Source organism: Hyperolius riggenbachi, chromosome 3 (assembly GCF_040937935.1).
Source record: "Hyperolius riggenbachi isolate aHypRig1 chromosome 3, aHypRig1.pri, whole genome shotgun sequence".
Taxonomy (NCBI): Eukaryota; Metazoa; Chordata; class Amphibia; order Anura; family Hyperoliidae; genus Hyperolius; species Hyperolius riggenbachi.
The window spans coordinates 122,659,166-122,721,211 of record NC_090648.1 but is presented as its reverse complement, the minus strand read 5'-3'; the positions used below and the strand labels follow the sequence as shown (position 1 = coordinate 122,721,211).

The 62,046-nt window shown below is 46.1% G+C and overlaps 1 protein-coding gene across 1 annotated transcript; it reads left to right on the top strand.

Annotated features, from left to right (window-relative positions):
• Positions 1-6,434: 6,434 nt before the first annotated feature.
• Positions 6,435-58,641, top strand: LOC137562214 (uncharacterized). Its single transcript, XM_068273547.1, has 4 exons — positions 6,435-6,627; positions 13,665-13,835; positions 33,881-34,005; positions 58,246-58,641. The coding sequence occupies exons 1-4, from the start codon at positions 6,435-6,437 to the stop codon at positions 58,639-58,641; spliced, it is 885 nt and encodes a 294-aa protein (XP_068129648.1).
• The last annotated feature ends 3,405 nt before the right edge of the window (positions 58,642-62,046 follow it).

Below are 62,046 nucleotides of genomic sequence, written 5' to 3'. Positions count from 1 at the left end.
CTCTGACTGTTACCATATCTCATTGTGAAAATGTAACTCATTTCCACTGCTGTTCTGTGCATATGTAGTCCTCTAGCTCTGCTAAGATGTCCTATTGTGAAACAATGTGTGATGTTTGGGTGGCATAGTGGGTAGCACTCTCACCTTGCAGCACTGTGTTCCCTGGATTTGAATCCCAACCAGGGCCTTATCTGCACAGAGTTTGTATGTTCTCCCTGTGTCTGTGTGCGTTTCCTCCGGACACTCTGGTTTTCTCCCACATACAAAAAAAACAAACGGTTAAGTTAATTGGCTTTACCTTAAATTGGCTCTAGACTACAATTCATATGACTATGGTAAGGATTAGATTGTGAGCCCCTCTGAGGGACAGTTAAAGAGACACTGAAGCAAGAATAAATCTTGCTTCAGAGCTCATAGTTAGCAGGGGCATGTGTGCCCCTGCTAAAACGTGGTGGCTGGATAGTGTACTGGTTAAGGGCTCTGCCTTTGACATGGGAGACCAGGGTTCGAATCCTGGCTAGGTCAAGTACCTATTCAGTAAGGAGTTCAAGGCAAGACTCCCTAACACTACAGGGTGGCCTCCTGAGCGCGTCCCAGTGGCTGCAGCTCTTGAGCGCTTTGAGTCCGAAAGGAGAAAAGCGCTATACAAATGTTCGGATTATTATTATTATTATTATTATAAAACGCCGCTATAGCGCGGCTAAACGGGGGTCCGTTCACCCCCAACCCCCCCCTGCAAAATCAACGACCAACTTGGTCGTAAATTTTGCTCTTCCTGGAGGCAGGGCTAACCGCTGCAGCCCTGCCTCCCGCGCGTCTATCAGACGCGCATCGCTGCCTCTCCCCCGCCCCTCTCAGTGAAGGAAGACTGAGAGGGGCGGGGGAGAGGCGGAGGTACGCGTCTGATAGACGCGCGGGAGGCAGGGCTGCGGCGATTAGCCCTGCCCCAATGCGGAAGCGCTCCCCCGCTCCACAGAGGGGATTTGGGGGATCAGGGACCCCCGTTAAGCCGCGGGATAGCGGCGTTTTAGCAGGGGCACACATGCCCCTGCTATCTATCAGGTCTGAAGCGAGATTTATTCTCGCTTCAGACTCTCTTTAAGTGACAAGATTTGGCCTCAATTCACTAAGCTTAACTCTTGTCTTTAATAACTCTTCTGAGCTGTTTTACAGTTATCACAATTATATCACCATGGTGATAACTGTAAAACAGCTCAGAAGAGTTATTAAAGACAGGAGTTAAGGTTAGTGAATTGAGGCCATTAATATGTACTCTGTGCAGTGCTGTGGGAGATGGCAGAGCTATATAAATAATAATGTATATATTACCATTGGGATTATGAATCAGCAGAGCCAATAAGACTTGATGTGTGAATGCAATTTCTTAATTGTTCATAATCAAAATTACACATTCAATATTATTGATGCACTCCCGGAAGAGGGAAAACACTGGTGATTGATGGCAGAGCTGGGCTGCACCTATATTTGCATAATATATTATTATCATATACATGCTGTACAGTTAAATATATATAGATGTGTACACCCAGATCAAGCAGAGCCACAGACTGTCATCCTCCCAGCACAGGATCACACACATCGGCAAGAACTACACTAGAGAAGTACAGTAAGTGTTTGATGTAAGTGTGTTTGTATTTATGCTATGGGTAAAACCATCATCCACACACACACTTTCAAAGCAGATCAGTAGAACACTAGGCCTAATTAAAGTATATTAAGTTGAGAATTTCTATTACTTGTAGGAATAAATAGATATATCCCAGCAGGGGGCGCTATCTGTACAAAGTTTGGAGGAGGCATGGAATACAGTGACCGCAGCTGACCAATACTAACAGCGGCTAAAGAAAGATCCTGTCACCAAAAGGTAAGTACCTTCTCCATTAAGGCCTCAATTCACTAAGCAGTTTAGTCTAGTGGTTTTTAGTCTACTGATGGTTTGGTCAGTTGCATCAAAGGGGAATTCACTATTACCACATTTTTTAGATCTGTTTTTAGACATGGTCTAAACCATTTGGTAATTAGGTGGGTAAAGCAGAGGAAATGATCAAAAGATGAAATTCACAAACAAGTAGCTATGACTGACATCCTTCTCCTATGATGCGCTCTCCTATGTATACAATTAAACTCCTGCATAATTAATTCAAAAGGTTCCATCCTCAGATCTAAAATACCTCACAGAATTATTTTACCAACAGTAATCAGATGGTCTAATCCCTGTCAGAAAAAGTAGGTGTGGTTACTCCCTGTTTGCCTTTGTGAATTGTTTAATTGGTGAATGTTAGACCAGGTCTAAAAACAGGTCTAAAACATTACACCAAACCATCAGCAGACTAAAAACGATCTGTGGACTAGTCTAAACTGCTTAGTGAATTGAGGCCATAGTTAAAAAAAAAACTTCACCAGAACTGCCGTCAGGGCATAACAACCTTGTAGTCCTGTGAGGGGCCTACAGTGACTGGTGGGCGGGAGGGGGGAGCATCCCCCTCCATGCCGAGTATTATACATTTAACTATTTACAGGCTCCAGCAGCGTGCACTGAACAGGAAAAGCAGCTACAGAGTTCAGGAATTCCAGGCTGGGGTAATCAAATGGTGTGCATTTTTTTTCAGCCACAGAGCTGAATTCTTCTTTTATAAGCTCATTAATTCAGTTGCTATCCAGACCAGTTTAGCTTGGGTAAACAAAAGGAGGATTTTGTGTTGGTTATAAGCTAATTCTTTTTCTAATAGCTAAGCAACAGGTCAGATTACAAAGCAGTACAGAGCCTTTACTGAGATGCACTCTGACAGCAGCAAATACGAGAGGATCCAGAATCCTGCTAGCTTGCACCTAATCTGCATTGCTGAATACCTCTAATATCTGCTTCTTTTTCAATTGTAAAATGCTGGGCAGTTATTTTAAAATTATCTCATAGAAGATAACTCAGGAAAAAAAGTTAATTGCATACTCCTCTCTCCCTCCCTCACCCTAACTTTCCTTCCTTCTTCTTGATATTTCCCACTCTAAAAGAATTCCATTAGTGTGTCGCCCTAATTATTATAAGTATTTACAGTATATAGCACAGTAATAGTCTAATGTTCTACATTATTATTATTATTATTATATACAGTATTTATATAGCAATGACATCTTCTGCAGCACTTTACATAGAGTACATAGTCAATTCATTGACTGTCCTCAGAAGATCTCACGATCTAATTCCTACGATAGTCATAGCCTAATGTCTTGCCATATTATTATTTTTATATGTATTTATACAGCACTGACATCATGTTTTTTTAATGAGAAACACTGCTTTTTTTTGGAAGGGGGGGGGGGGGGGAGGGGGAGAGGAAGTGAGGGGGACCCAGTAAGCTTGCCCGGTATGGGGCCCTCTTACTTTACATGACCTTTCTAACTCTCAAACTAGTGTCATCTTCCTTGTTTCTTGAGCCTGCAGTGCCCACTGACAGGATGTAGCCACACCTGACAAGTTACAAAGACCTTACCTGACCTGACACCATGCTGCTTTTTTCCAGACATTGGCCTCAATTCACTAAGCTTAACTCCTGTCTTTAATAACTCTTCTGAGCTGTTTTACAGTTATCACCATGGTGATATAATTGTGATAACTGTAAAACAGCTCAGAAGAGTTATTAAAGTCAGGAGTTAAGCTTAGTGAATTGAGGCCATTGCATAGTTTCCCTATACAATAGAATAGAACTTCAGTGGAAAACACATCCGTTTTTCTATACAAACATTCATGGTATCCGGAAAAGCTACATATGGGCTTTAAAGTTAAAGTAAAAAACCTCTTAGTTCACGGTGTTCTCCCTTCCTCCTACAGCCTAATGGGCCGGCAGCAGCCAGAGCTTATCTGTATGTATGCTGCTTCAGGTACAACACTGTGCGCCGAGTAGCACCTGGTATGGGTGGTAATTCCTGTTTAATTCTGAATTACGTCTCCCTACGAGTTTCTACGATTGGGATAGGGAATAGTATTTAAGGTCATCGGGAATTTCAGCGGCAGCAGGGTGAGTTGTCATTCGGGCCGCCCTGCGCCCAGCTGCATGGTGGCGTTATGATATGTACGCTTCAGTTCATGCCTGACTGCTTGATGCAGGGCAAAGCTAAGGGCCATCGATCTCCCACCACTCCTGTCCTGCCCCCATCCCACAGAGATTTTCCAACATGTTCAATCCGCAAGAAATAAAGCAAGATTGGTCTATTTCAAGTTGCATAGATTTGCAGTAACATTCGCATATTTCTGCATTAACTTAGAATCATTTACATATTTTAAATAAAGTAGAAAGTTGACAGCAACTGGGTCAGCACTGTTACAATGACAACCACTGGAGCAACACTGTGACACTGACAGTAACTGGGACAGCTGTGACATTGATAGCAACTGGGGCAGCACTCTAGCACTGAAAGTAACTGGGGCAACACTGAGACACTGACAGCAGCTAGAGAAACACTGTGACACTGAAAGCAACTGGGGCAGCACTGTGACAATGACAGCAAATGGGGCAACACTGTGACACTGGCAGCAACTGGGCCAGCACTGTTACAATGACAACCACTGGGGCAACGCTGTGACACTGACAGTAACTGGGACAGCACTGTGACATTGATAGCAACTGGGGTAGCACTCTAGCCTTGAAAGTAACTGGGGCAACACTGTGACACTGGCAGCAACTGAAGCTGCACTGTGACAATGACAGCAACTGGAGCGGCACCGTGATATTGACAGTAACTGGAGCTGCACTGTGACAATGGCAGAAAATTGAAAACACTGTGACACTGACAGTAACTGGGGCAGCGCTATGACCCTGACAGTAACTGGGGCAACACTTTGACACTGACAGCAAATGAAGCTGCACTGTGACACTGACAGCCACAGAAGCTGCACTGTGACACTGACAGCCACAGAAGCTGCACTGTGACACTGACAGCAACAGAAGCTGCACTGTGACAGGTTTCATTTTGCATAAACAGCCCATTTTAGATCATTGCACAGCAACTTGTTGGGATTTAGGTTCAGTCTCTGATGTCGCCTTTTCCAAATCCTTCACTTGTTTTGGTCTACAAGATTGGTCTATATTCAAGCTTCATAGATTTGCAGTAACATTTGCATAATTCTGCAATAACTTAGAATTATTTACATATTTTTAAATAAAGGAGAACATTGGCACAAAGCCAAAACTTAAAAACTTTTTTTGGCATGTGTTAAAAAAGGAGTATGGGGACACAAAAATGCATATAGACATCAGCTGTAAGCGGAAGTAGTTTTGTATTAAAATACTTTTAGAGGCCCGTGGCATACGGATGTGAAAACACAAAACATCTATAGACGATATCCGCAGTCCAATGGTTTAAACTGTAGAGCAAGCCAAAGCACTTAAAGAGAGTCTGAAGCAAAAAACAGACAATTAAATTGGCTTCTGACCAGATCACAGAGTTCTGCTGCGCAGTACAGAGCGACCTGGGGGTCGCTCTGACGTCATCGCCGGGGACCGGGACGGATCTGCGGCGAACGGCTGCGGGCAGAGCTGCGGCGAGGGACGTCCTGGGAGCTTGGAGCTGGAGGAAGCCCCCGGTAAGTACCATTTATATTAGCATTTTCCCCCCGATGACTCCTTTAATTTTTAACAATAATTATGTATGTCAGTGTTTGCTCATTGTAAAATCTTTCCTCTCCCTGATTTACATTTTGACATTTATCACATGGTGACATTTTTACTGCTGGCAGGTTATGTCACTGCAACGAGATGCTGCTTGCATTTTTGGCAGTTGGAAACAGTTGTTATTTCCCACAATGTAACAAGGCTCCCACAGTGTGATGTCAGGACCTCAGAGTTGTGAGGTGCTGACATCACACTGTGGGAGGGGTTTCACCACAATATCAGCTATACAGAGCCCCCTGATGAACAGTTTGAGAAAAGGAATATATTTCTCATGGGAAAAGAGGTATCAACTACTGATTGGGATGAAGTTCAATTCTTGGTTACGGGACCACTATCGCGAAAAAAATAGGCAGGTAAAATCTGACAGAACCGACAGGTTTTGGGCCAGTCCATCTCTTCATAGGGTATTCTCAGGGTTTTCTTTGTTTTTAACAGCATTTCCTGAACAGCAGTTTAACTGTCAAAATAGTAAGATACCAGCCAGCCTCCCTATTCACTTGCACACTATTATGTCAGTTAGACTTTGCAACTTCTGTTCAGAAAATGCTGTTGAACACAAAGAATACCATGACAATCTCCCATAAAGCGATGGTCTGGCCCAAAACCTGTCGGTTCTGTCAGATTTTAAGTGCCTACTTTTTTTTGCGATAGTGGTCCTTTAAGGGGCCAGAGACCACTGGTACTGAAGGGGTTAATAATGTAACCGGTTTCATTGTTTCCTTGTAATCCTCATTTAGCATCTGAGCCATGGCATACTTCCTGCAACAAAGCAATTATCACTATACAGGAATGTCTGCCAAGAATCTACTTCTGGAACTCAATTACCCGACTCCTCCATACATGTATCTCCGGGAAATCCTGAGAATTCCTACTGCAAAGCCGCCATGTGTAAGGCCCCGCCTGCTGATGGACATGACTATAAAATACATTCCAAGACAAGGTAAATAATTACATTCAAATCACTCTGAAACACAATATAGTTGAGCTAGATAATGTTATACTATTAAGGATTTTTGTTGCTTAAAATCTGAATTCCAGACAACCAAACAAACATTTATACTTATACAGTAATTAAATTGGTTCTCACCAAATTATTTTTATGAGCTTGAAGCTTGGTGGGGCACACTGACAGCGACCGAGGAAGTGGTGTAACACTGACACTGAGTATGGCTACAGTAATTGGGGCTGCATTGTGACACTGACAGAAACAGGGGCAACACTGTGACACTGTAACAACTGGGGCAACACTGTATCACGGACAGCAACTGGGCGAACACTGTGACACTGTCAGCAACTGGGGCAACACTGTAACATTGACAGCAACTGGGCAAACACTGTGACAATGACAGCAACTGGGGCAATACTGTGACATGGACAGCGACTGGAGCAACACTGTGACACTGATAGCAACTGGGACAACAAACTGTGACACTGACAACAACTGTGACAGCACTGCGACACTGATAACAACTGGGGTAAAACTGTGAGACTAACAGTAAGTGAGACACTGACACCAGCTGAGGCAACACTGTGACACTGTCAGCAACCAGGGCAACACTGTAACATTGACAGCAACTGGGCAAACACTGTGACAATGACAGCAACTGGCACAATACCGTGACATGGACAGCGACTGGAGCGACACTGATAGTAACTGGGACAACACACTGTGACACTGAGAACAACTTAGACAGCACTGCGACACTGACAACAACTGGGGTAACACTGTGAGACTAACAGTAAATGAGACACTGACACCAACTGAGGCAACACTGGGTCATTGACAGCAACTGGGTCAACACTGAGACACTGACAGCAACTGGAGCAACACAGTTACACTGAAATCAACTGGGGCAACACTGTGAAAATGACCGCAAATGGGGCAACACTGTGACAATGACAGCAACTGGAGCTGCACCGTGATACTGACAGTAACTGGAGCTGCACTGTGACAATGACAGCAAATGGGGAACACTGTGACATTGACAGTAACTGGGGCACCGCTATGACACTGACAGTAATGGAGGCAACACTTTGTAACTGACAGCAACTGAATCTGAACTGAGACACTGACAGCATCGAAAGCTGCACTGTGACACGTTTCATTTTGCATAAACAGACCATTTTAGATCACAGCACAGCAACTTGTTGGGATTTAGGTCCAGCCTCTGATGTTGCCTTTTCCAAATCCTTCACTTGTTTTGGCAATTTCTTGGTGTATTTATTGGAATCCTCAATGTGATTGTCATACTGCAACGTTTGCAATGTCCATATTCAGATGAGCTTCAGTCTTCTGACAGATGGTCTTGCATAGACCAATTTTTAAATGTTAGTTTTGAATAGCGTGGAGAAGGGTTAGAAACTTGTGGTTTTCACACCTGACTGAAGAGATTTCCCCTCAGTTCCTATGCCTGGGCTTCAATTGAGCTTTGTGGCTTGAACTGGTAGTCCCAGAGATAAGCAATGAAAACAAACTCTGTTATTCTTGCAGCATTCAACCATTTCCACAGTCTCCCCGATGTGTTTATAAATGTCTTGTGTACCTCTCATCACCTTGCCCTGCTTGCAATTAAAAATATTTTCACTGCACTTTAACCTGTAATTTCACTGCACTTTTACATATCCTGTTTATAAACACACTGAGGATTGTAGGGGGGGGGTGGGGTTATTGTTTTTACAAACTAAACAGGGAAGGGAGTTGATTCAAAAGCTTACTTATTTTTTACCTTTACTGTAAGAAGAGCTAATGCATTAGGTGAATGAATAAGGAGAGATAATTCATGAGATAAACATAAAAAGGGGAGATAAATCACAGGTTAAGTAATTTAAAGAGAGAGAATTGTGAGTTAATACGTAAGAGATGAGAGATACTTAAAAAGAAAAGGTTTGTAAATCAGCCCCAAAGTGAGGTAACACCAAGCTGCAGTTGCATGACCCAAAATATGTCTGCCTCAATCCTCTGCTACCGTGTTTCCCCGAAAATAAGACACTGTCTTATATTAATTTCAGCCCCAAATATCATGCTAGGTCTTATTTTCGGGGAGGGCTTACAATTTATTTCCCGGTGGCAGCCCCCAGCCCAGTAAAGCCATTCCCTCCCTCCCTCCCTGATGTGCTGCTGGTACATAGCCGAGGGGACCTTGTCCAGAACGGCAACGGCAGCCCAGTACAGCCCTTCCCTCCCTCCCTCATGTGCTTCCCTGGACTACCGTAGGTCCCCTCGGCTGCAGAATGGCAGCCCCAGCCCAGTAAAGCCCTTCCCTCCCTCCCTTCTTGCCTCTGCAGAGTGGCGAGCGGGCATTAAAGCACAGGATACTCACCAGCTTCCTACGTACGGTAGCAGCGATAACGTCTCTCTTCAGCAGCGCCTGGTTCCTCTGCTTGACAACGGTGGCTCACGTCATGTGACGCGGATGTGTGTGCGTCACATGACTAGAGCCGTCGTTGCCAGGGAGAGGAAGCTGGACTGAGGAAAGACGCTAACACGGGCACGTCGGAAGCCGGTGAGTTCCTTCTGCTGTAATACGGTAATGCTCCGCTCGCGACTCTGCCAATGGAGGGAGCGAAGGGGACGGGGACACATTGTGCAGCCGAACTAGGCCTTATATTCGGAGAATGTCTTATATTTCAAGCTTGCTTGAAATATAAGACCTGTCTTATTTTCGGGGGATGTTTTATTTTAGGGGAAAGATGGTAGTTGTCTATATAAATCTTCCAGGTGCCATGTACTGCGCATGTGAAGCCCCATCAGGCCCGCCTCGCCAGTAGCATTCTGCGCCTGTGCGGTAGTACTGCGCAGGTGCAGATCGCACTCAGCTGGGATACTCATGCGCAGCACGTCGCCGACTGAAATATTTATACGGACAGCTAGCAGAGGATCGAGGTGACCTGAGAGGATCGCGAGGGAGCCAACAGCCAGAAGGGGGCTGGATGCATAAATTCTTTTTCTTTTTTTGTCTCAGGTACACTTTAATTGGCAATCTGCTGCTGTAGTTACTAGAACAGAGTAACAGACACAAGGCTGCAAAGGTTACTTCTTGCTAGGTAAAGTAGTGGCAGTCAGTGACTTGGGGCCTGATTCATGAACTGCCAGTAATACTGCCATGCGCAGGGGCAAACGCAGGATTTTTAAGGGGGGGTTCCTGAAAGGTCCAGAAGCACGTATGTCCCGAGTGCTTCCGAATACAGGTGGCTCCATACTGCCCATGCACAAAAGTGCGCTGGCGTATTACGGAGCTGCCTATCTTTGGAAGTACTCAAGGACACGAGTGTTTCTGAGGGCTTCTGGTAGCAGCAAATGTGAATGGGGTACAGCGCTGGAACAACTCCCCAAGAGAGGAACAGGAGATAGACTTAGTTTGGACAATTCAGTGGAATATGCTACATAGTTTCACATAGCGCAAGCGATACCCATATGATGCAGGGATATATGCATCTGCGGAAGATGTCGGCGCTACATAAATACTAAATAATAATATTTTGCCTCACCAGGATTGCACTTTTATTTAGCTTTCCTGTAAGACAAGAACACACAGTCAGCTCTAGGGGAAGAGGGAAACAAAGGTGAATAAAGGAGGCTGGTGCACTCCAAGAGTGCTTCTGAGCGTTTTTCAAATCAACATTGATTTGAAAAGCGCTTGGCTAATGTTACCCTATGTGGGTGTTCCCACAGCAGCGTTGTGATTTTTTCAAAATCGCAGGTATACTGCATGTAGCATGTTTTTGAGCAATTCATTCAAAAATCGCTCTGAAAATCACTTCACAAAATCACACTCACAAATTGCTAGCGATTGCTATTGTCATTTTGGCGTTGCACTAGCCCAGAGAGAGGAGTGGAGAAATTGAGAATAGCCTGAGATGGAGCAGAGAACTTATCTGTATTGCAGTCCCACATCAGACAGGCTACTTCCCTGTAATCGGACTCCTGTCCCTGTCAGTCTCTCACACAAGTCAGAAAGAAGCCCTCCTGGAGTCTAGGGACTGTCAAAAACTTTTCAGCTTGTTAAACACCTTACCCACACATGCAGTCATTATAACAATGGGGAGAGACCAGACAGATGTTTGCCCACAGACCCTGAGTCCAGGCAAGCTCTGCATCATGCTGTGCATATTTACCAGCTTGCCTGCACTCTAATTTCATCATGTCTGACACTTCTGTGCTGTGGAGAGTCCAGGACTCCATAATCAACATTCTCTCACTGCAGGCTGCATCTTCTTGTGAGGGTTGTGAGGGAAGCTCGGCTGCCTCTCTCATTCTATTAGCTGGAAGGAGGCACCAGAAGTAAGAAGGGAGGGAGAATGAGGCTGTTTATATTATGCGGGCTTCCCTGGCTGAATACACAGCTCAGTGCAGGGGGGTGGTTCCAGACACCCGGAATAGCCCCCTGAGTTCGCCAGTGATGTGCATGCAGTGTACCGCAATATCACCAGTACGAAAGCCAGCAGATTAGCATGACCCAAAATATGTGGGTAATGCAAGAACTGTTATGGTAATGTACGTTAAGCAAGTATTGTAATGCACATTTCTATATTAATGCCTGTGTTACCCATGTAACGAGGGTCACGCTGATTGTGTAACGTACAGTACTCTAAAGGTGGCCATACACTGGTCGATTTGCCATCAGATCGGCCAACAGATAGATCCCTCTCTGATCGAATCTGATCAGAGAGGGATCGTATGGCTGCCCTACTGCAAACAGATTGTGAATCGATTTCAGCATGAAACTGATCACAAGCTGTGAAGCTGCCGCTGCTGCCGTCGCCCCCCTGCATACATTACCTGCTCCGGCCGACGCAAGTCTCCTGGTCTCCGCTGTCTCTTCTCCGTGCTCGGCTCCAGGGCTGCAGCTTTACTTTACTTCCTGTCTGGGGAAGTTTAAACAGTAGAGGGCGGTCTACTGTTTAAACTTTCTGTCTGGACAGGAAGAAGTGAAGCCTACCGGAACCCAGTGGAGAAGGAGTAGCGGTGACAGCGGGGACATGCGCTGGCGGAGCAGGTAATGTATTGCCGCTAGCGTCGGTCATCTGACATTCGAACGCCGCTATCGACGCACTCCTGACCCGCCGGCGATCGAGAGAAATCTTCCGCACGAACGGATCGACGGGAACAATCGATTTCGCAAGGAAATCGATCGTTCTGTCAGCGTTTGCGCAACGATTTCACAGCAGATTCGATCACAGTGATCGAATCTGCTGTATATTGGCGGGAAAATCGTTAGGTGTATGGGCAAATGCTGCCCCTTAAGGGAGCCCATACACCTAACGATTTTCCCGCCGATATACAGCAGATTCGATCACTGTGATCGAATCTGCTGTGAAATTGTTGCGCAAACGCTGACAGAATGATCGATTTCCGTCCGAAATCGATCGTTCCCATCGATCCGTCCATGCGGAAGATTTCCCTTGATCGCCGGCGGGTCGGGAGTGCGTCGATAGCGGTGTTCGAATGCCCAATGGCCGACGCTAGCGGCAATACATTACCTGATCCGGCCGGCGCGTATCCCCTCTGTCCCCGCTGCTCCTTCTCCGCTGGGTTCCGGCTGACTTCACTTCTTCCTGTCCCGACAGGAAGTTTAAACAGTAGAGCGCCCTCTACTGTTTAAACTTCCCTGGCAGGAAGTACAGTGAAGCTGGAGCCAAGCGCGGAGAAGAAGACAGCAGAGACCGGGGGACTCGCGCCTGCCGGATCAAGTAATGTATGGGGCGGGCGGGCGGCAGGGGCAGCTCCACAGATCGTGATCGGTTTCATGCTGAAATCGATTCACAGTCTGTTTGCAGTAAAGGCAGCCATACGATCCCTCTCTGATCAGATTCGATCAGAGAGGGATCTATATGTTTGTCGATCTGATGGCAAATCGACCAGTGTATGGCCACCTTAACAGGGTGTTTGGAAAAAAAAACATTTTCTATTGTTCTGTTCTCCAACCACTGAAGTGAATTGGCAGTCACCTTTCCCCAGAGAAGAAGAGAGGGGAATATCCCATTACACTGACAAGGATCAGCATGTGGATAGGGCTGGCTCTAAGTACACAGTGCTGCAAGGGGATGAGCTTACTTTTTACTAAGTCTGCTCTCAATACAAAGTCACTTTAAAGGTGGCAATACACTGGTTGATTTGCCATCAGATTCGACCAACAGATAGATCCCTCTCTGATCGAATCTGATCAGAGAGGGATCGTATGGCTGCCTTTACTGCAAATAGATTGTGAATCGATTTCAGCATGAAACTGATCACAATCTGTGGTGGTGCTGCCACTGACCATCCTCTCCCCCTCGCTCCCTCCACATACATTACCTGCTCCGGCCGGCGCGAGTCCCCGCTGTCACCTCTGTCTTCTTCTCCGCTGGGTTCCGGACTGGCTGGCTTCCGGACCGGCTGGCTTCACTTCTTTCTGTCCGGGGAAGTTTAAACAGTAGAGGGTGCTCTACTGTTTAAACTTCCTGCCAGGACAGGAAGTGAAGCCATCCGGTCCGGAATCCGGAACCCAGTGGAGAAGAAGACAGCGGGGACTCGCGCCGGCCGGAGCAGGTAATGTATAGCCGCTGTATTGCGTCGGCAGGGACGGATCTAGGGGGGGGGCAAGCAGGTCTCTTGCCCCAGGCGCAGTTTGCTGAATTCTTAAAAAGGCGGCAAAATTTGGCGTCGGATGGCGGGCATTTGGAACGCCGCTATCGACACACTCCGGACCTGCCGGCGATCGAGCTAAATCTTCCGCACGGACGGCTCGACGAGAATCGATGGGAACGATCGATTTCAGACGAAAATCAATTGTTTGCGTTTGTGCAACGATTTCACAGCAGATTCGATCACAGTGATCGAATTTGCTGTATATCGGTGGGAAAATCGTTAGGTGTATGGGCCACTTAAGTGGAGTTACTTTACTATATTGCATGTGACTGGATTATACAAACATATTAACATACAATTTATGTCCAATTTTCTTTAAAATTTTCAATGGCCTGGGTATGGAAATGAAGGCGGAGGCTACGAAGTTCAAGCTGGGCAAGGATTTGGGGGTTCTGGCACCTGTACATTAACACAACCTGCAAAAATCTCTCTGTGTGATAAAGAAAAAAAAGCAATTGTCAGCATTTCGAATGAAAATCTTGCTGCACAACATTTAAAAAAATTCGAAAACAGCAAAAAAGGTAAGTTGTGTTTTTTTTTAACCCTTTTCTGTACTGTATGTGACATCAACCACTTTACATTCAGTGCACTACCCCCCCCCCCCCCCCCCGCTTCCCCCAACTGTAGCACAACGTTTCCCAGGCTCTAGAGATTGGACAACAGAATACAAAACAGTAGTAAAGGATACAGACACAATGGAGACTTAAGGTGGCCATACACTTGTTAGATTAGCAGCAGATAGATCATCAGTAGATTTTCTGAAATATCTGATGTGCTTAGGAACATTTATTACTAGGAACCGATTTCCAATAGATTTCAGTATGAAATCTTTTGAAAATTGATCTGATGGCATTTTGTTGCCATCAGATTTCCATTAGGTCCAATGCAAAATGATAAGCAATCTGTAGAGATAAGCCTAAATTTTACAACATGTCAGATCGATTGAAATCGATCGAAATCAACCGCAAATCGATCGATAGGTCAATCAATTTGCGATCGATCGATTTCGATCGATCGGCCACAAATCGGCTGAGTGTACGGGCCCCTTTAGAGAAACAGGAAGGCAGCAGGCACGGCATGCAAGTCTCGACTCAGGGAGTTAGTGACGAAAAATAACAATACAGGAGGACTCCTTCGAGGCCCTGCCGTATAATGATGAGACGCAGACGAATACACTTGAAAACCTTTAACGAGAATCTGTTATGGAGGGCAAGTCTGCCATCCATTTAAGTGAAAGGTATGCACTGACTGCCAGGTATAATGCAATGTGCAGTCACAGATGCAGTGAAAGGCATGCACTGACTGGATTAATACAGTGTGCAGTCACACAGATGCAGTGAAAGGTATACTCTGACTGCTGGTATAATACAATGTGCAGTCACACAGCTGCAGTGAAAGGTATACACTGACTGGGGGTATAATACAATGTGCAGTCACACAGATGCAGTGAAAGGTATGCAGTGACTAGTGGTATAATACAATGTGCAGTCACACAGATGCAGTGAAAGGTACTGACTGCTGGTATAATACAATGTGCAGTCACACAGATGCAGTGAAAGGGATACACTGACTGCTGGTATAATACAATGTGCAGCCACACAGATGCAGTGAAAAGTATACACTGACTGCTGGTATAATACAATGTGCAGTCACACAGATGCAGTGAAAGGTATATACTGACTGCTGGTATAATACAATGTGTAGTCACGCAGGTGCAGTGAAAAGGTATGCACTGACTGGTATATAAAACAGTGTGCTGTCACACAGATGCAGTGAAAGGTATATACTGACTGCTGGTATAATACAATGTGCAGTCACACAGGTGCAGTAAAAAGGTATGCACTGACTGCTGCTATAATACAATGTGCAGCCAGTCACACAGATGCATTGAAAGGTATGCAGTGACTGGTGGTATAACACAATGTGCAGTCACACAGGTGCAGTGAAAAGGTATGCACTGAATGTGTTGAGCCTGGCACAGTATAGCAATTAGCAAGGGCCAGCTACGACAGACAGGGCTGTATATGCAGTGTCGGTGGCACACACACACATACACACACACACACACACACACACACACACACACACACACACACACACACACACACACACACACACACACACACACACACACACACAGAAAACACATCACAAGACCATTAGCTCTCAAAAGAACTGTTTTGTGGTGCTTTTAAGCAACAAATATCAGCAAAGAGCAAACTAACAAGACCTTACTAAGCTTTCCCTATCTCTCCAGCAATGTCTCTCCCTTATATCTCACTACAGACAGCGGTCGCTGGATTCCGCGGAATTAAAAATTCCGTGATTCGGGACGGAATTTGATGATTCTGTTCTGTTGTGACGGAACGGAATTGCTATATCACTATGGCGGAATTCCGCATAAAAATATGAAATTCCACGGAATTCTAATTTTTTTCCCACCAAACTGATTTCTGCCTAAAAATAATAATTTCTCCTTGACAGACTCTCGCCCCCCTCCAGGGAGGAGGGTCTCGTCTTCCAGGGAATTGTAGGATTTCAAAAGCCAGCTTACATACCTTGGCCAGGAATCAAACCCAGGTCTAGTGCTTGGTAGGCAGCTCTCTTCACCACTATACCACCACCAACACTACATGCTGAAGCCAACCTAGCATGTACCATTATGATATATCCAAGAGAAAAATGAGCTTGCTTAGGGATTTGTAGGTTGTCAAAAGCCAACTCGCATACATTGGCCAGGAATCGAACTCAGGCCTACCGCTCTGTAGGCTGCTATCCTAACCATTATACCACCAACACAACACACTACAATGCTACATGCTGAAGCCAGCCTAGCATGTACCTTTGTGATACATCCAAGAGAAAAATGAGCTTGCTTAGGCCAGCTTACATACATTCAGTTCGATTCCCGGCCAATGTATGTAAGCTGGCTTTTGAAATCCTACAATTCCCTAAGCAAGCTCATTTTTCTCTTGAAAATATCACAATGGTACATGCTAGGCTGGCTTCAGCATGTAGCATTATAGTGTGTTGTGTTGGTGGTATAATGGTTAAGATAGCAGCCTACAGAGCGGTAGGCCTGGGTTCGATTCCTGGCCAATGTATGTGAGTTGGCTTTTGACATCCTACATATCCCAAAGCAAGCTCATTTTTCTCTTGGATATATCATAATGGTACATGCTAGGCTGGCTTCAGCATGTAGTGTTGGTGGTGGTATAGTGGTGAAGAGAGCTGCCTACCAAGCACTAGACCTGGGTTTGATTCCTGGCCAAGGTATGTAAGCTGGCTTTTGAAATCCTACAATTCCCTGGGAGGAAGAAGAAAAAGGGCTAAGGCAACAGTCAATAGGGTCTATGGGCTACCAGTTAGCATAAATAAGGTTCCATTTGCGATTACTTAACTTTTTCCGCCGGAATCCGGAATTCCGCGGAATTTCGCAAAAATCCGGCGGAATTTTCATAGCAACGGAATTCAGCGCTGGCAGAATCCGTGAATTCCGGCGGAATGGAATTTGCTCTTTCCGATCATCCCTAGGCAGCAGACAGAGTGAGAACATGGCCAACGCTGCTGCCTTTTATAAGGGAGGGAGGGGGAGCTCCAGGAGGGAGTGCAGCCTAATTGGCTGCCATGTGTCTGCTGATTGTGATGTAGAGGGTCAAAGCTTAGCCCAATGATGTAGTAGAGGGGGCGGGTCGAACTCGCTATATGTTCGTGTTTCGACGCAAAAGCAGACCCGCGTTTTTCACGCTAACAAGTTCACATGTGAACCATTCGGGCCATCTCTACTGTAGACACGTGCCTACAGTGCCTTATGGTAAATCCAGCTGTGCTGACTTCTGCCTTACCCTTCATGTTGTTATAGCCAAGGAAGGACAGTATGTGGCGAGCTATGTGCCACATGGTGGAAGTGGGACTGGGACATAAACAGTCTGCTGTGCATATCATTGTGAATATGGGTGTGGTCACAACAGACATTGAGCAGAAGCAATTAACCACTTTGGGACCAAGGACGTTACAGTTACGTCCTCTGTGTGGCTGCCTGCTGCTGACAGGAGGTAACTGTAATGTCTTTGAAGTCCCACGCTCCCTACGCAATCTCACGCACCCGAATGGGGAGATTAAGCTGTCACATGACAGCTGACATCTCCCCTCACTGATAAGAGCCATGGCGATTGGTTCCTTATCTCATGATCACTATGATTGCCGCTGATGGTAGTGATCACTGAAGCAGCAGCAGCAGAAGAAGAGGACCCACTCGCCTCTCCTGACGTTCCTCCCGGGATCGTCGCTCCCTCTCCGCTCTGCCCAGCTCCCAGCCTCGTTCTGCCTCTAGTGTTGGGTCCCGACTTGATGATGTCATCAAGTCTGGACACGGAACAAAACAGCAGTGCGAGGCTGGATGGCAGGGAGAGAGCAGGTGGGGAGAACCGCTCCTCAGATCTGGGGAGCACTCAAATTCGTCATTTAAAAGAGGCTTAATTGCCTCAGGTGTGCGGTTGGATCTGAATGGGTTATTTACCTACCTGAGGCAATTAAGCCTCATTTAATTAACGAATTTGAGTGCTTAGCCACTCATAACAACTCAAGAGCCCATGCCTGCTGGGGAGATGAGTAATGGCTGCTACTGGGGACACCTATCTTTACTGCGGACACCCATGTCTGGCTATCTATATTGGGGATACCTCTTCCTGGCTATCTAAACTGGCGACACCTAAAGACTGCTCTGGTCCTTAGAGGGGTTTATATGCCAGTCCTCAAAGGATTAATCACAAGACAAAACAAATAACATTTATATTGCACTTTTCTCCTGGCAGACTCAAAGCGCTTAGCAGGAAGTAGCAGTTAGGGAGTATAGCCCAAGAACTCCTTACTGAATAGGTGATGGTTGGACTATTTACCACACCAACAAGAAGAGCCAAGATTTGAACCCTGGACTCCTGTGTCAGAGGCAGAGCACTTAACCAGTATACTATCCAGCCACAAAAGAATGTGTTCCAAGGGTATGTGCTATGGCTGCAATGTTAATGCTCCACACATACTGTACTTATGCAATGTGCCTCATATACAGTGGCAGACACAGCCAACAGTGGGCCCCTGTGCAAAATGAAGAATATAGGCCCCATGAGGAGAAATATGATCTACCAGGAAGCCACCTGAATCACATGATTTAGGCAGCAAATCTAGGGGGCAGCATTTGGACAAACAGTTTGGGCCACCCAGAACCTGCATTCTCTCTGCTCACCCGGTTGCCTTCCTGGCACACACACTACCCTCGTCATCCACTCATCCCCATCCTCATTCAACCGGTGGCACATTCAATGACTAATCAGATGGGGATGGGCGGCACATCTTCCAAAGTTTGCTTGAGGCAGCAGAAAGTCTAGAAATAGCCCTGGTTGCTACATAAGCAACCTCTGGTATAACGTGTGAAAACCATCTGCACCAGTGTCGGCAACCACCTGTAAATTTAGAGGCATACCGTAAATTTTCATTGAAATTTAGCTGCCCGTTCAGCAGCGTCCATAAAAGGCTGCCCTATGAGCAGGAGGAAAGGCAGCGCAGAGAAGGGGGAGTGGTGGGCACAGCCGCGGGGAAGGGGGGACATCTCCCCCTTACTCGCTCCCCCTCCAGAACTAAGTATTGTGTGGCGGCTGGCAGTGGGCGGGACTTACCTCCGCTTGTTCCCAGTGCCGGATAGAGCTCTGCATGCAGCTGCTCTGGTCTAGACCAGACTAGCGGCAATGCAGAGCTCCATCCTGCACCGGGAACAAGACGAAGGTAAGTCCCGCCCGCTGCCAGCCACACACAAAATTTAGTTCTGGAGGGGGGAGTTAGGAAGGGGGAGGCCCAGGTGAGGGAAGGGGGGGGGACATCCCCCCTTCCCCACGGCTGTGCCCACCGCTCCCCCTTCTCTGCGCTGCCACCCCTCCTTGGGGCACACTAAAGTCCTGCCTACCTATTCTGGGGACATCTATACACCTTGCTACCTATTCTGGGGACACCTATAGACTTGGCTACCTATTCTGGGGACATCTATACACCTGCTTACCTATATTGGGGACATCTACACACCTGGCTTCCTATTCGAGGACATCTATACAACTGCCTACCTATTCTGGGGACTTCTATACACCTGGCTACCTCTTCTGGGGACATCTATACGCTTGGCTACCTATTCTGGGGACATCTATACAACTTGCTACCTATTATGGGGACATCTATACACCTGGCTACCTATTCTGGGGACATCTATACACCTGCCTACCTATTCTGGGAACACCTATAGACTTGGCTACCTATTCTGGGGAAAACTATATACCTACCTACCTATTCTAGGGACATCTATACACCTGCCTACCTATTCTGGGGACATCTATACACCTGCTTACCTATTCTGGGGACATCTATATGCCTGGCTACTATTCTGGGGACATCTGTATGCCTGGCTACCTATTCTGGGGACATCTATATGCCTGGCTACCTATTCTGGGGACATCTGTATGCCTGGCTACCTATTCTGGGGACATCTATACACCTGGCTACCTATTCTGGGGACATCTATACACCTGGTTACCTATTCTGGGGACATCTATATGCCTGGCTACCTATTCTGGGGACATCTGTATGCCTGGCTACCTATTCTGGGGACATCTATACACCTGCCTACCTATTCTGGGAACACCTATAGACTTGGCTACCTATTCTGGGGAAAACTATACACCTACCTACCTATTCTAGGGACATCTATACACCTGCCTACCTATTCTGGGGACATCTATACACCTGCTTACCTATTCTGGGGACATCTATATGCCTGGCTACTATTCTGGGGACATCTGTATGCCTGGCTACCTATTCTGGGGACATCTATATGCCTGGCTACCTATTCTGGGGACATCTGTATGCCTGGCTACCTATTCTGGGGACATCTATACACCTGGTTACTTATTCTGGGGACATCTATATGCCTGGCTACCTATTCTGGGGACATCTGTATGCCTGGCTACCTATTCTGGGGACATCTATACACCTGGCTACCTATTCTGGGGACATTTATACACCTTGCTACCTATTCTGGGGACATCTATACTGTCAAGAACCGCAAGGGCCATTCCTTGATTGGGTCAATCGCTCAGAGTCAGAAACTCGGTCCCGCTGTTGCTTTGCGCATAGATGCCCAAATGTGGATTCACAATCTATGAACCGAATAGCTGAGAGCTCCAACGGATTCACCACGAACATACAATTCAAATGCATGCCACCACGTGCGAGTCAGCGCACGACTGTAACTATATTAACACAGTGAGAACACTGTAACTTAAAGGACCACTACCGCGAATCATGTAATTTTTAACCATGCCACAGTAGATATAACAAGTTTATAGGAGCCGTGCTGTGTATAATTTTTTTTTGTGATGTCCCTTTAATTTTCTATATCTGACTGAAATCTGCGTCCATCAGTCCCTTGCATAAAGCTGATGGACTTTTCTAAGTAAATAAACATTGCAGGGGTATTCTTTTCAGGTTTTGTAAAAAAAAAAAAAAAAAGACAGATGGTTTATCCCTGGCTTATCAACTGTCAATACTGTGCTTCATGCACACCTGATCTTTCCCCTCATCTACGGCCGTAACAGTGAAGGATTCCCCCCCCCTCCCCCCGCACGCAGGCATCCCACAGGCTTTGAGGGAGGCAGCTGTCAGCGCAGACTCTGCTGCGCAATGAGCCGCACTCCCTCTTCCTCGATTCGCCTGCGGGTCTGCCACTGATGAAGTGTGCGCTATGAGCTGCTCTGCACTCTGCAGTGGTAGTGACAGGATGTGCTGCCCCGTCTATCGCCGCAGCTCTGGCCCTGATGACGTGCGGCGTGCGACGTGCATCAAAACTTCTATCCCTCTGTTATGGCTCTCATATCTTGAACCCAAGTTGACAGTCGCTAGATAGCTGGCAAAAGAAAGTGCTCAAATATATACATCATATAACGCGTCAAGACGAGATTTAAAGGACAACTGAAGTGAGAAGAATATGGAGGCTGCCATATTTATTTCCTGTTAACCTATTTTGGTTCCTGGACGTAGTTTCTACGTCCAGGAACCATGCGCGCTACTGCGCGCTCCCGCAGCCGATCGTGCGCGTGCAGCGCACTCCCGGCCGCGGATTCTGTAGCCAAGGAATCAATGTATCGGGCTATGGAGCCCGATCACTGATTCCTCTCCCCCGCTGAAAAAGCAACAGCTTCTCTCGGAAGCTGTGCTTTTTCTGGCTGTCTCCTTCCCGATGTGTCACTCTAAGCGCGTGCTACGCTTAGAGTGACGTCATGTAAACAAACTCATGGCCGCCATCTTGTGGCCAAAAAGTAATACTACACCTGAAAAAAAAAAAAAAGAATTAACACACATTTACATTATAAATCTATTGTTTACCTCCCACCCTCCCAAAAGTACCCAAATAAAATGTTTACTATAAAAAAAAAAAACCATTACAATAAAAAAACAAAAAACATGTAAATATTTACCTAAAGGTCTAAACTTTTTAAATATCAATGTAAAGATGAAGTATTTCTATATTTTTTTTATTTTAAACTTGTAAATAGTGATAGATGCAAAATGGAAAAAACGCACCTTTATTTCCAAATAAAATATTGTCGCCATACATTGTGATAGGGACATCATTTTAACGGTGTAATAACCGGGACATATGGGCAAATACAATACGTTAGTTTTAATTATGGAGGCATGTATTATTTTAAAACTATAATGGCTGAAAACTGAGAAATCATGAATTTTTCCATTTTTTTCTTATTCTTCCTGTTAAAATGCATTTACAGTAAAGTGGCTCTTAGCAAAATGTACCCCCCAAAGAAAGCCTAATTGGTGGCGGAAAAAAACAAGATATAGATCAGTGCATTGTGATAAGTAGTGATAAAGTTATAGGCTAATGAATGGGAGGTGAACATTTCTCACGTGAAAACGACGGAACCTGAATGGGTTAAACAATACCTGTTGCCTGGCAGACCTGCTGATCTGTTCAGCTGCAGTAGTGTGTAAATCACACCAGAAACAAACATGCAGATAATCTTGTCAGACCTGACAATAATGTCAGAAACACCATGCTCACTCAGGGGCAATGGCAAAAAGTATTAGAGGCGGAGGATCAGCAGCGCTTGCGGACTTTCGCCAAAGTCATTTTTGCATCGAAAATACCATTTTTGTTTCGCGAAAATAAGCTTAAATTTTTGCGTTTTCGCCCAAATAGCGAAATTAAAAGAAAAGTGTAATATTTTCGCTTAAATAGCAAATTTCGAAAATAACTGCTATATTCGACATGTGCTTAGCATGAAAATTCAAAGTTTGATAGGAAGTAATGTCTTCTCTCCCCAAATTGGCCTCCCATGATTCTTAACAGCAGAATTGACCCAGGAACCATATAACTACAACCAATGAGACAACAGACAGCCCCCTGAGAAGACTAGCTCTCTGACACACCAGCCTCTGTTGGGAAGAGTTAGGGCCAGTGCACACCAAAAACCTATAGCACAGGGGTGCCCACACTTTTTCGACTCGCGAGCTACTTTAAAATTTGCCGAGTCCAGGAGATCTACCAACATTTAGGTAGCTAGGTATACGTGCCTTCAGTATAGATAGATAGGTATAGGTGCCTGAAGTATAGATAGCTAGGTATAGTGTAGTTAGGTGTAGGTGCCTTCAGTATAGTTAACCAGGTATAGTGTAGTTAGGTGTAGGTGCCTTCAGTATAGTTAGCCAGGTATAGAGTAGTTAGGTGTAGGTGGCTTCAGTATAGTTAGCCAGGTATAGAGTAGTTAGGTGTAGGCGGATTCAGTATAGTTAGCCAGGTATAGAGTAGTTAGGTGTAGGTGGATTCAGTATAGTTAGCCAGGTATAGAGTAGTTAGGTGTAGGGTGCTTCAGTATAGTTAGCCAGGTATAGAGTAGTTAGGTGTAGGGTGCTTCAGTATAGATAGCCAGGTATAGTGTAGTTAGGTGTAGGTGCCTTCAGTATAGTTAGCCAGGTATAGAGTAGTTAGGTGTAGGTGCCTTCAGTATAGTTCGCCAGGTATAGAGTAGTTAGGTGTAGGGGTCTTCAGTATAGTTAGCCATGTATAGAGTAATTAGGTGTAGGTGGCTTCAGTATAGTTAGCCAGGTATAGAGTAGTTAGGTGTAGGGTGCTTCAGTATAGTTAGCCAGGTATAGTGTAGTTAGGTGTAGGTGCCTTCAGTATAGTTAGCCAGGTATAGAGTAGTTAGGTGTAGGTGGCTTCAGTATAGTTAGCCAGGTATAGAGTAGTTAGGTGTAGGTGGATTCAGTATAGTTAGCCAGGTATAGAGTAGTTAGGTGTAGGGTGCTTCAGTATAGTTAGCCAGGTATAGAGTAGTTAGGTGTAGGGGTCTTCAGTATAGTTAGCCAGGTATAGAGTAGTTAGGTGTAGGTGGCTTCAGTATAGTTAGCCAGGTATAGAGTAGTTAGGTGTAGGTGGCTTCAGTATAGTTAGCCAGGTATAGAGTAGTTAGGTGTAGGTGGCTTCAGTATAGTTAGCCAGGTATAGAGTAGTTAGGTGTAGGTGGCTTCAGTATAGTTAGCCAGGTATAGTGTAGTTAGGTGTAGGTGGCTTCAGTATAGTTAGCCAGGTATAGAGTAGTTAGGTGTAGGTGGCTTCAGTATAGTTAGCCAGGTATAGTGTAGTTAGGTGTAGGTGGCTTCAGTATAGTTAGCCAGGTATAGAGTAGTTAGGTGTAGGTAGCTTCAGTATAGTTAGCCAGGTATAGAGTAGTTAGGTGTAGGGGTCTTCAGTATAGTTAGCCAGGTATAGAGTAGTTAGGTGTAGGTGGCTTCAGTATAGTTAGCCAGGTATAGAGTAGTTAGGTGTAGGTGGATTCAGTATAGTTAGCCAGGTATAGAGTAGTTAGGTGTAGGGTGCTTCAGTATAGTTAGCCAAGTATAGTGTAGTTAGGTGTAGGTGGCTTCAGTATAGTTAGCCAGGTATAGAGTAGTTAGGTGTAGGTGGATTCAGTATAGTTAGCCAGGTATAGAGTAGTTAGGTGTAGGTGGCTTCAGTATAGTTAGCCAGGTATAGAGTAGTTAGGTGTAGGTGGCTTCAGTATAGTTAGCCAGGTATAGTGTAGTTAGGTGTAGGTGGCTTCAGTATAGTTAGCCAGGTATAGAGTAGTTAGGTGTAGGTGGCTTCAGTATAGTTAGCCAGGTATAGTGTAGTTAGGTGTAGGTGGCTTCAGTATAGTTAGCCAGGTATAGAGTAGTTAGGTGTAGGTAGCTTCAGTATAGTTAGCCAGGTATAGAGTAGTTAGGTGTAGGGGTCTTCAGTATAGTTAGCCAGGTATAGAGTAGTTAGGTGTAGGTGGCTTCAGTATAGTTAGCCAGGTATAGAGTAGTTAGGTGTAGGTGGATTCAGTATAGTTAGCCAGGTATAGAGTAGTTAGGTGTAGGGTGCTTCAGTATAGTTAGCCAAGTATAGTGTAGTTAGGTGTAGGTGGCTTCAGTATAGTTAGCCAGGTATAGAGTAGTTAGGTGTAGGTGGATTCAGTATAGTTAGCCAGGTATAGAGTAGTTAGGTGTAGGTGGCTTCAGTATAGTTAGCCAGGTATAGAGTAGTTAGGTGTAGGGGTCTTCAGTATAGTTAGCCAGGTATAGAGTAGTTAGGTGTAGGTGGCTTCAGTATAGTTAGCCAGGTATAGAGTAGTTAGGTGTAGGGTGCTTCAGTATAGTTAGCCAGGTATAGTGTAGTTAGGTGTAGGTGCCTTCAGTATAGTTAGCCAGGTATAGAGTAGTTAGGTGTAGGTGGCTTCAGTATAGTTAGCCAGGTATAGAGTAGTTAGGTGTAGGTGGATTCAGTATAGTTAGCCAGGTATAGACTAGTTAGGTGTAGGGTGCTTCAGTATAGTTAGCCAGGTATAGAGTAGTTAGGTGTAGGGGTCTTCAGTATAGTTAGCCAGGTATAGAGTAGTTAGGTGTAGGTGGCTTCAGTATAGTTAGCCAGGTATAGAGTAGTTAGGTGTAGGTGGCTTCAGTATAGTTAGCCAGGTATAGAGTAGTTAGGTGTAGGTGGCTTCAGTATAGTTAGCCAGGTATAGAGTAGTTAGGTGTAGGTGGCTTCAGTATAGTTAGCCAGGTATAGAGTAGTTAGGTGTAGGTGGCTTCAGTATAGTTAGCCAGGTATAGTGTAGTTAGGTGTAGGTGGCTTCAGTATAGTTAGCCAGGTATAGAGTAGTTAGGTGTAGGTGGATTCAGTATAGTTAGCCAGGTATAGAGTAGTTAGGTGTAGGGGTCTTCAGTATAGTTAGCCAGGTATAGAGTAGTTAGGTGTAGGTGGCTTCAGTATAGTTAGCCAGGTATAGAGTAGTTAGGTGTAGGTGGATTCAGTATAGTTAGCCAGGTATAGAGTAGTTAGGTGTAGGGTGCTTCAGTATAGTTAGCTAGGTATAGTGGAGTTAGGTGTAGGTGGCTTCAGTATAGTTAGCCAGGTATAGAGTAGTTAGGTGTAGGTGGATTCAGTATAGTTAGCCAGGTATAGAGTAGTTAGGTGTAGGTGGCTTCAGTATAGTTAGCCAGGTATAGAGTAGTTAGGTGTAGGGGTCTTCAGTATAGTTAGCCAGGTATAGAGTAGTTAGGTGTAGGTGGCTTCAGTATAGTTAGCCAGGTATAGTGTAGTTAGGTGTAGGTGGCTTCAGTATAGTTAGGCAGGTATAGAGTAGTTAGGTGTAGGTGGATTCAGTATAGTTAGCCAGGTATAGAGTAGTTAGGTGTAGGGTGCTTCAGTATAGTTAGCCAGGTATAGAGTAGTTAGGTGTAGGGGTCTTCAGTATAGTTAGCCAGGTATAGAGTAGTTAGGTGTAGGGGTCTTCAGTATAGTTAGCCAGGTATAGAGTAGTTAGGTGTAGGTGGCTTCAGTATAGTTAGCCAGGTATAGAGTAGTTAGGTGTAGGTGGCTTCAGTATAGTTAGCCAGGTATAGAGTAGTTAGGTGTAGGGGTCTTCAGTATAGTTAGCCAGGTATAGAGTAGTTAGGTGTAGGTGGCTTCAGTATAGTTAGCCAGGTATAGAGTAGTTAGGTGTAGGTGGCTTCAGTATAGTTAGCCAGGTATAGTGTAGTTAGGTGTAGGTGGCTTCAGTATAGTTAGCCAGGTATAGAGTAGTTAGGTGTAGGTGGCTTCAGTATAGTTAGCCAGGTATAGTGTAGTTAGGTGTAGGTGGCTTCAGTATAGTTAGCCAGGTATAGAGTAGTTAGGTGTAGGTGGATTCAGTATAGTTAGCCAGGTATAGAGTAGTTAGGTGTAGGGTGCTTCAGTATAGTTAGCCAGGTATAGAGTAGTTAGGTGTAGGGGTCTTCAGTATAGTTAGCCAGGTATAGAGTAGTTAGGTGTAGGGGTCTTCAGTATAGTTAGCCAGGTATAGAGTAGTTAGGTGTAGGTGTCTTCAGTATAGTTAGCCAGGTATAGAGTAGTTAGGTGTAGGTGGCTTCAGTATAGTTAGCCAGGTATAGAGTAGTTAGGTGTAGGTGGCTTCAGTATAGTTAGCCAGGTATAGTGTAGTTAGGTGTAGGTGGCTTCAGTATAGTTAGCCAGGTATAGAGTAGTTAGGTGTAGGTGGCTTCAGTATAGTTAGCCAGGTATAGAGTAGTTAGGTGTAGGGTGCTTCAGTATAGTTAGCCAGGTATAGAGTAGTTAGGTGTAGGTGGATTCAGTATAGTTAGCCAGGTATAGACTAGTTAGATGTAGGGTGCTTCAGTATAGTTAGCCAGGTATAGAGTAGTTAGGTGTAGGTGGATTCAGTATAGTTAGCCAGGTATAGAGTAGTTAGGTGTAGGGGTCTTCAGTATAGTTAGCCAGGTATAGAGTAGTTAGGTGTAGGTGGCTTCAGTATAGTTAGCCAGGTATAGAGTAGTTAGGTGTAGGTGGCTTCAGTATAGTTAGCCAGGTATAGTGTAGTTAGGTGTAGGTGGCTTCAGTATACTTAGTCAGGTATAGAGTAGTTAGGTGTAGGTGGCTTCAGTATAGTTAGCCAGGTATAGTGTAGTTAGGTGTAGGTGGCTTCAGTATAGTTAGCCAGGTATAGTGTAGTTAAGTGTAGGGGCCACTCACCTCCCTTCAGTTCCAGCGGCGGTGTCTGAGGCTCCTCCTGGTCTCCCCACCTTCGACCGCTCTGGCTAGAGTGCAGATGTGTGGCATAGAAGAAGACCTCCGGCGAGCGAAGGGGGTGGCGGGCAGCGTGCGTTGACACATTGTGCCCAGCGCCGCCCCCAGCTATGACGTCACAGCGTCCTCCATTCCCGCTGCACCGCCCCTCTCCTCTTCTGCCTCTTCCGATTGGTTAGCGGCTGGCAGCAGAATCTGACAGCCGCCGGCCGCAAAATTTAACATGACGCGGCGAACGGCCGCAATCTACCAAATAGGTGGTCGCGATCTACCGGTAGATCGACCTATTGGGCACCCCTGCTCTAGCAGATCTGCAAACGCTAGAGGATTTTGAAGCAGATTTCAGAGCAATTCTAGGCATGTTTAGAGAGGTTTTCTAAACATGCCTAGCGTTTTTTGAAGCGTTTTTGTGTAGCAGATGTCATATATTGTTACAGTAAAGCTGTTACTGAACAGCTTCTGTAACAAAACTTGGAAAACCGCTCTGATCTAGTGTTTTTTGGAGCGGTTCTCCACTTTCCTATACTTTAACATTGAGGCAGAAACACCTCAGAAATCTAAAAAATGCTGCAGCCCCCGAGTTTGTGTTTGGGGAAAAAAAGAACTGCTCTGGTGTGCACCATCCCATTGAAATACATTCTATATTTCATATTTCATTCTATACTTTCTATCCCCAAGCGTTTTTAAAAACGCTCACAAACCGCTCTGGTGTGCATAAGCCCTTCGTGGATGTTACAGGAGTAGAGAGAGCTCAGCTAGCTACTGCTCATTTATTTGCAGTCTACTGTGTGTTTGTGGTTTGAAAATCTCCACAAATACAAGCTACAGCAGGCTGGATTGTACTATTCTAAAACAAAAGTCTTTTTTAAAGGAGAACTGTAGTGAGAGGTATATGGAGGCTGCCATATTTATTTTCATTTAAGGAATACCAGTTTCCTGGCTGTCCTGCAGATCAATTTGGCTGCAGTAGCATCTGAATTACATCAGAAACATGCATGCCGCTAATCTTGTCAGATCTGAAAATAATGTCAGAAACACCTGATCTGCTGCATGCTTGTTCTGTGTCTGGCTAAAAGTATTAGAGGCAGAGGAGCAGCAGGATAGCCAGGCAACTAGTATTGTTTCAAAGGAAATAAATATGACAGCCTCCATATTCTTCTCGCTACAGCTGTCCATTAAAGGACAACTGTATTGAGAGGTATATGGAGGCTGCCATATTTATTTCCTTTAAAGAGAATCTGTATTGTTAAAATCGCACAAAAGTAAACATACCAGTGCGTTAGGGGACATCTCCTATTACCCTCTGTCACAATTTCGCCGCTCCTTGCCGCATTAAAAGTGGTTAAAAACAGTTTTTAAAAGTTTGTTTATAAACAAACAAAATGGCCACCAAAACAGGAAGTAGGTTGATGTACAGTATGTCCACACATAGAAAATACATTCATACACAAGCAGGCTGTATACACCCTTCCTTTTGAATCTCAAGAGATCATTTGTCAGTTTCTTTCCCCCTGCAGCTATCTTCCACTGAAGTGTCAGGCTGTTTCTTCCTGCTGAGAGCAGACAGCTGTGCCTGTATGTAATTCCTCAGTATGTGAAAGCCCAGCCAGCTCAGAGGAGGATTTATCCAGCTTGTAAAAGATAAGAGAGAAGCGAGAAGCTGCCCTAATCTAAATAATACACAGGCAGTGTGCAGAGAGGGGCCTGGAGGGGGGAGATGCATCACAGAACCACAACACTGAAGAACTTGGCAGCCTTCCAGACACAGGCTGACAAGTCTGACAAGAGAGAGATAAGTTGATTTATTACAGAGATGGTGATAGTAGAACGTGCTGCAGTAAGCCAGAACACATTAGAATAGCTTTTGGAACTTGTAGGATGATAAAAAACAGGATGCAATTTTTGTTACGGAGTCTCTTTAAAGCAATACCGGTTCCCTGGCTATCTTGCTAAACCTCTACCATTAATACTTTTAGCCATAGACCCTGAACAATCATGCAGCAAATCAGGTGTTTCTGATATTTGTGTCAGATTTCTGACAAGATTAGCTGCATGCTTCTTTCTGCTTTGATTCAAATACTACTGCAGCCAAACAGACCAGCAGGGCTGCCAGGCAACTGGTTTTGTTTTAATAGAAATACATTTGGCAGCCTCCATTTCTCCCCACTACAGTTGTCCTTTAAGCATGGCCACTGTGCCCAAGCCAATGTTCCTATCTGCCTCTGGATTTGTTTTTTATTTGTACACTGCCTGCTTCTACTGAGTTATGGGGGTGATGGTCACTGACTGAGCCGCTGCTCCCCCCACCATTGTCATTTTACAGGATATGTAAACTGCCTGCTTCTTCTGGACCTGACTTATGGGGGTTATGGTCACTCTGACCGAGCCACTTGTCCCTCCGCCACTGTCATTTTATGGGATATGTACACTGCCTGCTTCTCCTGGACCTGACTTATGGAGGTGATGGTCACTCTGACCGAGCTGCTGCTCCCCCCCACCCCCACTGCCATTTTATGGGATATGTACACTGCCTGCTTCTCCTGAGTTATGGGGGTGATGGTCACTGACCGAGCTGCTACTCCACCCACTAAAGTATATGTGGTAAGCGCGTGTCAGCGGACAGCCAACCGCTTAACCTCAGTGGAGGATGACGCGCTGTGGCTAGCAGCGCGGGTCCCGATCGCCAGGGTTCCGTCTCGCTAGAGGTGGGCGTGGCTGACGCTTAGCACGCGTATGATGTCATTACGCGTTTCGGCGCTCGGCGCCTTCGTCAGATCTGAAGCGGTTGGCTGTCCGCTGACACGCGCTTACCACATATACCTTTGTGAGTATAACATTGAACTTGAATAAACTTCCCCTCTTGATTTAATGCACTATGGCGCGCTCCTCCTCTTTTTCTTAGAAGTTTTGCCAAGCACCCTACAATGGAGCGTCGCAGTGCACGTATCTGAGAAGGAAGCATCTGTATGTGTTGACTTGTGACTAGGAGCGCAAGATTCTTGTTTTTGCTACTCCACCCACCACTGTCATTTTATGGGATATGTACACTGCCTGCTTCTCCTGGACCTGACATATGGGGGTTATGGTCACTCTGACCGAGCCAGTGGTCCCTGCGCCACTGTCATTTTATGGGATATGTACACTGCCTGCTTCTCCTGGACCTGACATATGGGGGTTATGGTCACTCTGACCGAGCCAGTGGTCCCTGCGCCACTGTCATTTTATGGGATATGTACACTGCCTGCTTCTCCTAGACCTGACTTATGGGGGTGATGGCCTTTCTGACCGAGCTGCTGCTCCCCCCCACCCCCACTGTCATTTTATGGGGTATGTACACTGCCTGCTTCTCTTGACTTATGGAGGTGATGGTCACTCTGACCGAGCCGCTTCTCCCCTCTGCCACTTGCACTTGATAATTTTTTTTTTTATTTCAAATCACTATTTTTTTTTAAATTTCAAATCACTATGTATATTGAGGCGTTTAACAAAAAAAAAAATAACATAAATGTATACTTTTTTCCTATCGTAACTTTAAAATTAATTTTCTTTAAAACTATAAGGTCTTTTTGAAAAATGATTTTTTTCCCCCTTACACCCACTGTTCTCTTTAACATACTCTGCCAATTTGGTGATCCTAGCTTGTAAGGGGACTTTGCAATTTACAGCAAAAATTGCGGACATTAGGCAAAAATAAACGCTAAAATATTCGGGCAAATTTTCACTTGTCGAAGCAAAAATTTTACTTATTTCGGCGAAAATTCGGCGAAAAGAATATTTGCATTTTCACTCATCACTGATCAGCAGGATGGCCAGGCAACCAGTATTGTATAGAAGGAAATAAATATGGCAGCCTCCATATCCTTTTCGTTACAGTTGACCTTTAATCTTTCACAATGCTGAAAAAAAGAGTATTCCTTGCCTGACTTGAATTAAACTCATACAATCAAGTGGCAGATTTGGTCTCAACCAATCCTTATTTAAAAAAAAGGAATCCATCCAGAGACTCTCCAACTCTTCCTAATACAATTTAATAGATTTAAAGATGCAGCCACTCTTTATCAGTCGCTCAACAATACACCCACAAAGTCCAATTGGTGTATCTATGCCTGGGAAAAGGATTTAAAAGATCTTCTGATACCCAACAATAGGGATGGTCCAAAATGCCCATTTCCAATTCCGCAGAGTTCACGCGTTTTATTCTATTTCTGATTTTCCAATATCCAATTTTCTATTTTTTCAATTTTCAGTATTTTATAAGACATTTTTTGCAGCAAAGAATGCAAAAAAAATGTGATTTGTCTAAAATTTTAATTTTGCAGAAAAAAATCTGCATTCTCTGCTTTTTGATTTCCGATTTCTGATCCAAAATGCGGAAATTTCAATTCCGTGGATTCCAAAGCAGTATCCCTACCCAACAATGGAAAAAGCTATATCACTACAATTGTCTCACTGTGTAAATCATAGGGAACAATTCCAAAAAATATTAATGAAGTGGTGTCTAACATCTAGGAAGTCATCCCTAATTCATTCATCACACAAAGACAAATGTTGGAGAAACGATTTGAAAATGAGCAACATGTTACACATCTGGTGGGACTGTCCTTTTATCAAAAGAGCATGGGCTAAATGTTTCCGAATCTATATATATATTATTATATCCGCGCAGGAGAGTATAAAAAGTTCCATAAGCTGCCAAAAAGTAAACGTCCTCAGATAGATTTCACCAGCTTTTCTCCTTGAAACTTCAGCGCTCTATGGTATTTCAGACTAACATTTCCATCACCAGACACCCTTCAAAGTGCAGGCTTACCACTTTCAGAAGAGACCCAGATTATAAGGTCTAAGGGCTTAGATTAATCTCCAATACAATCACCAAATTGATCACCCTCCTTCTTATCAATCCTCAAAGCTCTAATCTGCAGCCTTTCATCCTCCTTGTAGCAATATCAGCTCCCAACATAAAAACAATAATAACCGGAACAAATCTAAGTGTACCCTGTTAAAACTACCACATTTATTGCACCTCCAAGAACAGATACAATACTCACTTCCGGGCCCTTGTGACAGGGACCTTCAAAGTTAACCGGCGTGTCACAAATCAATGGAGTGCCGTCCTCACATCTACCATCCGTAAGCCCGACCGGTTTCGCTATTGCGTCATCAGGGGCATGAGTATTGTATCTGTTGTTGGATGTGCAATAAATGTGGTGGTTTTAACGAAGTAGACTTAGATTTGTTCCGGTTATTATTGTTTTTTTGTTGGGAGCTGATATGATATTGCTACAAGGAGGAGGAAAGGCTGCAGATTGGAGATTTGAGGATTGATAAGAAGGAGGGTGATTGCTTTGGTGATAGTATTGGAGATTAATCTAAGCCCTTAGACCTTATAATCTGGGTCTCTTCTGAAATTGGTAAGCCTGCACTTTGAAGGGTGTCTGGTGATGGATGGAAATGTTAGCCTGAAATACCGCAGAGCGCTGAAGTTTTAAGGAGAAATGTTTCTGAATCAGCTAGAATCTTACCGGTATAAGGCTAGGGTTAGATCCGGCCCTAGCTATATTTAATCTTGGCCTAAAAAAGAGATACCTCCTCATAAAAAGATGCATATGCTTACAGCTAACATATTACCACAAAAATGGCCATAGCTAGGTCTTAGAAAGAACCATCCTGCCCTACTATGTCCAAAATAGTGTCGCTCTTTACCTCGAACATAATTAAAGAGAATAATAAGACAGTTACACCACAACAGAAGATATTTCTGTAGAAATCTTGTTTAAAGTGTACCTGAGACAAAAAGGTGTAAAAGTTTTATACACACCTGGGGCTTCCTCCAGTCCCCTCCCTCGCGATCCTCCTCTGCCTCCTTGATGCTCTGGCAGATGCCCCGTTATCTTCGGCAACTTGGGGCCAGTTGGCGCAGACTCAGTCTGCCCACATGCGCCGCCCCCTTTTGCACTCCCGCGGCTGGGAGTGTTCTGCTCCTGCGCAGTAGTACTGCGCAGGTGCAGAACGCTTCCGGCGATGGGAACATGGCTGGGCATGCGCACACGGCCGGGCCGTACATGCGCAGTATGCCCCGACTGGCGAAGCTGACAGACATTTTTCCTGGAGCATCCAGCAGGTGGAAGAGGATGGCGAGGGAGCGATCTGCATGGAGGGGGCTGGAGGAAGCCCTAGGTATGTATAAAACTTTTACATCCTTTCGTCTTAGGTTTACTTAAATATTAATCTCCAATCTTTTCAAAATCTGTGGTGCAATTTTTCACAGAACTTTCTTTGGCTAAGGATACCAGTGCCTGCACCTGACGTTTTTGGGATTGCGCGTTTGTAAATTTGTGGTTATTGTTGTTAATATTTAGTATCTTTACACCACCCTCCCTTTCCTTTCTTATTTATTTTTATTAGCAAAATTTGAATACATTTGGTACACTAACACATCCTTTGGAGATGACTTACTACCAATACGACTAAAACTTGGAGACGCTTACCTCTCCTGCAATGAAAATGGTGAACTGACTCTTGAGAAACCGGTAAGTCTTACTTGCTTGCTCTGCTTGTAAATACAAGAAGCTTTTAGAATCGAATGCTAGGTACACTTCATAAGATAGTTTGGTAGATAGATGGTTCGATAGATAATTTCCATCATGTCAGATCTTGTTTTTGATCGTTTTTCAGATCGATTTCTCATATAAGTGAATGGAAATTAATAAGAAAAGAAAATCGATTGGAAAATCGATCAGAAAATCAAAATTGACTGAAAAATCTAATTGTGTGTACCTAGCATAAGGCTGGCCAAACACAGGTAGATTTTATTTGTTTATTTTGTTTGTGCTAGTTGTTAGTTCATCAGATGTTGTTAGAATAGGTGAATAGAAGACCACACAAGGGGCTTGATTCGTTAAGCTGTGGTGCTAAAGCAGCAAAGCTTAATGTGAGGGAGCGCTCGTTAAAAAGACGGGACGGCCGCTATGCACGCATGTTGCTATGTAAGGAGCGTGCCTTCCTTAGTAAGCAAAATATGTTAATTAACATAGTAGCTGCCGCTAGTGAAGTATCACAGTCACAATACTTTGTAGGCAGTGGTGCTCAGCAGAGCTCGAATATTCGAGTAGCTCGAATATTCGAGCTCTTTTTCAGCTATTCGAGCTCGGTATTCGAGCTCCGAATAGCTGCAGCTATTCGAATGGGCTATTCGAGTAAACGCGAATAGCCCATTCACTATTCGAGCTATTCGAGCAAACGGCGCTATTTGAGCTCGAATACAGAGCTCGAATAGCGTCATAGCCCAGATTGATGTCCTTAGAGCCAATCAGAGGGCTCCCAGGCCCTCTGACGGCAGCCAATCACAGAGGGGGACCCTGGCCAGCCCCTACCCTATAAATAGCGGCCGCCATGTTCCGTTTCTCCGTCCTTGCCTGAGACTTGCATAGAGAGAGAGTTGCTCCTTTGTGCTTTGGCTTAGCAAGAGCTCTAGTGTGGTCATTTACCTAGCGTTTTTGCTCACATACACCTCCTATACACACCTATATTGTTGTTAGTTAGATAGACATTGTATTTTAGTTAGTAGCTTTTGTGTTACATAGAGAGAGACTCAGACAGCTGCTGCAGGCTTACAGCTTTAGGCCTCAGGGCCTTGCCTGTGTGGGCAGCTGTCCTCCTGTCCTCTGTTAGTTTATTTCTCATTAGTATTTAGACAGTATTAGATAGTATTAGACAGTATTTCTGCTGTCCTCTACTACTTAGTGATTGTATTTTGTATTGTAGTTATATACTGTAACTGTACTAGGACACTCACTGACTGTCACTGTTCATAGGCTAGCTCCTGCGTGTGCTTGCACTCACTGTCTGTGTACACACACTCTATTTCCTTCTGAATAGTTATATACTGTAACTGTACTAGGACACTCACTGACTGTCACTGTTCATAGGCTAGCTCCTGCGTGTGCTTGCACTCACTGTCTGTGTAGTACACACACTCTATTTCCTTCTGAATAGTTATATACTGTAACTGTACTAGGACACTCACTGACTGTCACTGTTCATAGGCTAGCTCCTGCGTGTGCTTGCACTCACTGTCTGTGTAGTACACACACTCTATTTCCTTCTGAATAGTTATATACTGTAACTGTACTAGGACACTCACTGACTGTCACTGTTCATAGGCTAGCTCCTGCGTGTGCTTGCACTCACTGTCTGTGTAGTACACACACTCTATTTCCTTCTGAATAGTTATATACTGTAACTGTACTAGGACACTCACTGACTGTCACTGTTCATAGGCTAGCTCCTGCGTGTGCTTGCACTCACTGTCTGTGTAGTACACACACTCACTGTCTGTGTAGTACACACACTCTATTTCCTTCTGAATAGTTATATACTGTAACTGTACTAGGACACTCACTGACTGTCTTCATAGGCTAGCTCCTGCGTGTGCTTGCACTCACTGTCTGTGTAGTACACACACTCTATTTCCTTCTGAATAGTTATATACTGTAACTGTACTAGGACACTCACTAACTGTCACTGTTCATAGGCTAGCTCCTGCGTGTGCTTGCACTCACTGTCTGTGTAGTACACACACTCTATTTCCTTCTGAATAGTTATATACTGTAACTGTACTAGGACACTCACTGACTGTCACTGTTCATAGGCTAGCTCCTGCGTGTGCTTGCACTCACTGTCTGTGTACACACACTCTATTTCCTTCGGAATAGTTATATACTGTAACTGTACTAGGACACTCACTGACTGTCACTGTTCATAGGCTACTAGCTCCTGCGTGTGTGTGTGCACTCACTGTCTGTGTAGTACACACACTCTATTTCCTTCTGAATAGTTATATACTGTAACTGTACTAGTACACTCACTGACTGTCACTGTTCATAGGCTAGCTCCTGCGTGTGCTTGCACTCACTGTCTGTGTAGTACACACACTCTATTTCCTTCTGAATAGTTATATACTGTAACTGTACTAGGACACTCACTGACTGTCACTGTTCATAGGCTAGCTCCTGCGTGTGCTTGCACTCACTGTCTGTGTAGTACACACACTCTATTTCCTTCTGAATAGTTATATACTGTAACTGTACTAGGACACTCACTGACTGTCACTGTTCATAGGCTAGCTCCTGCGTGTGCTTGCACTCACTGTCTGTGTACACACACTCTATTTCCTTCTGAATAGTTATATACTGTAACTGTACTAGGACACTCACTGACTGTCACTGTTCATAGGCTAGCTCCTGCGTGTGCTTGCACTCACTGTCTGTGTACACACACTCTATTTCCTTCTGAATAGTTATATACTGTAACTGTACTAGGACACTCACTGACTGTCACTGTTCATAGGCTAGCTCCTGCGTGTGCTTGCACTCACTGTCTGTGTAGTACACACACTCTATTTTCTTCTGAATAGTTATATACTGTAACTGTACTAGGACACTCACTGTCACTGTTCATAGGCTACTAGCTCCTGCGTGTGTGTGTGCACTCACTGTCTGTGTACTGTACACACACTCTATTTCCTTCTGATTACTGATTGATTATTGTAAATTCTACTTCCTGACAGTTACTACTTACTTACTGTAGTAGGGACACTCACTCAGTCACTGTTCATAGGCTAGCTCCTGCATGTGTGTGCGCGTGCGTGCACTCACTGTCTGTAGTGTACACACACTCTATTTCCTTGTGATTACTACTGATTATTGTAACTTCTAGTTGTACTTCCTGACTGTTACTACTTACTTACTGTACTAGGGACACTCACTCACTCTCTGTTCATAGGCCAGCTCCTGCGCGTGTTTGCGCGTGCGTGCACTCACTGTCTGTAGTGTACACACACTCTATTTCCTTGTGATTACTACTGATTATTGTAACTGCTAGTTGTACTTCCTGACTGTTACTACTTACTTACTGTACTAGGGAGTCGGGACACTCACTCAGTCACCTCACCCACCAACCCACTCCATTAAAGTACCCCACTTTTCACCCGCCCTTTTCAAAAACTTTTGTGTTTACGCCCAAAACATCGAAGATGTCTGGAAGTGGCAGCCAGCGCGGTTTGGGCAAGTGGAAGGGCAGCAAGGGAATCAGGAGGAGAGGGAGTAGCATTGTGGCAAGCCGCGGGCGCGGGCGCGCCACCATGCACAGTTCCGCAGCAGCAGCGTCAGTGGCTAACATTCCTCCCATAGCCACTGGCCGTGGACGCCTTTGGCGCCGCCCAGCAGGAGCATCTGCAACTCACGCTGCAGAGACACAGCAGCAGCAGCAGCGTGTAGCACCTGCTCCGATTTTCCTCCAGCCGGGTCGGAAACGTCCCATTGAGGAAAAGGATGCAGACACTGTGGTGCAACTGATGACGGAGGATGAGCAGCCCGCCATCAGCTCTGCATCCGAGGCCTCCACCCTCACCACCACCACCACCACCACCCCTGTTCGCAGCAGCCGCCCAGCAGGGCCTGGGGAGGAGGCCAGTTCACCGTCACTCGCCGACCTGTCATTCAGCAGTCTTTTGACCCCAGGCATCATGAGTAAATTGTCTGCTGTTGTTGGCGATCTTGAGGAGGAGATGCTGATGGGCACTTTGGGGGATGAGGGATTGGACAGCAAGACTGTGGCGACAGTCAAGCAGCCCATCCATGCATCAGGAGAGGAGTTTGGGGGGGTCATCATCCCAGCAGGACATGTTTCAGGAGGGGGAGGATGATGATGACACGGTGACAGACAGAGACTGGGTGCCACCAGCTCCAGGGGATGTCGTCATCAGCAGCTCTGAGGAGGAGGAGGAGGATGCGCTTGTGGGCCTTGCAAGGAGGCGCATCATTGCAAGCATTGGCAGCAGTAGGCAGGTCCCCCAGCCTGCTGGTGTCTCAGGCTCAGCAGCAGCAGCAGCAGCATCTACCAGTACCACCACCAGCCGCACCCAAGCCCCCCCCCCAACCACCACAGGGAGACAGGCAGCAGCGGTTCCATGCCGTAGGGGGTCGTTTTTGTCACCAATCTGGCGTTTTTTCACCATGCCCACAGTGTACAGCAAGTACGCCACTTGCAACCACTGTCAGCGGAAGTTGAGCAGAGGTGCAGACCCCTTAAAGTTCAGCACCAGCTCACTCATCAACCACCTTGCTGCGAAACATTTCCACCAGCATGAGGAGTTCCAGAGGCTGAAGGCATCTGGTGCTGGCAGTGGCACCACACCCATCACTGCACAGCCTTCAGCAGCAGCAGCAGCAGCAACAGCAGCCACCCGCCCTCCTGCTCCTCCAGCAGCACCAGCAGGAGTGCGGAAACGCACTGCTCCTCCCCCCTCTGCAACTCCTGCCGCCGACACTGAGGCCTGTTCTGGCAGCCAGTCCTCAGTGGCCTCCTCTGCTGTGTCTGCTGATTCCTGTGCCAGCAAAAGGCCACGCCAGAGCCTTTTGAGCGAGTCCTTCCAGGGGGTGGTTAGGGCTCTGCCTCCCAGCAGCCGTCGCGTGCGGCAGCTGAACGGCTTGCTGGCACGGGCCATGTGCTCCCAACTCCTGCCGTACACGCTTGTGCAGGAGGGGAGCGACATGCGTGCGCTGCTTGCTTGCGCAGCCCCAGACTGGCAGCTTCCCAGCAGACACTTCTTCGCCCGCAAGGCCATTCCTGCACTGCACCGCTTTGTGATGGCCAATGTGGAGCGAGGGCTGGAGCACGCGGTTGGTGAAAGGGTCCACGTCACCATGGACTCCTGGAGCAGCCGCTTCGGGACAGGCCGCTACCTGTCCTTCACTGTCCACTGGGTCAGCTTGGTGGAAGGGGGTGAGGATGGGAGAGCAGCAGCGGGCACAGCAGCAGCAACACAGTGGGTGGTGCCCCCCCGCAGGGTCAGGGGAACTGCAGCAGGTTCCTCCGATCCTCTGCCATCCTCCGGCACACCTGGCCAAACCCCCCGCCTCAGCAGCAGCGTGAAGGCCCGCCACTGCCAAGCGCTGCTGCACTTGGTCAGCCTTGGGAAGACCAAGCTGACGGCAACCCATGTGTTGGCCAAACTCCAGGAGCAGGAGAGGATTTGGCTGACCCCCAGAGGCCTCATAGTCGGAGAGGTGGTGGCCGACAATGGGGCCAATCTGGTTGCCGCAATAGACAGGGGAAACCTGACCCACATCCCCTGTCTTGCCCACGTGCTGAACCTGGTGGTGCAAAAGTTCTTGCGCACCTACCAGGGGATGGGCGAACTGCTGGAAACGGCAAGGAACGTTGTGCGTCACTTCCGGCGCTCGGCTGCAGCCTGTGCGAGCCTGGAAGACGTGCAAAAGGAGCTGGAGCTGCCACGCCATCGGCTGATCCTTGACGTTCCGACTCGCTGGAACTCCACCCTGGCGATGTTGGAGCGTCTGGTTGAACAGAAGCACGCTGTCAACCAGTACCTTGCCCTGGCCACTGTTTCCGCCGCTCGGAGAAGGGACAAGACCTGCAAAATCCCGTCCATCGTCCCCGATGATGACTGGAGGCACATGCAGCAGGTGTGCTTAGTGCTGGCTCCCTTTCTGCAGGCCACTAACATGGTGAGCAGGGACCATGCTATGGTCTGCGAGTGGGTGCCCCTGGTTTGTCTGCTGAACAGGGCCCTCGATGCTTTGCTGGAACAGGGAGCGGCAGCCTTGGACCAGCAGGAGCGGCAAGCAGCTGCACAGTCCACCTCTGAGGGGGAGGAGGAGAAGGACTTGGTGGAGGTCCCTGACCTTGCTGCTGATGAGGGGGATCAGCACAGCGCAGCTGAGTTGGTGCGGGGGTGGAGAGAGGATGAGGCGGCAGAGGAGGAGGATGAGGAGGACAGCACTGCCGTCGATGTGCCAGCACACGTGGCCCGCCTCTTGCCAATGGCAGCGCACATGCTGGCGTGCCTGCGCAAGGACCCCAGGGTGATCCAGATGAAGCAGAGGGAGGACATCTGGATCAGCATGATGTTGGACCCACGCCTCAAGGGGAAGTTGAGCCAGTTCCTGCCGCCTGCAGGAGGAGACCCAGCGCAACAAATAAGGAGCTTGCAGCAGGCCCTTGTTGAGCGCTTGGAGGAAGCCTTCCCCCAGCCTTCCACCCCCACTGTCCAGCAGCCAGCACAGAGGCAGCAGCAGGTGCCTGCATCCAGCAGCAAGCGCCCCACAGACCTGCTGTCTCTCAGCCACGAGCTCTACAGGACTGTAGAGGCTCCGGCAGCAGTGACTAGAGAGGAGGTGCATGATGCAGCAGCATCCTCCTCCGGTCACAGCCAGCGCCTGACCCGCATGGTGGCTGACTACATGGGGTCCTACAGCGGGCTTGACAGCGATGCCCCTGTTGATCCCATGGAGTATTGGGTCAAGCGCCTGGAGATCTGGAGCGAGCTGGCGCAGTACGCCCTGGAAGTGCTGTCCTGCCCCCCTTCCAGCGTGCTGTCCGAGCGCTGCTTCAGTGCAGCTGGTGGCGTGGTCACCGAGAAACGCTCACGTCTGTCTCACAAGTCTGTGGACAGACTGACGTTTCTCAAGATGAACCAGGCGTGGGTGGAAGGCGAGTTCCTGGCCCCTGTTGTCGGCGAGAGGGGGACATGAACTGGCTAAGAACCATCGTTAATGTGCCTTACCACCCTTTACCACCTCCTGGCTCCTGCTCACTAAGCCAGCCTGGTTCAGTTTGACTATTACGTCGCCTGCAGCCACACATTTTACACCTACAGTGGGCTGCTGTGTACTGCCCTTCTGCTGTCCGTCTGTGTTTCCCACTGCCAGGGTACACAGAATTACATTCTGCTGCCACTCTGCCACCGGCTATTACATCAAACAATAGCTATATATCTGTGTAATTGGTTGTACAAACAAAACCAAAAAACCATAAAAAAAAAAAAAAAAAGGTTTAATTTTTCTGAGGTGCCCGGGTTGAAAACTGTGTTGTCCCAGTTGTGTATTGGACACGATGTGGGCTGCACGACCGCTGTCTGGGACCTCCTGTTGTGTTTATTTACAGCCCTGGTATCACCGCTAGGTACCAGGGTTATTATGTCACGCTGCCTGCCTGCTGCCACACTCACACTACTCCTCCATTCCTCCTGCTGCTGCTGTCGGTCTGTGTTTCCCACTGCCAGGGTACACAGAATTACATTCTGCTGCCACTCTGCCACCAGCTATTACGTCAAACAATAGCTATATATCTGTGTAATTGGTTGTACAAACAAAACCAAAAAAACATTAAAAAAAAAAAAAAAAGGTTTAATTTTTCTGAGGTGCCCAAGTTGAAAACTGTGTTGTCCCAGTTGTGTATTGGACACGATGTGGGCTGCACGACCGCTGTCTGGGACCTCCTGTTGTGTTTATTTACAGCCCTGGTATCACCGCTAGGTACCAGGGCTATTATGTCACGCTGCCTGCGGCGCTTCCAACATGCGTGCGCCACCAGCTATTTGTTACGCTCAAAAATAGCTGCATTTCTGTAAAAAAAAATTGAAAAGAGAAATAAGTGAAGAAGAAGACGATATAGAAGAAGATTAAGAAGATGAAGAAGAAGAAGAAGATGAAGAAGAAGAAGAAGAAGGAGAAGAAGAAGAAGATGAAGAAGAAGAAGATGAAGAAGAAGAAGAAGAAGGAGAAGAAGAAGAAGATGATGAAGAAGAAGAAGAAGAAGAAGAAGAAGAAGAAGAAGATGAAGAAGATGAAGAAGAAGAAGAAGATGAAGAAGAAGAAGATGAAGAAGAAGAAGATGAAGAAGATGAAGAAGATGAAGAAGAAGAAGATGAAGAAGAAGAAGAAGAAGAAGAAGAAGATGATGATGAAGAAGATGAAGAAGATGATGATGAAGAAGATGAAGAAGAAGAAGATGAAGAAGAAGAAAAAGAAGAAGACAATATAGAAGAAGAAGAAGATATAGAAGAAGATATAGAAGAAGAAGATATAGAAGAAGAAGATATAGAAGAAGAAGAAGATAGAACATAAAGAAGAAGAAGAAGAAGAAGAAGAAGAAGAAGTATATACAGTACTGAACAAAATTCTGGACACAACTTCTCTTTTCACCTTTTTTTTTTTTAAAGGAACATCCCCACATAATCACTTGCTGTTGTTACTTGGAAAAAAAGATGTTTCTTGCATCATTCACCCTCAAAACAAGTGTTGGAAGCTATTTAAGGCCAATTCGAATAGTCAGCTCGAATAATGAGCTCGAATACCGACTCGAATAGTGAGCTCGAAATCCGAGGTCGAATCGAATAGTAAAAATTATTCGACTCGAATATTCGACTGACCTCGAATAATTTACTATTCGAATTCGACCAAACTCGAATTTTAAAAAGGGGTATTTGAGCACCACTATTTGCAGGATTAAAGTTGGTGCGAACCTCAGATTTTGGGTCCGCAAACTGCGGACGCGAACTTCCGATCTCGGCGAACCGCAATAGACTTCAATGGGCAGACGAACTTGAAAAACTACAAACACTGTTTCTGGCCACAAAAGTGATGGAAAGGATGTTTCAAGCAGTGCTGGGCCGAAATTACGCATTAGCGTAATTACGCATCGTAATTCACTACAAATGCACCGTAAGCATTACGTGTAAGGTTACGGTATTACACGTAATTAATTACGCGTAGACCGTAGGTTACGTTATTACGCGTAACAAATTACGCGTAAGACAGTAAACTCCTATTGAAATTACACAGTCTGCCGTAATGGCGTAATATTACGCTCCCGTATAATATAAAAAAGCCGCCGACTTTAAGGGTTAATAGCAAAGCCCCCTTAAGTGCTAAGGGCCTCAAATGTGGAGAATATATTAAGGAGATCAGAAGGAATAAGAGGAAAATTTTTTTTTTCAAAAAGACCTTATAGTTTTTGAGAAAATCGATGTTAAAGTTTCAAAGGAAAAATATATACATTTAAAAACCCGCCGACTTTAACGGTTAATAGCAAAGCCTGCTTAAAATTTAGGAACACCAAATTCCCAGGGTATATTAAGGGGATCAGTGGGAATAAGAGGAAAAATTTTTTTTGCAAAAAGACCTTATAGTTTTTGAGAAAATCGATTTTTAAGTTTCAAGGGCAAAAATGTCTTTTAAATGCGGAAAATGTCATTTTTTTTTGCACAGGTAACAATAGTGTATTATTTTCATAGATTCCCCCAAGTGGGAAGAGTTTTACTTACTTCGTTCTGAGTGTGGGAAATATAAAAAACAAAAACGTGGGGTCCCCCCTCCCAGACCTCTTTAACCCCTTGTCCCCCATGCAGGCTGGGATAGCCAGAATGCGGAGCACCGGCCGCGTGGGGCTCCGCACCCTGACTATACCAGCCCGCATGGTCCATGGATTGGGGGGTCTCGGAAGGGGAGGGGCAGCCAAGCTTTCCCCTCCCCCTCCGAGCCCTTGTCCAATCCAAGGACAAGGGGCTCTTCTCCACCTCCGATGGGCGGTGGAGGTGGAGGCCGCAATTTCCTGGGGGGGTTCATGGTGGCATCTGGGAGTCCCCTTTAAAAAGGGGTCCCCCAGATGCCCACCCCCCCCCTCCCAGGAGAAATGAGTATAGGGGTACTTGTACCTCTTACCCATTTCCTTTAAGAGTTAAAAGTAAATAAACACACAAACACTTAGAAAAAGTATTTTAATTGAACAAAAAACATAACCACGAAAAAAGTCCTTTAATATTCTTAATTAACCATTAATACTTACCTGTCCCTTTAAATAAATGATCCCTCGCAATAGCCTCGGAAATGTTCTATCAGTTACAATGTAACAAAGTTATTACAATGTAACAACTTTGTTACATTGTAACTACGCCGCACCCGACGTCACTCGCCGCTCAGCCGCCGCATACACTTACGCGTACGTGCAGGACGCTAAGTCCCCGCCGTCTCCCGCCGTCCACCCCGCCCACATCTGTCACTCACATGTGGGTGACATGTGGGTGACATGTGGGAGAGGCGGGGAGGGCAGCGGGAGCTGGCGGAACTTAGCGTCCTGCAAGGACCCGACAGAGCTCTGAGCTATATAGCTCAGAGCTCTCTAAGCATCTTTGTATTTGGGCTCCAAGGAGCCCCATTGGTCCTTAGCAGACCAATGGGGTTTCTTCTGATTTAAAGGAACCCCATTGGTCTGCTAAGGACCAATGGGGCTCCTTGGAGCCCAAATACAAAGATGCTTAGAGAGCTCTGAGCTATATAGCTCAGAGCTCTGTCGGGTCCTTGCAGGACGCTAAGTCCTCCGGCTCCCGCTGCCCTCCACGCCTCTCCCACATGTCACCCACATGTCACCCACATGTGGGTGACATGTGGGTGACAGATGTGGGCGGGGTGGACAGCGGGAGCCGGCGGGGACATAGCGTCCTGCAAGGACACGTAAGTGTATGCGGCGGCTGAGCGGCGAGTGACGTCGGGTGTGGCGTAGTTACAATGTAACAAAGTTGTTACATTGTAATAACTTTGTTACATTGTAACTGATAGAACATTTCCGAGGCTATTGCGAGGGATCATTTATTTAAAGGGACAGGTAAGTATTAATGGTTAATTAAGAATAGTAAAGGACTTTTTTCGTGGTTATGTTTTTTGTTTAATTAAAATACTTTTTCTAAGTGTTTGTGTGTTTATTTACTTTTAACTCTTAAAGGAAATGGGTAAGAGGTACAAGTACCCCTATACTCATTTCTCCTGGGAGGGGGGGTGGGCATCTGGGAGACCCCTTTTTAAAGGGGACTCCCAGATGCCACCATAAACCCCCCCCCCCCCAGGAAATCGCGGCCTCCACCTCCACCGCCTATCGGAGGTGGAGAAGAGCCCCTTGTCCTTGGATTGGACAAGGGCTCGGAGGGGGAGGGGAAAGCTTGGCTGCCCCTCCCCTTCCGAGACCCCCCAATCCATGGACCATGCGGGCTGGTATAGTCAGGGTGCCAGCCTGCATGGGGGACAAGGGGTTAATGAGGTCTGGAAGGGGGAACCCCATATCGGTTTTTTTTTATATTTCCCACACTCAGAACGAAGTAAGTAAAACTCTTCCCACTTGGGGGAATCTATGAAAATAATACACTATTGTTACCTGTGCAAAAAAAACTGACATTTTCCGCATTTAAAAGACATTTTTGCCCTTGAAACTTAAAAATCGATTTTCTCAAAAACTATAAGGTCTTTTTTGAAAAAAATGTTTTCCTCTTATTCCCACTGATCCCCTTAATATACCCTGGGAATTTGGTGTTCCTAAATTTTAAGCAGGCTTTGCTATTAACCGTTAAAGTCGGCAGGTTTTTAAATGTATATATTTTTCCTTTGAAACTTTAACATCGATTTTCTCAAAAACTATAAGGTCTTTTTGAAAAAAAATTTTTTCCACTTATTCCTTCTGATCTCCTTAATATATTCTCCAAATTTGAGGCTCTCAGCAATTAAGGGGGCTTTGCTATTAACTCTTAAAGTCGGCGGCTACCTAACATTGATCCATGCGTCAACTTTTCCGCTTGGGAGCATTGCCTTACGCATTAATTGCTAGTAGGAAAATATGCGTAAGGCAATAACATAACAATCTGCATTACGGTATTCTTACGCGTAATTGCGTAAGGGCCATGCGTAATTACAGACATGAACCGTATATAAATGTCTATGCCGTAAGCGTAATTCCGTAATGCGTAATAGCGTAAAATTACGCGGAATGATCCGTAAGCGTAGATTTTTCCATTATGACCAGCACTGGTTTCATGGGGTCTAACACCTGGAGGGGGGCATGGCGGAGTGGGATACATGCCAAAAGTCCCTGGGAAAATTACGGATTTGACGCAGAGCAGGGTTATAATCCCTAAAGGGCAGAAATCACATTACATTCCTAAATTGAAGTCACCCACAAAGACAGCTATGCTTGAGTAAATTAAATCACAAATGCAGTGAAAAGATATGCAATGGTATGGCAATACAGTGTAAGACTACAAATCCCAGATAGCCTGGCTGGCAACTGTCTGTGGGCTCTATGTATGCAGTGTCACCCACAAAGACAGCTATGCTTTAGTAAGTTAAATTTACAAATGCAGTGAAAAGATATGCAATGGTATGGTAATACAGTGTGGGACTACAAATCCCAGCTATCCTGGCAGGCAACAGTCTGTGGGCTCTATGTATATGCAGTGTCACCCACAAAGACAGCAATGCAGTGAAAAGGTATGCAATGGTAATACAGTGTGTGCTGGGCCTGGCTGGCACTGTAAATTCAGCAACTAGGCCCAGCTGCGACAGGGCTGTATGTATGCTGTTGTGGTCACACACACACACACACACACACACACACACACACACACACACACACACACACACACACACACACACACACACACACAACAGATCAGAAGAATATTAGCTCTCAAAAGAGCTTTTTGTGGGGTGCTTGAGCGAGGAGCAAGCTAACAATAGCCTAACTAACGCTTTCCCTATCTCCAAATGCCTCTCCCTTCCTCTCACTATAGCAAGATCAGCAGAGTGAGAACATGGCCGACGCTGCAGCGTTTTTATAGGGGGGCGGGGTCCAGGAGGTCGTGCAGCCTGAATGGCTGCCATGTGTCTGCTGACTGTGATGTAGAGGGTCAAAGTTTAGCTGAATTTTTTTTCTTTTTCAGCCATTATAGCTTTAAAATAATACATGCTACCATAATTAAACCTATATTTTTAAATGTAATAATATGTGTTTATTTAATAAAAAAATGTATGTTGATGTAGTTTTACTATTTGGCCACAAGATGGCCACTGTCAAAACATTTTTTTTTAGTCCTGGAAGCGAACTCTCTCGCTTCCAGGAAGTATAGGGAGGGCGGGAAACTTTTTTTTTTCTTTAGAAAGATTGCGGCTTCTCAAAGAAGCCGTTGGTCTTTCTGCCGGGGACTTAGATCAATGAATGGGAACTATGTTCCCATTCATTGATCTCTGGGCTAACAGGAGTCGGCATGGGAGCGTGCAGCAGCAGCCGAATGGACGTGACAGTCACATCAATTCGGCTAAAATGGTTAAAAGGAAACATCCATATCCCTCTCAGTTAAGGTTCCCTTTAAAGACCCTTAATATTATACCCCACTAACATACAGTGCATTCAGAAAGTATTCACAGCGCATCACTTTTTCCACACTTATGGGGTGCTTCTAAATATATACAGTGTAGCATTCACCCTTAAACACTACATGTTTCACCCCGAAGGGCTTCGTCAAGAGGTCTGAATACAGGTACAGTGCTATTTACACCAAATACATAATCAATTATGTATTAGTTGTTATTTATAAGTTATTTATTCACATCAGCCACTCCAGTTTTTTTGTGTGATACACATCCTACTGGCTGTACAAGCATTTAAAAGCAGTTGTGGGACAGCTTAAATGCTCATTTCACTGTTAGCACTAGAGATGGGCCGAATGGTTCGCTGGAGAACGGTTCCTGGTGAACTTCCGTGGTTCGGGTTCGTGGACAACTGCAAACTTTTCCGGAAGTTTGATTCGCCCCCCATAGCGCATCATTAGGGTCAACTTTGACCATCTACATCAGTCAGAAAGTACATTGTAGCCAATCAGGCTGCACTCCCTCCTGGAGCCCCACACCCTTATAAAAGGCAGGCAGTGTCAGGCATTGGACTCACTCGTGTGCCTGCAGTAATTAGAGAAGGGAGAGCTGCTGTGCAGAGACCTATAGGGAAAGCTTAGTTAGGCTCTTGTAGGCTTCTTAGCTTGCTCCTTGCTGATTCTTACTGCTAAAAAAGCACCCCCCAACAGCTCTTTTGACAGCTAATCTTGTTCTTGTGATCTATTTTTTTTTTTTGTGTGTGGCCCACTTGCATTATATACAGCACTGTCAGTCAGTCGCAGTTGGTCTTTGGCCACATGGTGGTAATTACTACTGTGCCAGGTGCAGATTTGTAATACCCATCACTGCATATAACTACCTGTTGTTCACAGTGCACCCACCTACCTACTGTACGTGAGCGCACGCAGCGTCACTGTGCCTGTCCGGTACCTGTCTGTGTGTGACAGGTGCACATTGTAATACCCATCACTGCATATACTTACCTGTTGTTCACTTCAGTGCACCCACCTACCTACGTGAGCGCACACAGTGTCACTGCGCCTGTCCGGTACCTGTCTGTGTGTGACAGGTGCACATTATAATACCCATCACTGCATATACCTACCTGTTGTTCACAGTGCACCCACCTACCTACGCGAGTGCACGCAGTGTCACTGTGCCTGTCCGGTACCTGTCTGTGTGTGACAGGTGCACATGATAATACCCATCACTGCATATATGTACCTGTTGTTCACTTCAGTGCACCCACCTACCTACGTGAGCGCACGCAGTGTCACTGTGCCTGTCCGGTACCTGTGTGTGTGTGACAGGTGCACATTTGTAATACCAGTCATTGCATAATTGTTCACAGTACCTGTGTGACCGCACGCTGTGTAATATACCACTCCGAGCATACCAGTTAACTGCACCTGTGTGACAGCTGCACATTGTATTGTAATACCAGTCACTGCATACCTTTCACTGCATCTGTGACTGCGCATTGTATTATACCTGGCAGTCAGTGCATACCTTTCACTTGAATGGATGGCAGACTTGCCCTCCATAACAGATTCTCGCTAAAGGTAGTAAAGTCGATTAGTGTCATATACAGCAGGGCCTCGAAAGTCCCCCTGTATTGTTATTTTTTGTCACTACCTCGGGACTTGCTGTCTTCCTTGGATGTGTGGTGGTAGCCGTTTCTCAGGCTCCAACTGCGGACCGGAATCGAACCCTGACTCCCCGGACGTACGCTTTCTTTAACAATGGTAGAAAAAGAACCATCGACAGTATGAGCAGCGATGGACTACTGGGTGCACAGGCTTGACCTGTGGCCAGAGCTGTCACAATTTGCCATCCAACTTCTGTCTTGCCCTGCCTCAAGCGTCCTGTCAGAAAGGACCTTCAGCGCAGATGGAGGCATTGTCACTGAGAAGAGAAGTCGCCTAAGTCACAAAAGTGTTCAGTACCTCACCTTTATCAAAATGAATGAGGCATGGATCCCGGAGGGCTACTGCCCGCCCGAAGACTAAGTCAGTCCCCACACACAGCATCTCTGCCAGCACGCCGTGTGACTGCCTGCCCCAAGACTAAGTCAGTCCCCACACAGCATCTCTGCATGAAGGCCGCTTGACTGCCTTCTCCGCCGCCACCAACAGGGTCCAAGACTCCAGGCGGATTCCTGAATTTCTAAGGCCCCTGCTAGCAGCGGCCACTATAATAATTTTTCTGGTGCATGTACATGCTTGCCTAATTTTTCTGGCTGCACTGCAGCTGCAACAACAAAACAAAAGGCATGTACATGTGCCAATTCCCCTTTGTGATCGTTACCTTGCCGCGGTGAAGGGGCTTGCGTATCACAATGAAGCAATGACCGCCGGCTATATGAGTGTCTCGGGGTGGGGGGGGGGATAATAAGGTTGTTGCTTTATTGTGGATAGACCAAATTCGATCAGCTGGACAGTCACTGTTGTTATATCATTGAGCTACCACAGCCCGGCGACCATATGGGCTTGAAAACTGCCATGGCCTGCACTCTCGCCATGGTGTGCACCAGTCCAGCACGGCCGTCACTATACAAACAGCTGTTTGCGGTGCGTTACACAGTGAGTTTGGTGTGTCAGTGTGAAGCAGTACTCTAATTACACTCCCTGATTGATGTATACACATGCAAGATGTTTTAAAGCACTTTAGGTCTCCAATTTAGCATGCAATGTGATTTCTGCCCTTAAAACGCTGCTTTGCGTCAAATCCAGATTTTTCCCCGGGACTTTTGGTGTCTATCCCACTCATCCATGAAAAAACTCAGATGTTAGACTCCTTGAAACATCTTTTCCATCACTTTTGTGGTCAGCATAAATGTTTCTAGTTTTCAAAGTTCGCCTCCCCATTGAAGTCTATTGCGGTTCGCAAAAGTTTGCGAGTTGCGGAGGTTCGCGAACCTAAAATCAGAGTTTTGGGCCATCTCTAGTTAGCACACTTGCATGCTCTCAGCAGAGACGCTTCTAGCTCAAGTGTGACCTATACAGTGGTGTGTGAAGTGTGGGGTCCAGTGGGATAGTTACACCCCACACTGTACAGGGTACAGGTGTGAAAGGGTATAAACCGGGACCCCCTCTGGATCCTGCTCACAACAGTCCACACACACTGTCCTTCTTTAATGAGCTATGGCCCACACTGTTTGCTCTGTTGACAAAAATATTTTAATAGCAGTTACCTAATTTTTTATGTACGCTAAGGGCATCGTCCAATAGGACCTTTTTGTGTAAGTTTCCTTTCCTCAAGAATCTTACAAAAACACACTGGCTTACATAGGTTGGCCTCATTTTTTCACATAATTGTACATCCATTGGCAATAGAAAAGCTTGAAAATTAGGTTTTCATTCCTAGCTCTTTATAAAAGGTCTCTTGGAGCAGACAACAGCAAACCAATAGACATGCAGAAAATACCCATCCTTTCCAATGTGTTCATTCACATGGTTCATCTTCACCATTTCTGGGTTTGTCCATTGAAACAATTGTGACCTGCACAATAGTTTTGGATAGTGGATGTATTGCCATTCATCTGATGGCCTGGTACAAACCAGTGGACACTGTCACTAAAGCAGTACAGCATGTAGATTATGCCACTGCTCCAGTTGTGCCAGTTGCAAGTTGAACCAAGTCTTACAGCAGATCTAAACTAAAAAATACACAGGTGAAACTCGAAAAAATTAGAATATTGTGCAAAAGTTAATTTATTTCAGTAATTCTACTTAAAAGCTGAAACTAATATATGAACTAGACTAATTACATGCAAATCTAAATATTTCAAGCCTTTAATTGTTATAATTTTGATGATTATGGCTTACAGCTGCAAACCCTTAAATCAGAATCCTGCTCTTAGCCTCTGGCACTTCTGAGGTGTTAGAGAAGACCAGGATGCTTCAATAGTGGCCTTCAGCTCTTCTGTATCATTCGGTCTCATGTCGCTCATCTTTCTCTTGGCAACGCCACATAGATTATCTGCAGAGTTCCCCAACCCTGTCCTCAAGGCCCACCAACAGTACATGTTTTTCAGAAAACCACAAAACATGCACAGGTGAGGTAATTAGTGTCTTAGCAGCGCTGATTAACTACCTCTGTGGATTTCCAAAAAACATGCACTGTTGGTGGGCCTTGAGGACAGGGTTGGGGAACTCTGCTCTATGGGGTTCAGGTCAGGCGAGTTTGCTGGCCAATCAAACACAGTAGTCCCATAGTCATTGAACCAGGTTTTGGTACTTTTGGCAGTGTGAGCAGGTGCCAAGTCCTGCTGGAAAATGAAGTCAGCATCTCCATAAAGCTCATCTGTGGAAGGAAGCATGAAATGCTCCTAAATCTCCTGGTAGACGGCTGGACTTAATGAAGCACAGTGGACCAGCACCAGCAGATGACATGGCTCCCGGAATCAAAACAGACTGTGGAAACTTCACACTGGACTTCAAGCATCTTGAATTGTGTGCCTCTCTAGTCTTCCTCCAGACTCTTGGTCCTCGGTTTCCAAATGAGATGCAAAATTTGATCTTATCAGAAAAGAGGACTTTAGACCACTGAGCAACACACCAGTTCTTTTTTTTTTTTTTCAACCCCGGTAAGATGCTTCTGACATAGTTTTTTGTTCAGGAGCGGCTTGACAAGAGGAATATGACATTTGAAGCCCATGTCCAAGATCTGTCTGTGTGTGGTGGCTCTTAACCTGCTGGGCGGTCTGGACGAGCTCAGCTCGTCCAGTACCGCCGGAGCCTGCCGCTCAGGCCCTGCTGGGCCGATTTGGCTGAAATAAAAAGCAGCACACGCAGCCGGCACTTTGCCAGCCGCGTGTGCTGCCTGATCGCCGCCGCTCTGCGGCGATCCGCCGCGAGCAGCGGCGAAAGAGGGTCACCCCAGCCGCCTGAGCCCAGCGTAGCCGGAACAAAAAGTTCCGGCCAGCGCTAAGGGCTGGATCGGAGGCGGCTGACGTCAGGACGTCGGCTGACGTCGATGACGTCACTCCGCTCGTCGCTATGGCGACGATGTAAGCAAAACAAGGAAGGCCGCTCATTGCGGCCTTCCTTGTTTATTCTGGGCGCCGGAGGCGATCGGAAGAACGCCTCCGGAGCGCCCTCTAGTGGGCTTTCATGCAGCCAACTTTCAGTTGGCTGCATGAAATAGTTTTTTTTTAATTAAAAAAAAACCCTCCCGCAGCCTGCCTGGCGATCTTAATAGAACGCCAGGCAGGTTAATGCACTAACTCCAGCCTCAGCCCACTCCTTGTGAAAGTCTACAACACTTTTGAATGGCCTTTTCCTGCTTTGATACAGCACTTTGGGCACATCCAACTTCTTTTGCAACTATTTTTTGAGGCTTTTCCTCCATATGGAGGGTGTCAATGATGGTTTTCTGTGCAACTGGCAGCTCAGTAGTCTTTTCCATGATTGTGATTCCTACTGAACCAGAGAGAGCATTTAAAGGCTCAGGAATCCTTTGCAAGTGTTTTGGATTAATTAACTGATTAGAGTCTGACACTTGATGCATGAAGTAGGGTTACTATATCACACGCTCACAGCGCAGGTTAATATTACTATGCACATGCAGCACATAGTCCTGTCAGCATAGCGTATGCTCGTAACTACTGCATGATGCTCTCGTAGTGTGACCACAGTACTCCGGTAGCGCAACCGCTACTATAGTAATTACTGCGGGTATCCGGATCAGAAATACTGTAACTAAGGAGATGACGTCCTGGAGCCAATCAGAGGGCTCCCAGCCTAAACCCTAGCACCCAATCACAGAAAGGAACACTGACCAGCCCCCCTGTATAATAAGGAGACTGCCATGATGAGACAGATCATCCTAGCTTGCTGAATGCTCATTGAGAAACATGCTCCAGTGCTGGTGGCCTACAAAGGGCTGTACACAGTTATAAACCTAAAGCTGTTCATTGATTAACCCCTTCACTACTCTATAGTTAAATCGTTAATTAGCTTGATTGATGTCTCACAGTGTGTGCTGCTGGGCCAAGGGCAGGACACAGTGATAAGCTGTTCAGTGATTAACCCCTTCACTATCACTACACTATAGTTAAATTGTTAATTACCTTGATTGATGTCATAGTGTGACAGTTAGAGTGTGTGCGGCAGTGCTGCTGCAGCTGCTATGTGTCTGTGTGTGTGCTGTGCACAGACCAGGCCAGCTGCTGCCTGCCACGTGCAAACACGTGCAAAGTGCAAAGTGCCACGTGCAAACACTTGCAAAGTGCCACGTGCAAGAAGGTGCAAAACGCCACATGCAAAGTGCAAACACGTGCAAAGCGCCACGTGAAAAGTGCAAACACGTGCAAAGTGCCATGTGCAAACACGTGCAAAGTGCAATGTGCAAAGTGCAAACACGTGCAAAGTGCAAACACATGCAAAGTGCAAAGTGCCACGTGCAAACACGAGCAAAGTGTCACGTGAAAAGTGCCAAGGGCAAAGTGCCACGTGCAAACACGTGCAAAGTGCAAACACGTGCAAAGTGCAAAGTGCCATGTGCAAAGTGCCACGTGCAAACACCTGCAAAGTGCCACGTGCAAACACGTGAAAAGTGCCACATGCAAACACGTGCCAAGTGCAAAGTGCCACATGCAAACATGTGCAAAGGGCCACGTGCAAAGTGCAAAGTGCCATGTGCAAACACATGCAAAGGGCCACGTGCAAAGTGCAAACACGAGCAAAGTGCTAAGTGCCACGTGCAAACATGTGCAAAGTGCCACGTGCCACGTGCAAACACGTGCAAAGTGCCATGTGCAAAGTGCCACGTGCAAACACGTGCAAAGTGCCACGTGCAAACACATGCAAAGGGCCACGTGCAAAGTGCAAACACGTGCAAAGTGCCACGTGCCACATGCAAACATGGGCAAAGTGCAAAGTGCCACGTGCCAAGTGCAAAGTGCCATGTGAAAAGTGCAAACACGTGCAAAGTGCTAAGTGCCACGTGCAAACATGTGCAAAGTGCCACGTGCCACGTGCAAACACGTGCAAAGTGCCATGTGCAAAGTGCCACGTGCAAACACGTGCAAAGTGCCACGTGCAAACACGTGCAAAGTGCCACATGCAAACACGTGCCAAGTGCAAAGTGCCACGTGCAAACATGTGCAAATTGCCACGTGCAAACACATGCAAAGGGCCACATGCAAAGTGCAAACATGTGCAAAGTGCCATGTGCAAACATGTGCAAAGTGCCATGTGCAAAGTGCCACTTTGCACGTGGCACTTTGCACATGGCACTTTGCCTGTGTTTGCACGTGGCACTTTGCACGTGTTTGCACTTTGCACGTGTTTGCACGTGGCACTTTGCACGTGTTTGCACATGGCACTTTGCACGTGGCACTTTGCAGGTGGCACTTTGCATGTTTTTGCAGGTGGCACTTTGCACGTGTTTTCACGTGGCACTTTGCACTTTGCACGTGGCACTTTACACTTTGCACTTGTTTGCATGTGGCACTTTGCACTTTGCACATGTTTGCACTTTGCACGTGACACTTTGCACGTGTTTGTACGTGGCACTTTGCACGTGTTTGCACGTGGCACTTTGCACGTGTTTGCACGTGGCACTTTGCACATGTTTGCATGTGGCACTTTGCACGTGTTTGCAAACACGTGCAAAGTGCTAAGTGCCACGTGCAAACGTGCAAAGTGCCACGTGCAAACACGTGCAAAGTGCCATGTGCAAAGTGCCACGTGCAAACACGTGCAAAGTGCCACGTGCAAACACGTGCAAAGTGCCACATGCAAACACGTGCCAAGTGCAAAGTGCCACGTGCAAACATGTGCAAATTGCCACGTGCAAACACATGCAAAGGGCCAAGTGCCATGTGCAAACATGTGCAAAGTGCCATGTGCAAAGTGCCACTTTGCACGTGGCACTTTGCACATGGCACTTTGCCTGTGTTTGCACATGGCACTTTGCACGTGTTTGCACTTTGCACGTGTTTGCACGTGGCACTTTGCACGTGTTTGCACATGGCACTTTGCACGTGGCACTTTGCACGTGGCACTTTGCACGTGGCACTTTGCATGTTTTTGCAGGTGGCACTTTGCACGTGTTTTCACGTGGCACTTTACACTTTGCACGTGGCACTTTACACTTTGCACTTGTTTGCATGTGGCACTTTGCACATGTTTGCACTTTGCACGTGACACTTTGCACGTGTTTGTACGTAGCACTTTGCACGTGTTTGCATGTGGCACTTTGCACGTGTTTGCACGTGGCACTTTGCACGTGTTTGCATGTGGCACTTTGCACGTGTTTGCACGTGGCACTTTGTACGTGTTTGCATGTGGCACTTTGCACTTGGCACTTTGCACGTTTTTGCACGTGGTACCTTGCACTTTGCACATGTTTGCACGTGGCACTTTGCACTTTGCACGTGGCACTTAGCACATGGCACTTTGCACGTGGCACTTTGCACTTCAGACTTTGGACACAGTATAGGATGCACGACTGCTGTCTGGAACCTAGGCCTGATGTTAATTGCCAGCCATTTTTTTTTTGTTTTTTGGGGTATTTTAAGTCCCCACATCATCAATTATTGTTTCCCTTTAAAAAATAATGATGCTACATGCCTCATTTACCCTCAAAAACGTTTTGAAAGCAATTTAAAGGGCCACTTCTGGGTTTTCTACCCAGATATCTGAATTTGCCTGGATACCCCGGATAGTAGGGTTGGATATCTGATTATATTCGGATACCCAACAGTTCAAATCCAGATATCCGGCCTGGATCCGGATATCTGTGTATCCGAATCCGGGTCAACCCGAATTCTGAAAAGGGGTATCCGAGCACCCCTGTTGGTGGAGGCAATTGCACTTCCTCTCCTGCCACACCCACGACCCTTGCCAGACATGGTGTATACTATGCACAAGATTTCAAGGTGGAGAAAGTATGCTGCTTTTTACAGTCAATACCTGTGTGGGCCTGGGGACAGATGGACTATAACAGGGGGCTTTTATTGATTTTTCAGAAAAAAACTACACGATACGCACAGTAAAGTAACTGGCTAGCACAGTACAATGTCACTGAATAAACTTAGTGACTGAATAGTGGCAGTGACTGCAAGTACTAACTGAAGTTGATCACTGGCTATGGGCTGAATACAAGTGTCAGATACAGTAAAATATAGAACACAAAAATGAGTGGACAGCGCTCTGCCTGCACAAACAGTACAGGACAATGTCACTGAGTAAACTTAGAGACTGATCAGTGGCAGTGAATGCAAGTAACTGAAGTTGATCACTGGCTATGAGCTGAATACAAGTGATACAGTAAAATAATATAGAACACAGAAAGTTATGGATAGCGGTCTGCCTGCAGTGCACTGATAGAACAGTACAATATCACTCACTGACTAAACGTAGTGATTAACCAGTGGCAGTAACTGAAGTTGATCACTGGCTGGCATAGCCTCCCCTCCTATGATTGGTCCCTAGGGTCTGGCTGGGAGCCTCTGCTTGGCCCAGGGAAGTCATTTTCGACCAAATTTCCGCTAATCATGACCTAACCACGGCTTTCCCTGCTGTGTTCACAATCGTGAATCCTGGGTAGTGTCAGTACCTATTCAGTAAGACGTCCTTGGGAAAGACTACCTAACACTGCAGGGTGGCCCCTTGAGCGTGCCCTTAGTGGATGCAGCTTTTGAGTCCTACACAAATGTGAAGATTATTAGTATATTCATCTGAACTTCTGTGACTGTCCCTCCTAGACAACTAGCTTCAAACCAAGTTAAGATAAAGAGGATTTCCATTAGACAGATATACAGATTTATACATATTTTACTGTACATACATAGATATGTTAAATATTAAAGCTTTTTTTTATTTTTTTTTATTTTAATTTTTGAGAATAAGGGAGAGGAATTTGGAGGCTGCCACCAGGGTTGCTCTCCACGGAATAATCATGAGTAACCACGGTGGTTACTAATAATTAAAATGAGCTCTAATTGCTGCAGCTGAGCGACTAGATGTGGCGGGGTTAATTACCCAGAACGCCGCTCTCCGCTCAGCGTTTCAGAGGTGCAAGCATCCGAATGGACGCGTTGCAAGCCTCACTATGGAGCACTTCCGCATTAGGAAGCGCTCCATAGCGAGACTTGCAACGCGTCCATTTGGACACTTGCACCTCATTGAAACACTGAGCGGAGAGCGGCGTTCTGGGTAAGTGACCTTGCCACATCTAGCCGATCAGCTGCAGCAATTAGAGCTCATTCGAATCACAAGTAACCACCGTGGTTACTCATGATTATTCCGTGGAGAGCAACCCTGGCTGCCACATTAATTTCCTTCTAAGAAATTCCAGTTGCCTGGCAGCCATGCTGATCCTCTGCCTAATACTTTTAGGCGTAGACCCTCAACAAGCATGCAGCAGATCAGATGTTTCTGACATTTTAGTCAAATCTGACAAGATTAGCTGCATGCTTGTGTCTGGTGTGATTCAGACACTACAGCAGCCAAATAGATTAGCAAGGCTGCCAGGCAACTGGTATTGGTTAAAAGGAAATTAATATGTCAGCCGCCATATATGTCACTTTAGGAGAAAGTGATTTAAACAGATGTTTGACCACCTCATTCCATTGTTTTTGACACTCTCCACTATATGACATTATATATTAGTCAAATGATAGTAATCACAATGACCACGTCACAGGATGACAGTCCTGTATAGATCCACTCACAGGAATACTAACCATCTGTTACTATGGAATTATTCTTCTAATTCACCTAGACTTTTTTCTTTTCTGTTTAGAATGAAAGCGAAGACCTTTGCGACATAACGGGAGGCGCAAGCAAGTATGTGTTCCTTCGAAGCAAAATCGGATACTACTCAAAGTTTCAATCAGCTATATTCCAAGATAAATGTATCTGCACCATAGATAAGGATTCATCACCTTTGGCTTTGGCACGCTGCGATGACAATACAAAGATATCAGAGTTTGTAGAAGAAGAAGAACCACAAAAAGAAATTGAGGGTTCTTCCCTTTACACAAGGTCATTAGCCGGTGGTGCAGGGATCACCACAGAAGCCACTGTTCGGCCCTATGCTTCTTTGAGCCTGGTCCTGGAGGCAGAGAGGGTGAACGCGCCTACCGGAGCGAGATTGAGCGTATCTGCAATTGGTGCAAGAGTAACCAGCTTGTCCTAAATGCTGCAAAGACTGTTGAGCTGATTGTGGACTTCAGGAAGCGTCCTCCCCCTCTCAACCCAATCATCATTGAAGGCACTGAAGTTGCCAGAGTGTCTAGCATTCGGTTTTTGGGCACCACTGTCACCAATGACTTGAGATGGGGAGAAAACACCACCAAATGCCAAAAGAAAGCCCAGCAAAGGCTGTTCTTCCTGAGACAACTGAAGAAGTTTTGTGCAAAAAATGTGTCAGCACACCGGTTTTGAATAAGCTCACGCTCTTTTATTGAGCCATGCGTTACCAACAGGTATAAACCCGACAATTGTTTCGGGGGCCACACAGGGTCCCCCTTCCTCAAGGCGTATATACGCTATACGCCTTGAGGAAGGGGGACCCTGTGTGGCCCCCGAAACAATTGTCGGCTTTATACCTGTTGGTAACGCATGGCTCAATAAAAGAGCGTGAGCTTATTCAAAACCGGTGTGCTGACACATTTTTTGCACAGTTTCACTTGAGACATTGCCTATGTCTCAGTGTCAAGCACCCGACCACACTTTTTTGACGGTGTGCCCTCCGCAACCTCTTTTTTCTAACTGAAGAAGTTTGGTATGCCCCAGGAGTTGATGACAAGCTTCTACACGGCTACCATCGAATCTATCCTTTGCTCCTCTATCATCGTATGGTATACAGGGGCTACCGCAAGCGACAAGTACAAACTACAAAGAGTGATCAATGCTGCAGAAAGAATCATTGGGTCACCCCTACCACCACTGGACCTCCTTCATGCATCCAGGCTAAGAACCAGGGCAAACAGGATTGCACATGATCCCCGCCACCCCGGCAGTCGCTTCTTCAACCGCATGCGCTCAGGCCGCCGTTACAGAACTATTCCCACCAAAACTTCCAGGCACAGGAACTCCTTTTTCCCCCAAGCTGTGCTCCTTCTTAACTCAACAAGTCCTCCTAGCATGGCCTTATGGTCACCTTACATTACTGCTAAATGCCAAACAGCCCCCTATATCTACATGCTAGTTTTTACACTGTCTGTGTTTTATGTATCTTTGCACTATGACTATTTTATTTTCTTCACTGTCTGTAATCTGCTATGTCCAATGCCGATGTTTACCACAAATAATTCTGGGTGCGGCATCCGCCACACTTAGGGAAATAAATCTGATTCTGATTCTGAGAGGATTTCTTTTTCAATAAATTGTGAAGCTGTTTAATACCCTCCCCTTAACCTAAATCTCCCCTTTGTCCATGCACACCTTTTACCCCCCATAACTACATCTGTAAGCAGCAGGCAGGTGAGGTGGGGGAACTATTTTCCCACCTGTCTGCTGCCGGCACATGAATACCTTCCTGGCTGGCACTAATAATAAATCTGTAGTTCCGGCCAGGGAGGAGTGGCTGCTGCTAAAAAAAATGCAGTTGTGCCAAAGCTCTGACCACTTGCCCTGCGCTACTCACATTGCCACCCAGCTCTGTTTGTATTCTGGCTTGGTCCTGCCCACATACATTATTATTATTTATTGTATTTATAAAGCATCAACATATTACGCAGCGCTGGACAGCTACATCCCCTGCTCAATGTGAGGGAGGAGAGAGCTACTGAAGAGCCATGCTAGAGTAGGGGATGGGAGACCTCTGACAGGTAATTTTCTTTCTAGGTGCACCACTGCACCAGGGATATAAAGGCACTCCTGTTTTAGAGCGGACCAAGGGGACCCCTGTTTTATTGTGGTGGTGGTGGGATCTTTTCAGTACTTGGGAAAGAGGATAATACCAGGGAACTACTAGGGGCTATTGGAGAATCCCACAGCAGTGTCTCTGATTGCCTGGCTTTATGGTTCGCCCAACTACTGCATGACATGGTGCCTGTCTGCTCTCCAACTCTGTGTAGTATCACTATTAGACTAAGTTCCTGACACTGTCCGCTCCGTCTGCTTAAAGGACCACTATCAAGAAAATCATAAAATGTAGAACACATGTAAACATATACAAATAAGAAGTACATTTCTTCCAGAGTAAAATAAGCCATAAATTACTATAGGTAGTATAGTTGGGATCAGTGAATAATGGCGCACAGCGCCTATGCATAAGAATGGCGCCGCATTAAAAAGATACGCTTATCGCTATTTATCGTTAGTACTGCATGATAATGGCGCGCAGGGAAAAAAGAAGAAAAACGGCACACACTAACGTTATTTATCAATAGTGGCACACACTAACGTTATTTATCAATAGCGCCCTACATAAGCCAAACTGCAGACGTTATTTAACTGCAAAACGGTGAATGGATTTAATGTAACACTGTCAAGGTTAGGGTTAGGCACCACTGGGGGGGGGTCTTAGGGTTAGGCACTACCAAGGGGGTGGTTAGGGTTAGGTACAGGGAGGGTTCTGTGTGAGAGTAGGGTTAGGTATAGTTACAGTTAGTGTTGGGCGAACAGTGTTCGCCACTGTTCGGGTTCTGCAGAACATCACCCTGTTCGGGTGATGTTCGGGTTCGGCCGAACACCTGATGGTGTTCGGCCAAACTGTTCGGCCATATGGCCGAACTAAGAGCGCATGGCCGAACGTTACCCGAACGTTCGGCTAGCGCTGTGATTGGCCGAACGGGTCACGTGTAGTGTTGGGCGAACATCTAGATGTTCGGGTTCGGGCCGAACATGGCCGCGATGTTCGGGTGTTCGAGCCGAACTCCGAACATAATCGAAGTCAATGGGGACCCGAACTTTCGTGCTTTGTAAAGCCTCCTTATATGCTACATACCCCAAATTTACAGGGTATATGCACCTTGGGAGTGGGTACAAGAGGAAAAAAAATTAGCAAAAAGAGCTTATAGTTTTTGAGAAAATCGATTTTAAAGTTTCAAAGGGAAAACTGTCTTTTAAATGCGGGAAATGTCTGTTTTCTTTGCACAGGTAACATGCTTTTTGTCGGCATGCAGTCATAAATGTAATACATATAAGAGGTTCCAGGAAAAGGGACCGGTAACGCTAACCCAGCAGCAGCACACGTGATGGAACAGGAGGAGGGTGGCGCAGGAGGAGAAGGCCACGCTTTGAGACACAACAACCCAGGCCTTGCATGAGGACAAGAAGCGTGCGGATAGCAATTTGCGTTTTGTCGCCATGCAGTCATAAATTTAATACAGATGAGAGGTTCAATAAACAGGGACCGGAAACGCTAACCCATCACAGATGTTCATTGTTCATGTTACTTGGTTGGGGTCCGGGAGTGTTGCGTAGTCGTTTCCAATCCAGGATTGATTCATTTTAATTTGAGTCAGACGGTCTGCATTTTCTGTGGAGAGGCGGATACGCCGATCTGTGACAATGCCTCCGGCAGCACTGAAACAGCGTTCCGACATAACGCTGGCTGCCGGGCAAGCCAGCACCTCTATTATGTACATTGCCA

Coding starts and splice junctions, on each gene's coding strand:
- LOC137562214 (XM_068273547.1), top strand. CDS start 6,435: ATGGCATACTTCCTGCAACAAAGCAATTATCACTATACAGGAATGTCT. Junction 6,628..13,664: donor AAAATACATTCCAAGACAAG/GTAAATAATTAC, acceptor ATGGAAATGAAG/GCGGAGGCTACGAAGTTCAA. Junction 34,006..58,245: donor AACTGACTCTTGAGAAACCG/GTAAGTCTTACT, acceptor TTTTCTGTTTAG/AATGAAAGCGAAGACCTTTG.